Below are 72,089 nucleotides of genomic sequence, written 5' to 3' on the forward strand. Positions count from 1 at the left end.
ATTTTGGCAAGGTTGGTTGCAATGCTTTCAATTTGACATATACTCATAGTTTGCCCTTAGGCTTAGACGGTTCTAAATTCCCCATGTTTATTGTCGGGCTAGAACTCCAATCTTTCCCTTAGGCAAGAGGGTTTAAATACCTCGACGTTATTGATCGGGTTAGAACTTAGTCTTGCCCGTAGACAAGAAGGTTCAAATACCTCGACGTTAGTAGCCGGGCTAGAACTCCAATGTTGCCCTTAGGCAAGTGGGTTTAAATACCTCGACGTTGGTGCTGGGCTAGAACTCCAATGTTGCCCTTAGGCAAGAGGGTTCAAATACCTCGACGTTACTGGTCGGGCTAGAACTCCGTCTTGCACTTAGGCAAGAGGGTTCAAATACCTCGACGTTATTTGCCGGGCTAGAACTCTGTCTTGCCCATAGACAAGAGAGTTCAAATACCTCGACATTACTGGCCGGGCTAGATCTTTGTCTTGCCCTTAGGCAAAAAGGTTCAAATACCTCGACGTTATTTGTCGGGCTAGAGCTCTGTCTTGCCCTTAGGCAAGAGGGTTCAAATACCTCGACATTATTTGCCATGCTAGAACTCTGTCTTGCCCGTAGGCAAGAGAGTTCAAATGCCTCGACATTACTGGCCAGGCTAGAACTTCGTCTTGCTCTTAGGGAAGAGGGTTCAAATACCTCGGATTTATTCTGGAAATGAACTTCTGAAAAATATACTTGATTTATTCAATTTATTGAACTTGAAATTTGAACTACAATTTATGAGCAAGAACTTTTCAACTGAAATATTTCTTCAACTTGTCTGCATTCCAAGTTCTTCTGACCTGCTTTCCCTGTGGGGTTTCCAACACATAAGCTCTTTTTGATAATTTGGCTTTAATTTTGTATGGTCCTTCCCATCTCGGAGCCAATTTTCCTTCAGTTGTGTTTAGTCCTCTGATATCTGCCCTTCGAAGAACCAGCTCTCCCACAGCAAATGACCGCGGCTTTACCTTTTTGTTGAATCGGTTTACCACAAGCTGCTTTGCCGCAACATTTTTGCAATGAGCAGTGACCCGAGCTTCATCTATCAAATCCAGCTCCACAGCTATTTTGATATTTTTTTCTTTTTCGTTTTGTGACAAAGCTTGGACCCTTCGCCATGACGGTTCTCCTAGTTCCACCAGGATCATGGCCTCGGCACCGTAAGTTAACCTGAACGGGCTTTCTCCGGTAGAAGTTTGCACCGTGGTTCTGTACCCCCATAGTACATACCATAATTCTTCTACCCACTTCCCCTTGGCGCATTGTTCCATTCTTTTGCGTAACTCGGCTATAATGACCTGATTTGCCGCCTCGGCTTGACCGTTAGATTGAGGATGTTCTACAGACGCAAAACGATGCAGATGTGAAGATTTGCCATTAATTCTTGGAAAGTTTTGCTTGTGAATTGGGTCCCATTGTCGATAACCACCTCGGCTGGGATCCCAAACCTGCAGATCAAGTTCCTCTCGAAGAAACGCTGCACCCTTGCCGTGGTAATTGTTGCCACTGGCTCTACTTCTATCCATTTAGTAAAGTAATCAACAGCCACTATTAACCATTTTAACTGTCCTTCAGCCGCAGCGAATGGACCCAGAGGTCCATCCCTCATTTAAAGAACGGCCATGGAGCCGTGATCAAACTTAACTCTTCTGGTGGTACCAACAGGTTCTTACCGTGCTTCTGGCATTGATCGCATTTCTGCATATGTTCCTTCGCGTCATGACTCATAGATGGCCAGAAATAGCCTACCCTGAGAGCTTTTCGGGCTAGTGCCTTGCCTCCAACGTGCTGGCCATTGATCCTCTCATGGATTTCAGACAGGACGTATTTCGCCCTATCCGAGCTTAGACACTTTTTCAAGGGTAAATAGGCTCCTTTTTGTAAAGTTGCCCTTCTACCATTGTGTATAATGCTGCATCCTTAACTAGCTTCCGGGCTTCCTCCTTTTGGGGGGTAGCGTCCCATTTTTTATGTAATCAATGATGGTACTACGCCAATCTTTGCCTTCGGTTATCTGCATGACGCATGTAGGTTCTGGGATATTCTGCTCAACCACTGTCCTGTGGTTTCCCCAACCTTTAGTGCTTGCCAGCTTTGACAATATATCAGCCCTGCTATTTTCATTTCTGGGAATATGGTTGACTTCTACTTTTCCAAACTTCGTTATTAACTGCCTTGCGGAATCCAAGTATTTTGCTAACAATGGTCCTTTAGATTGGTAGCTTCCTACAATCTGGGAGGTGACCAGTTGCGAATCACTATAGATTTGCAGTCTCCTTGCTCCGAGTTCTTTGGCCTGTTGAAGCCCGGCTATGAATGCTTCATATTTTGCCTGGTTGTTTGATGTTTCAAAGTTCATTTGCATGGAGTATTCAACCGAAACCCCTTCCGGGTTCTCAATAATTACCCCGGCCCCGCTACCTTTGGAGTTTGAGGACCCATCCACGTAGATTTTCCAGGTGTCTAAGTTTGTTGAGCTCTCTTTTTGGATTGAAGTAAGCTCTCTGACAAAATCTGCCAGTACTTGAGACTTGATTGCTTTTTGGCTTTCGAAAACTACGTCAAATTCTGATAATTGCACAGCCCAAGCCATCATTCTTCCTGCTAAGTCGGGCTTATGCAAAATTTGCCGAATTGGCAAGTCTGACCTGACTACAATCCGGTGTCCTTGAAAATATGCTCTAAGTCTTCTAGCCGAGATTAGCAAGGCGAAAGCCACCTTTTCTAACTTCTGATAACGAAGCTCTGCTCCCTGCAAGAGCCGACTTACGAAGTAAATCGGTTGTTGCCCCTCTTCATTTTCTTGAACCAGGACCAAGCTAACAGCAACATCTCCCACAGAAAGATATATTATCAATGGCTCCCCTTCTCTTGGACTAGATAAGACTGGTGGTGATGCCAGCTACTTTTTAATTTCTTGGAATGCTGCCTCACATTCCGAGATCCACCCACATTGCACCTCCTTTCGTAACAGTTTGAAAAAAGGTAGTGTCGTTTCCGTAGACCGAGGTAAAAACCTAGTGAGGGAAGCTAGCCTTCCAGTCAACTGTTGGATCTCTTTTTTGCTTGCCGGTGCCTTCATTTCAAGCACGGCTCTGCACTTGTCCGGGTTAGCTTCTATGCCCCTGTGAGTCAGCATAAATCCTAGGAATTTTCCTGCAAGGACTCCAAAAGAACATTTAGCCGGGTTTAACCGAATGTTGTGTTGCCGTAGTTTGTTAAATGCCTGCTCTAGATCTTCAATGTGCATTGCTGAATTAATCGAATTGACTATCATGTCGTCTATGTATACCTCCACATTCTTGTTGAGCTGATCTGCGAACACCTGATTCATCATTCTTTGGTAGGCGGCCCCCGAGTTCTTCAATCCAAAGGGCATCATATTATAACAATAGTTTGCCTTCTCTGCGATGAAAGCAGTTTTCTCTTGGTCTTCGAGGTGAGTAGGATCTGATTATGCCCCGAATATGCATCCATGAAGGATAGCATCTGGAACCCGGGTGAGTTGTCAACGAGCTGATCTATATTAGGCATGGGGTGTGCATCTTTAAGACATACCTTATTCAGATCTGTGTAGTCCGTACACAACCTCCATTTTCCATTTGGCTTTTTTACCATTACCACATTAGATAGCCAGGCTGTGTATTGTATCTCTCTGATGAACCCTGCTTCCAACAACTCCTTCACATGTTCTTCCAGTACTTGCTGACGTTCCGCACTGAGCTTCCTTTACTCCTAGGCTATCGGCTTAGATCCTGGGTATACTGCAAGCTTGTGACAACAAAAATGAGGGTCCACCCCAAGTATCTCTGAGGATTTCCAAGCAAAGACGTCCACGTTCCTTCTTAGGCACTCAGTAAGTCGAATTTTGTCCTCATTCGCCAGCCCCTTTCCGATTTTGGTTACTTGAGTTTCCTCTCCAATGATTACCTTTTCTAGCTCTCCATCGGGTTCCGGTCTCGGGATCTGAGTGTCATCCCTCATGTCTAATTCTACCATATTAACTGGTGTTTTTCCCTTGTTCCTTGAGCTATCTTGCTTACTATTGGGGTTCACCTCGGCCAGGGTTTTAAAGTCATGCCCCACTGCCCTAACTGACTTGAAGTAGCAGTCTCGAGATTCCTTTTGATCCCCAGCAATGGTGATGACCATGTTCTGCTTACCAATCATCTTGAGCTTCTGATGTTTGGTCGAGACAAGCATATCCCAATCGTGGATAGTTACCCTTCCTAGGATTACGTTATATTCCGAAGGGAAATCAGCTACTATAAATCTTATCCTTTCTGACTTGTAGGCCTCCTTTGTTCCCAAAGTAAGCCTCAGGTCGATGTACCCTTTAGGGATAGTGTTACGACCATTGAACGCGATCAAAGTTGTGTTGCAAGGTTTCAAATCTTCTTCATCCAGGTTCATTTTCTGGAATGCTTGCCATAGGATTATGTCGGCACAGCTGCCGTTATCCACGAACATCTTTTTGACTTTACAATTGACTAACGTTCTGGTGATAACTAACCCGTCAACGTGTCCCGGCATTACATCCTCCAACTCTTTCTTAGTGAAATACAGTAGTGGTGCCTCTGGTTCAGTATCTTTAAATTTAGGTCGCTTTCGTATTGAAAGAACCTCCCTTAAGTATTTCCTTCTGGCATTCATGGTATCACCTCCTCTACCGAAAGCTCCGCTAATCACATTGCATTCGAACTCAGGTTCTACGAACTCATCGTCTTCTTTGGCCGGCTTCCTACCTCGGCCCTCTTCTCTGAATCCCTTCTCTCGTGGCAGGCTCATAGGCCGCCCTCCTCTTCTCTTCTTATTATTCTTCCATCCTTGAGTTCTTATTAGATATTGACGCAACATTCCCTCTCTGATATACCTTTCAATTGCGTCTCTGAGATCCCAACATTCATCAATAGTGTGACCAGGGCCATCATGAAATGCGCAGTACCGAGATTGGTCAAGCCCGGTTGGATTCAGCAATGGCCGAGGCCTATCTACCTTCTTCATTTCAGTGGATGATACCTCCCTCCAGATTTGTGATCTAGACGAGTTCAGGGGCGCATATCTGTCAAATCTCCCCTTTGAGGAAATCTTCTCTTCTGGCCGTTTACCCCGGAAGTCGTTTTGCTTCCGGTTTCCAGGTTTTTCCACTTGGCCTTGTATTGCCTTGGCTCCGCATTTTCCACCTCCATTTGCTCCAGCTCCAAGTATTTCTTGGACCGTGTAGTGAACTCGACTAAAGCCCGGACTGGGTCTTTGTACACGGATTTAGCCAACCTAGAGGTTCCGTGTAGCCCGGCAATTACCAGATGCAAGTGGACATTCTCAGATAACCCGAGGACCTGTAAGACGGCCATTTTAAAATGGTCTAGGTATTTCTGCAGGGATTCCCCAGATTGCTGTCTTATCTTTCCCAACGCAAACTCTGACTTTGGCTGCTTTTTGCTCGTAGCAAAATTCAGCAAGAATCTCCCTCCAAATTCTTCAAAAGATCTAATAGACCTCGAAGGTAGAGATGAAAACCATGCTTGAGCTGCTCCTGTCAATGTAGTTACGAACAGCCGAGTTATCAGAGGTTCCTCCATTCCCTTAATATACATTGTTGTATCAAAGGTATCCAAGTGGACCTGGGGATCTTGCGTCCCGTCATATTTAGGAATCTCCGATAAGTTTAGGTTCTCCAGAAAGGGTGCGTCCACGATTTCGTCCACGAAGGGGCTGTCAGTGTATCGCCCCCTGTGATATTTCCTCCTGTAGACCCCGGCCACATCATCCGGGTTCCTGAATGGGCGCCTCCCATCCAGGCTTTCGGGATCCTCTTTCTGTCTTTCTGTTTCTCTCTCTCCATCCCGGCCTTCCCCCTGCCGGGGTCCTTGGCAACCAGCCGGGTTGGAAGTGTTCCTCTGAGGTCGGCCAGGTGCGCTTCCAACATCCCTCCTTTGAGTCTGGGTCCTATCATTGTTCTGGGGATTCGTGATCCTCAAATCGTTCATGACCCGGGTTATGGCTAACTCCAGATTTGGGTTGGAGACTCGACCTAGCCGAGCTTCTAACTCGCGCATCTGTCTAGCACCTTGCTCTCTCTCGAGCTCGTGCCTTCTCTCCATCTCCTCCATCCTTCGTAGGACCGCAGCATCAGCCAGATCTGTTATTCGCGAATCACCAACTTCGCCATTGGGGACCTGCACGCGATTTGCTATCTGGTCTTCCATCGGCTGTAAGCCCTGCACATATGGGGCATCCAGGTTAACGGCTGGGGTTGATGCCGAATCGGAATGCACATCACTAACATGGACTGCATCTGTATCAATTGGCTGATGATTCAGCGGGCCCTCTCTGACCGGTGGGACAGGTTGGTGTCTGGAATTCGATCTTGAAGGTTGTCGAAATCCACTTCTTGTTGTCCTCACCATCGTGACCTTTAATCACGTAGTAGTAGGAAAAAGCGTCCCCACAGACAGCGCCAATGTTCTGCCTTGTGCAGATGTGTTCGACCGTAGGTCGGGTGTTTGATATTGGATCTGTAGCTTTCTCTCAAGATACCTATGAATTAGGTATCTTGGGACAGCGAATCACTACACACTATATGATGGCTTTATCTAGAAGGGGTGTGTGTGTGCACTGTCGTGTTTGAATGAATTAGGGTTAGAGAGATCAGTCATACATGTGGTCTTTAGCTCCTATTTATAGAATTTACCTTTGGGCTTGTGCTGGTTGGGCTTCTTGCTGGCATAGGCCTTTCCCAGGTCCATAACAGAATACTTTAAGGTTGTCTTGTATTTTTCATCTATCAAACTCTATTGTTATTGTTTCACTTTGGCACACTTTGTTATCATCAAAACCCATTTGTTTAGAGATTGTCCATGCAATGTTGTAGCAAATGCCATAGCAATATAGAGGTCTGAAAAGTCCTTTTATTTTCAGTTGATGTTGCTCTACAAGGAGCCTTGATCTTGCACACTTTCCTCTACATCAAACAGTGGCGTAGCCACACTTATGCCATCAGGTGCCAAGGCACCTGCTTGGTTTTAAAAAAATTATTTATTATATATAAATATATAATTAATTATAATTAACAAAGATTAAATTTATAACTTGGTACCACCTAAATAAATATAATTATATTTATGTTTTTCAATCAGAAAAACAAAATCCAATACCCAAACTCTTTTACCTTACTCATAAATTAAAATTTTTATATTTGAAATACTTACCGGAAAAGTTATTACCTTTTTATATGTTTGCTTTGATGTATAATTATTGACAATTGTTCATGTGAATTTTTAATGTTATGTGACATTATTTAATATATAATTTAGATAACTAGGCTAGAATTCATAATAATTTTTTTTCTTGGTTAATTTGTGTAATTACGATAAATATTTTGAGGGATAGATTATTCTATATACTATTTTTTTTTTGTCTATCTTTACCTACCACCTTCCAATATCGTTAGATCAGAATCTCAAGAAGAGAGAGAAAGATAAATGTTAGTTAAGATTCTGATCTAATAATGTTTTAAAGTGGTAGGTAAAGATAAACAAAAAATAATAATAAGTAAAATAACCTATACCTTTTGATATGTTACTTTTTTTGTCACCATCTAAGACTTTTGATGTGGCTACGCCACTGACATCAAAGATCAATATTGATTCTCCAAAATTATAGCAACAAATTTTGTCCTTTTGGGGCACTAAATAATAGCTGTAGAATATTATTCAATAATTGTCCATTACTCTTTTTGTCCTTTTGTGCTCTTTTGTCATTTCAATCGCAGCCCTTCATGAGGCTCCAAAACACCCTAGGGTTGATTTAAATAAGAACATCCAACATCATATTTTCATATTTCAAGCAAAAATACATGAAGACAGAATTTAAATAACCAGAGTTACCAAGTGCAGCAGTATTTTCATAGAGCTAACAATTTCTCATTTAGTCCAGGAACAAACATAATTTAACATTTCCTGTATGCTTAATATTATGCATCTGCTCAGAATATGAAAATTATATTTTGTCTGGGGTTTAATTTTATGCATCCCTTCTATTTCTAAAGTCATTATTGGACATTTTTATTAGTAGTCCTCTGTACGTTAGTTGAAAAAGTATTAGAAGTAGGGTGACAAAAGGATTCGGCAGTTGATTCTGCTTATTAATTTTTAGAGTAAATATTTTTTTGGTCTTCAGAAAATTTCACGAGGCCTGTTTTAGTCCCTAGAAAATAAAATGGCCCATCGTAGTCCCTAAAAAATTTAAATTGGACCCATTTTAGTCCTTTTGAGGACTAATATGGCTCTTTTTTGAATTTGTGAGGGACCACGATTTCAACTAAATGGGTCCTTTTGAATTTTTGAGGGATCACGATGGGCCTTTTTATTTGTTAGGGACTAAAACGAGCCTCGTGAAATTTTCTGAGGACCAAAAAGGGTATTTACTCTAATTTTTATTCTATCTTGTTCCCCTATCTTCACAAGTTTTTCATTTTGGTAGTTAAGTGTAACAAAATTAAAAGTGTGTTAAAGAATCACTTCAACCCAAAACCTTAAAGTATTAGGTAAGGGTCTTTTTTAATGATTTATATTATATTCCCTAACACACCCCCTCACGCAAGAGCTCTTTGGACTTGAAGCGTGGATATGACACAAGTCCATTATTGATCCACCTTGTGCTGCAAGGTATTAGGTAAGAGTCTTTTTTAATGATTTATATTATATTCTCTAACAAAGTGGTACTACTATGTTATGTTATGTTGCACTGATACCGACACGGGATACGATACTTCGATACATTAATTCTAAAAAATGTTAAATTTTAACATGTTAGGACACGTTTTGATATTATATGATCTTTTTAATTTATGTAGTGTATATTATATTTAATATTGAATAATTTAACAAAAAATTAAAGCTAAACTTATAATACCCATCAATTTTGTAAAGAAACATAAGATATCCCCAATGTTTATATTAAACTCAATAAAATAGTAATCGTAATCCAACGAATCTAATAGTTAGAACTTAAAATGCAACGCAATATAACCTTTTAACCTATTTTTATTCTTTCCAACGAAGATTTCTATTCTAGCATTTGGAATTATATTATTTAAGGGTTAGCAGCCAAATTGGCAAGCTACACAATGTCATGATTCTATTAGGAGTTTCTTTCTTACTTATGTTGTAATTACTATATCAAAGTTCAAGACATTTGTTCAATGCAGTCCATAGGATAGCCGTTTTTCATTTAATATTTCATAAAAATAATCTCAGCCTTATCTTTATGACTGCTAACCTTATTGTTCTACAATCTACAGTATTACCTCTTTTGGCTATGAAGTAAAAATAAGATGATATTGGGTTTGATACTGTTGTTAAAAATGACTAATGTTAGGTGTTCTTTAAATGAGTACTGACTACTGCATAATGAATTGTCCCTTGTTGTAAGTTTTGAAGGTTCTTTTGGGCATTTATTCCTGGCCTGGTATTACTTCCAATTTCCACACTTTACAATGGCATACCTAGGGTGTGTTTGAGAGTTTGCAGAAAAATGAAAGGAAGAGAATCCAAGTGGGAGGGAGAGGTTGAAAGGAAAGAAAAATTATGGGCATAAGGGAGTAAAAAATATGATAAGGGAGAAAAATGAAAAATTAATGAGATATTTTTCAATTTTTAAAAAAATAATATAATTATTATATTTTAAAAATTAAATTAAATTTAAACTTTCTAAAAAAATTATTTATGTAATTTTTACATTTAAAAATTAGTCTCCTTATAAAAAATTATTTTCTCTCTCTAAAAATTATTTTTTCTCCTCTAAAATTATTTATTTCACATTATAACTAAATTAAAATTATTAAAAAAGGCTTTAATGTTTCTACGGTGAATGTAGATAAGTTATCTATATTCACTCCCAAAATAATATCGTTTTGGGTTAAAAATAAAAAATTATAATGAGATAGACTATTATAATCTTGAAATAAATTATAATTATAAAAATACCTTGATTCCGTCCCAAAACAACGTCGTTTTGGGTTCAATGTACATAACTTATCTATATTGACTGCAGAAAAAATGAACCCATTAAAAAAAATCACATATATATAAATAATTATTTATTTCAAAATAATGCAATTGGAAACAATAAAAAATAGTTTCATCAAATAATTTTGATATAGAGAGAAAATCAAAAAATTTGAGAAAGGGAGTAAGCGCTTATAAGTAATTTATTATATTTTTCCTATTAGACCCTCTAAATTGGGAAAGATATTATAGGATTTTACAAAAATCTCATATTCACTTTCCTTTTTAATATTGACTCTCAAACACATCCTTAGGAGGCGTTTGGTCGAGGAGAAATTTTTTGAATACTAGAGAAATGTAATTATTAGAAAAATTGTTGGAAAGTGAGTTTGGTAGGAAAATGTAAAAAAAGTTGTTTGGTTGACCGAAATATTACCAAGGAAATTTATTTAAATTTGCAAAATCTATGTTCGGGAGAAACTTCGCACCTGTTTTTTCACTTCTCCAGTTATCTCAAAATACCACATCTCAAGTGGTATTCTGTAACAGTGAATTTCATCCAAAAATCAACACAAAAGTCAATTCTCCATCTATCCTATTTGCCTAGTATTTTTTTAAAAAACTTGAACCAAACGTGGTATTTTTCAATATCCACTTACATTTTCTCATCAATCCCAAAATAAATCTTCTACCAAACACTACCTTAGGGAATATTAAATGGGGAGGGTTCTTTTGACTCTAAGTAAGACTTTTAAGTCTTACTCTTTATCGTAGTCATTGATGGACGGAAATCAACAGTTGTAATTTGTAATATAATTAATAATTAATATAACTTCTTAAATTACAACCGTTGGATGGACAAAAATCAAGGGTTGAGTCTTACTCTGAAGACAAATAATCTCTCTTCATATTAAATTATATATTCTTGAAGCTCTCTTATGCATAAGGTTTTTTTTTTTCAAATATAAATTTAATTTCTGTCACCTCAAAGTTTATCTTGTTTGTACTTTTCGGATATTTGTTGTCTAGCATCGTGTGTTTAGTTTTATATTGCTTTGCTATATACACTTATTTATGTAGATTTGCATTTATAGAGATCCAATGCATAAAACCAAGAATACTGTCAACTATGTCAAAGAAACTCCTGGTGCTCCGCAGATTAAATGTTAAAGTTGGCCTCACAAAATCTACATTATACAATGTAGTTCCCTTAATTGAACTTTGCAGTTTTGTCTTTGTTGTTTCAGTCATATTTTAGTTCTGGATGAAAGTGATTACTCGAAACCGTACATTTAAATATTTATTCATGTTTATAAGTACTCCTCTAATAGTGAATACATTTTTAGTGTCGGAAGATTTATGAGGGATAGGATCATAGGAGACTACGAGTAGATGAAAATTATCTGTGACTTTCTAACGTATTTAATAGCTATCTCATGTTACTGCAGATTAGAAAATTTGCGGCAACACTTACTTCCACTGGGATCTGTTCCGTATTTTGGAATTTTTTTTTTTTTAATTTCAGGATCCGGCTCCGTATCTTATGTAAATATATTTGCTGCAAGTTTTTCCATAAGTAGTGACAGAAGAAATGAGGAACTTGCTGTCACTGCTGATGGAAAAACTTGCAGCAAATATATTTACATAAGATACGGAGTCGGATCCTGAAATTAAAAAAAAAAAAATCAAGATACGGAACCGAATTTTAGTGGAAGTAAGTGTTGCTGCAAATTTTTTTGATTTGCAGAAACAGAAGAGCTATTAAAGCATTAAATATAAGGATTTGCATTTGTCCTTTAACATGACACAACAAATTTTCTTAGACACACAACATTTTGTGGGGTCCACAATTTTTTAAGAAAAAAGAAAAAAAAGAAATTACGGCACGCAAAACAAATCTCTATAACATTACACAATCACTTTTCCTACAACATAACTCTTATAAAACCCTTAGGTGGTGTTTGGTTGAAGAGATGTGAAAATTTCCCCATACAAATGAACTTGGCATTCCAAAAAGTTGTTGTTTGGTAGAGAGATTCATTGAAGTTCCCCATCTATGCTATTTGCATAGCATTTTCCTATTTAGTTGTAGAAAGCCAGCCATTGGCACTGTTTAGAATCTGAAGTTAGTGGTGGTTTTCTGGAGATAGCTGGGTAAGTTAGAAAATGAGAAAATAAAGCAAACCAAAATACCCCTTCGTAATCCTTCTCCTATTTCTTTCCACCGTCTCTACGCAACAGCAGCCACCTGCAACCACCAACAGCAGTCGCGACGGTCACCATGGACAAAGAGGTGGGCACCACCATGGCAACCCAGGGAAATTTTTCAGTTACGTTCGAAGCAACAACCCCACAGATGCTAGAACTCCACCATGTGATGCACCTGCCCATGTTCCAATTGTAAAGATGGCATGTACTAAAATATTGATATCTTCAAAAAATGAATTGCTCAACTTTGTACTTTTACTTACTGAAATTTCAATCAGTTAGCAAGAACTCTGCAATTCTATTTTTCTTTTTTTTTTCACGTTTCTCTCTAATTTACAATTATTTTTTTTATTTTCCCAAAAAATTTTAAAACAGGGATATTTTCGTAATTGTCATTTATTTTTCTATCTATATTTTACCTCAAATCAAACATAGATTTTATAAATCTTACCTAATTTTCCCGGTAAAATTTTTTCCAATCAAACAACTTTTTTTACATTTTCTTACCAAACTCACTTTCTAACTATTTTCCTATTAATTACATATCCCAAATATTCTTAAAATTTATCCTCAACCAAAAACCTTCTTAAATGTATTGCCAGTAATTGAATCACTATGTAGCAACTTTTCTTGTGCAAAAGCGTGCTACTGTGGAAGTTTCCTACGGTTATATATGTTTGACTTGTTTTTGCAGGGTTTGAATGTCTGCAGCTTTTTGCTGCATGACACATTGTTAATGTACTGAGATAATATGAGAGCCCATAATATGTTCAAAATTTTATATATATTTCCGAGAATACACATCGATAAATATTAAAAAAAAAAAAATTTACTTCTCTTCAGAAAACATGTCGGCAAAAATGTTATGTTCTTGTTGAAACGTACTTTTTGTGTGCTCCACTTCATTCAATCAAAATGAGGAGTTGTATCTTGTACCCCATTTATGTACAACATATAAGAGACAAAATAAGAACATATGTTAGGAACATCAATCAAAGTGCCACTTTTTGTAAATTTTAAATTTTAATAGATTGTCACTGGTCAAAATTCGCTACTATTAATAGAGAATTTTATCGTCAATAATTTCGTGACACATGATATTATTCATGTGCCACATAGAATACCAAGTTCCCTGTAACTGATAGCGAACTTGATCTAGTTAGCTCTTCTTGCAAAAATGTGTCATATGTCACGAAATTATTAGCGACGAAGTTTGCTATTAGTAATAGCAAACTTTGACTGTGTGTTGATAAAAATATCGTTCGCATAGCATTTGGATAAAAAATTAAAGACTTCAATGCTTTTTTATTTATTTTTCCAACAGTGTTCAATTCTTTTATTTATTTATTTGGTAGGCCACATGTAAGCCTTAATCCGTAGTTGAGATTGGTGATATTTTCTAGCCTTAAAAAGGGGCTTGTCTTGTTCTAAACTAAACATTTAATTACCAAAAAAAAATTGAATAAGCCGGGGAAGAAATATGCCAATTTTGCTTTGTGTTAGAAGGTGGTTAACAACTGTTTGGTTTCCCGTTTAAAACCCAAAAATGTAGTTGGGTTGGGACAAAAAGCTACAAGAGATATAGGTGTTTGTCCAAAACCATGCTTTGGGATTTTTCTAGAAGGAAAATCAAACATGCCATATAGTTGAAGTGTCAAATTCATGGTTTATAATGTGCATCTATCTGTATATTGCTGTCAAAAAAAGCTTCGACAGATCAATAGGCTTGAAATCAAAAATTCCTGAATCGTTAAACTGATCTCTCAAAAAAAAGCATTGGAGTTGATAGATATCCTTGTATGTTATTAGTGTATACCGTTCTTGAATTTTGATCAAATGTGTCTTTTTATTGGAATGACAAGGACACTAGAAGATGCTAAATCTTGAGGCATATATCACTAAGTCCAGTGATTTCTATGATTGAACAGTGTTTAGTGCTTTCCTTGCCATGGAGGAGAGAGACCTGTGATGAAGGGAGAAAAACACGAAAAATGGATAATTAATGAATTATCATACCCTAATAACCTTGGATATCTTTCTTTTCAACATCTCCATTTAATGCCAATTAAAGAAAACTATTATTACTATTATGTGGTAATAAAAAAGGTCACAATTTTCAGTTCTTTTAATGGAGGATAGATGCTGCTACAAGACAAAACAGTGTCCTAGATTATCGCCAAAAGGAAGTTGAAAATAAACGTAAAATAAAATGGTCAAGCCAAAGCAAAGTAATAATAATAATATTATTATATAGATATATTAAGGAAAAAATAAATCTTAGGTTGTAGGAAAATTCTAATCTCATGTTATAGATACATTAAATATGAGACTCACCAATTTAAAAAAAAAATTAAAATTAAAAAATGAATGACACACCTTTTTACGGTGTGTATAAGAAAAACAAACACCGTATATTAAATATCACATGTTAGAAATTAAGGAAAAAGCTTAGCACAAATCTCTGCGACAAAAAAATTACAAAACAGTCAATTGCAATGAACCATGAAACGCATTGCATCATAAAAGTTACTGTAACAAAAACTCAGGCGAAGCGTCATATTCACTCTCTCCTTCACAACAAAGGGTGGATCGCACACACATGCAAATCCACACCCATCTTCGGCTTAGGGTTCCTCTTTTCAATAATTCACATTCCCGACAACACCCATTTTTTTGTTTCGTATGGTGAGAGGCAGAAGGGAAAGGGACATGGACTCGTTCACCATCAGTGGCACCGACAAGATCGTAAAAGGTAACGCCAACAACCCCTTCTTTCATTCACCTACTCAGTTGCGTTTTTGCGTTAAAAATAGTTCCTTTTCTTGTTTTCGTGGAGGCCCATGGTGATGATTGGTGATGTTTTGAGACATCCCCATATGGGGTTGTTTTGTTTTGTTGTTGTTTTTTTTTTTGTTTTTTTTTCAGTTGGAGACTGTGTTCTGTTGAGGCCATCAGAAGACTCGAATTCACCCTACGTGGCGCTTGTGGATAGCATCTGGGATGACAACAGAAACAACGTGAATGTTAAGGTGAGATGGTATTATAGGCCTGAAGAATCAATTGGGGGTCGAAGGCAGTTCCATGGTGCCAAGGAACTGTTCCTATCTGACCATTATGATATACAGAGTGCTCACACCATTGAAGGAAAGTGTGTCGTTCACTCCTTTAAGGACTATACTAGGCTGGAGAATGTAGGTGCTGAGGATTACTATTGTAGATTTGAGTACGCTGCTGCTACTGGGGCTTTCACACCTGACCGTGTTGCTGTGTGAGTTACCTTTCTTTCTTTCTTTCTTTCTTTCTTTTTTTTTTTTTTTTTTTTTTCTTTTTTTGGGTTTTTTTATGTTGGAAATGGTGTTTTTGAATTCTAGAATTAATGGGGTTTTTATTTTATCTTTTTTAATTTTTTTTGGTTTGTTTTTTTTAAGGTATTGCAATTGCGAAATGCCTTATAATCCGGATGACCTCATGATGCAATGTGAGGAGTGCACGGATTGGTAAATATCAGTGTATTCTGCTTTACTTTGTTTACTATTATTTCATTTCGATTTGATTTATATAAATGTATAATTTGAGCTTTAGATATGTTATTTACTTGGTTGAAGTTATTATATAATCCCATGCAGAATGAACCTAAAGGATTGTGTGAGTTGTAAGGTCAACATTGGTCCTAAAATGATGAGGGAAATGGTTAAGTCAATAGGAAGACTATCAGAAGCTCGGGGAAGATGTTTCACACAGTCCAATAGTTTTAATATACTCTTTAATTTCGGGTTATTGCAACTCTGTGTTGGCCTATGCAAGCTTTTAGCATGTTAGTCTTGAGAAAACATTTGACTTGTAAAACCATTCCCTATTAAATCCTCATCAGTGAGGGTAGGGATTACATAATTCCTTGTATGTCACCTTATCCTTACATATTTGCAAAGAGGTTATTTTTCGGATTCGAACTTGTGATCATTCAATCACAAAGAAGCGGTTTTACCACTTCTCAGCTTGCAGCATTTGACTTGTACAGTAAAAAAGAAAAAGAAAAAAAGATGAAAAGAATAGAAAAGACAGAATATATTAAGGATTGCCCATTTACTAGTGAGCTGCTGATGTGTGTCTATATGTGCCTTTTGTTTGCACTTGCCCCATATCATGTCTTTGGGTTCTGCTCTGTTGTTTCTTTTCTCCAATATATATGTCAGCCAACATAAGTGGAATGATGCTGAGACTTATTCCTTCTGCTGATTGGCTTGATATTAGTGGTGAAATCATGCTTAGATATGTTTTTTCACAACCTAGCAAGGTTGGGGATGCAAATTTTAGTACGTTATTGGCATCACTTTTCTATTAATTGTGAAAGAGTGTTAAATCAAAGTAGTATTTGAGTGTTATACTATTATGGTTTTCTATATATGCTGTTGTCCCTATATGTTTTATGAAACACATTTCAATCTTTGTAGGTTTCTTGTAGGTACCATCCAGCTTGTGTTGGCATGACTACAGAGGAATCAAAGAAACTAGAACTTTTTATTTGTGTTGAATGCTTAACTTATGCTGCTATGAAGAAACCCCAAGCTACGTCTTCTGCATCACCAGGACCTGACGTCAAGGTGACTTCCTGCATCCAGTACCAAATATTTACACCTTTGCTTTGTTCCTATTATGTATTTTTCCCACCATATGACTGAGACATTAAATTAATTGGTTCCTGCACTGGCAAAGTTATGCAAAGGGATATGGGGACACATTGCTGAGGAAGGGATGGGTAATTCAACGTTTGGTGTGGCATTTAGAGTTTGATTGAAACAAAAAAAAAAAAGAATTTTTCATGAAAAATTGTACCCTTAGTGCAGCTAGTTTAGAAATTGGCCATAGATTGCAGGTAGTTTTTTTCACCAGTTAGCATGGATTGCTTCTTGTTTAGTAAACAAAAAGTTCTAGGCGTTTGTTATTTCAGGAACCATGTAGTTGCAAAGCCAAAAATATATTGGTGTTTTTGATTGAGACACATGAAAAAGTGCCAGGCATGTATGCTAATTAGTATCATGTGCCAACATGTGCACTTCTCCCGTTTTGATACATATGTATGCCTTTACTTTTAAATGTACTTTTCCTATTTGAAATTGTTTTACTCTTGTCTGACACCAATGCTAATGTGAATGAACAATTGTTTTGTTTGACAATAGATTTATCAATGATGTTTATTCTTATGGCCTTTGCATAATTAATATTTCTTATGATTAGCAAACCTATTCACTTTGGTTCGTGCTTTTCTTTGGCTAAGTTAATCTGAATACTTTATTCCTATGTTTTTCCATTATTTATAACTCGCTTCTGCATATTCTTAAAGAGTTGTGTTAATATAACTCGTGTTCACAGTGAACCCTATATGTAGCAACATATCCTCATTTCGAAAGATAATTTTAAATTATAAGATGTATATTATGAAATTTGGTGGTGGTGGTTTTGTTGCTGTGCGCATAGGGTTCATCTTAAATCTATGGGTGATCTTATTGCCATACACTATAGAAGTTTGCTCTCTGTCTCCATCTGTGTGTGTCTGTGAATGAGAAATATGATTTTACTTGTTTAAAATAAATGTATGCATAAAAGTCATTAAGCTTGGTCTTCCTCTTGTTTAGTGCATCGTCTGCATATGGCTATGCTGAATTTCGAGTGATAATGGAATCGATTAAGAGCTTATAGTAGAGTCTTTTGTTTCTTAAGGACAAAGTCTCTACTCCTCAATTTGTTTGAGTTTTATATTTCTTGTACATTTTACGGTATAAACTATGGGAAAAACATTTGTCATTGTAAAGGACACAACTTTATATCATTTTAAGTTAAATGAACGTGTTTTGGTGTATATTTGTTGGTTTTTAAGTGCTTTCTCGTTTCTCTCCTCCTAATTTTATGGAGGAGAGAGAATGCAAAAAGCCAACAAATATATACTAAAACATTGTTGTTTCATTTAATAAGATACAAAGTTGTGTCCTCTAAAATGACAAACTTTTTTCCTTAAAATATTGAGGCATTTAATAAAATCTTATTCCCTATAGGTGACCAATTTGTGTAGTGTTAGAACATGAATTGTCCTGGATTTCCATCTTTGTTAATCTGTACTGCCAGGGTACTTAGTGTGTTATGGTTAATCATTATGAGAACCAACTAGAAAATCTTACATTGTCTAGGTCAGAAAAAATTGATTGGCAACGGTGTAGCTTGAATTTCAATCTATCGAGAGGTGATTCATTGCATAGCTCATGTTTGGTATTTGATTTTCGCTTATGGTATTATGAACATTCAAATCTTGAATTTGCAGGCGGAGCGCAAGCGGCGGGAGAGACGACCATAATGCAAGAATTGACTCATGCTGAATTTGGCTGCCTCTATGGTGCGTTGTATAGCTTCTTCTCGAGGCTATAAACATTTTATGTATTTGACTCAAGGCTATGCATGTAAGCGTTTTAGGTTTGTTAAAAGACATTTATCTGTTTACCGTTGTCCATAAAGAGACAACACTGATCCAAGTGTTTATTCCTGAGATGACATCAAACCTTAAACACTGAAGTACAAAGCAATTGTCACTTGAGTATTTGGTGTTGAGATTGAATTTATATAATAAATATAAATTATGCCTAATAGGCATTTTGAGACTCGATCATTAGGAATGGAACTCTTCCATTAAATTTCAAAAATAAAATAAAATTTGGAAGCAATTTGTAAGCTCGGAGAAAAGAAACAAAGATGTAGGTGAAAACGAAGAAGGAGACGATAACTGAAGACGGAATTGAGATTAAAAGTGTCTTTTTTTACTAAATCATGATAGCCAAGTTGGTGCATAGGAGTTTTGAGCAGTTGAAGATGAGAGTATATATTTGATTCTTTTTAGTAACATTTTTTAGAGTGGTTTAAAGCAGTGTTTTACAAATCGACTCGGACCGACTGGGTCGACCCTGGTCTCGGTAATCTGATAGGTTTTTCGATCCGATCGGTTATTTGGACCGCTTTTGTGGTCAATCCGGTTTGGATCGGTTGAACCGATGACTCGGCGACCCGGTTGACCTGGGTTAGACCGATTGATCCTCTTTCTTTTTTCTTTGTTGATGAAAACTCTTGAATTAAATCATATTCATATTTTATAGTAAGTATGATTAAAAAGTAAGGTGTAAATAATAAAGTATTTTGGATTAGTGCAGTTCGTTTATGTAATTTAGTTGCATCTTACAATGATCTTATGAAGTTAAGTGGTGATAAACACTAATGGACTCATGATCTCATTTCAACGGTAACACTTTCTTCTTAGTGTATATTTCATGCATACTATTGTTATCATGATTTAATTTATTCGTATCATGTCAAGCACAGAAGGTGCATTTAGTTTACATTACAATTTTAATCCAATATTAGGATATGGTCTAGAGCTAGAAGTTTAGAAGTATATAATATTTGTTATCATTGAGAACCAATTTATTTTTTGAAACTCATTGATAGTTTTCTTATGTGAATTTTTAATATAAGTAATATGTTTATATTTTTTAATATGTGAACAGCAAATCCGGTTCAACCCGATTGAACCAGTGACTCAGTGACCCAGTACCTTGACCGAGTCGATGATCAGTCCGAGTTTTAAAACACTGGTTTAAAGTCTTAATTCTGAATTTTTCTCAAATAAAATTAATTTTCATGAAGGATACATATGATTTATTAAATGGGAAGGATATTGTAACAACTAATTAGTGTTATTATCAATGTTACTACCAATTAATTTTACCATTATATCAATTATGTTGATCAAACGGTTATATTTATTTTCATCTTTGTATGGTTATGATTCCCTATATTTAATACATTATATTTATTTTCACCTTTGTATCGTTATGATTCCCCAAATCATAACCATACAAAGATATAAATAAATATAACTGTTGGATCAATATAATCAATCTAACGGTGAAATTGATTAGTAATAACATTGATAGTAACACTAATTGATTATTATAATATCTTATCCCCAAAACATATGGGTCTTTTCAACAAGAGCCACTTTAATAGGCCGATAACTTAATCTAATTACAATGGAAAATAGATAAATAACTAATTAAAATATAAAAAAAATCTACCTGGTCCTATTACATGATTTAACTAGGGGTGGCAATATAGGTATTGACCCGCGGGTTGACCCGTGACCCGACCCGCCAAATCACGTGTCGTGTCAACCCGCGGGTCAGGGCGGGTCGTGTCAGGGTTGTGTAAATGTGACCCGTTTATTTTCGTGTCGGGTCACGTGTCAACCCGCGGGTTTGCGTGTCAACCCGCACAGTGTCATTTTTTTATTTTTTTATTAAATATTTTATTATATTATTATTTTTATTTATATATTGATATATATAGTCATTGTTTAGTATAGAAAAGAATAAAAGGAACTAAAAATCTCAAAAAATAGAAGCTAATCTTTTTTTTTTATTTTTTATTGTTTTTAATTTATTTATTTTTCAAAAAATCCAACTTTTTTTTAAATTTTAAATTTTGCGGGTCGTGTCGTGTCGACCCGTGACCCACAACGGGTCGTGTCAGGGTTTGTGTTTTACGACCCATTTACAAAACGGGTCGTGTCAGGGTCGTGTCAAATAGTGTACGGGTCAAAAACGTGTCGTGTCGGGTTGACCCGTATTGCCACCCCTAGATTTAACCCAACACACAATCGGATTAATAATAAGTCTTCTTGGTACTCCTCTTCTTGTTGGGCCTTATTGGATGGGTTTGTTGGGCTGGAGGTGGGATTATCACACCCACAAATCACACTACCCATGAGGACAATCCTCGTCCTCGAGGATCGCGCCTTGCTACTGACCTGGACCAATCAGAGTGGTAGATGCAGATTGCGCATTGGTAGTCGTTGGATGCGACGGAGAAAGAACCAATCTATTGCCTGAACGGCTGGATGTGCATTGATATCGAACGGCTGGATGTGCACTGCTGTGAAGAACCAATCTGTTGCCTGAACACATATATTCATGTAAGCTACCCGTTGGATTGGGCTGAAGCAACACATTTGGGCATCTATAGTTGGATTGGAAATGCAGGGATGTTATGGACCAATCAGAGCTTGAGTTGCGGATGACGGCCACTGCATCGTGTGATCTGCTTTGGCTTGAGGGTCGAGATTGCACAGCTTGGTTGGGCCAATTAGATTGTCGGATTGAAAATCAGAATTAATTGAAGCTTTGCTAGTCCTCGTGGACTTTTTGACCCTTTTGTCCTTCATTAATTAACTAATAATTATTTTGCTCTTTATTTAAAACTATCTACCAATTTGCCCCTCTTTAATCGATTAACTTAAATATTTATCAATTAAATGGTCAAAACTAAAAAAAATAGTTGATTTGAAGATTTAATTGATTAAATCAGGTCCACCTCAAATACCCATGTGAATTGCCTCAAGCCAGTCGTCATGGTAGTTAAAAACTGCATTTTTACAACAACAAAAAAAGTTCAATTAACTTTTTTTATGATTTTTTATGATTTTTTTTCATTATAATTTTATTTTTTATGATTTTTTATTTTTCTTCTATTTTTAGTTAAAATCTTGATTTTAATTTCCTTGTTACTAGTTAATGGAGTGATCAGACATTGGGATGTGTGTCTATCACCCATTAACAGTTGCTGCCCATTGATAATGAGACACAATTATACCTCAGAAAAAAAATTAGTGATCCCGATGCATGTAGTCCTTTCATTCAAAAAATTACACTGGGATTAAAAGTGTTTTTTCCCCTCCCCCGTACAAATTTCATAGTCAACAAAAATTTTTAATTGGCTCATCCCCACCGAGTCAGTGGTAGGACGGGATCACCAAAATTCCTCTCTTATACCTCAGCATTACTATACCTAGAGAGAGAAATGTCTATTCCATTTTCCATGTCTTTACATAAACTCATCTTTTCGTTCTCTCTTTCCTCATTCTAAATTGTGGCTTCTTTAGTAATGTGTGGTGAGGTATTGAATGATCCATCCATGGATTCCTACAGAATCTGGCTCTGCCAATTCTCATCAGACTTATATATACATTATTTTACATAACAGAATATCGAACAAATATTTGAAATACATCATATGTTGTATTACGACTCTGTGCCATTCCAGATATCATATACAAACTAACAGACATACCGAAACTAATATCCAACATATACAAATGTACAAGGCTACATATGCCTCTCAAAAAGAATATCAACTATACATATGCATGATCACCAATCATGCCTCAAAACATATACGTATACAGAAATTCATAACTAGTAATAACTACTCTAGCTCCGTCACTAGCCTCCCTGCACCGGCCTCTTGCTCTGAGAGGGCTCTCCCACTACTATTGGAGTACCTAAAATGTAAGACCCCAAACGAGATAAGATACAACCATCTCAATAAACTCAAATTTTATGGAGTAGTCTTTACCCTCAAGTTCACTTCCTGCATAAAAAGTCAAATACATAGCATATCATACATCATGTAACAAGAGACAATAATAGCAATAATTTGTATTGTGCATCCAATACGCAAGATCACTCCAATGAGTCGTACTTAAAGCTAATATCCGTATGGAACTTCCAAAAGTCTTTCCTCTTAGGACCAATCCCCAAGGGAAGTCCATATATATATGTGTGTGTGTGTGTGTGTGTGTGTGTGTGTGTTCAATTGGCCAAGAACTAGTAATTATACAAGTCATAAATATTATATACTTATCATATTCAGGAATCAAGGCATCAAGAATGCATATTATATAGTCACATAGCATAACCTACATGAATGCAAGTATATTAAGTAACTAACAGAGATGGAGATATAGACATACAGATATCCAAACCATCATCCCATGGGATATCTGTATGTAAGCTTTCTTTTCAAACTTTGCTTGCAATCCAAGAAACTAATCCTTTGATTGACTTTCTTTCATTTGTTCACTTGATTGCTCACTATTACAAATGAACACAATCACCATCAATCATCAAACAAACTTAACTTGGACTTTATGAATTCAACACTCTTACATTTTAATTTTGAATTCATAGGTGATTATACACATCATTAGTCCAACATTTTCAAGTATCAATTCATGTCAAAACACAAGTCTTTACCAATTTTACCACAAGTCAAGAATCATACCCTTAACTTACTTTACTTAACCCACCAACCTAAGGTAGGTATTTAGAACCTTGTAAAAGGCTCACAAGGTCATCAAAATGACTTACAAAGCATAAACTTAAGTTTAACATACTTCAAACCGTTAAAAATCTATAAACAAGATTCTGTCATCCATTTCATAATCACATCATTTCTTGCATTACTTTCCTAACTTGGCCAAAAATACACATAGAAATTAGGTCACCCTTTTAATAGTTTTCAACATTTTTCTTGGTAGTTTTAACAACACCAATCAATATCATGGCCTAAACCTCATCAAAATCCAACATACAAGACCATAGGAACTCAAAGAAAGTTCATAACATTCATGAAGACCAAAGCTTAAATCATGAATTCTAACCATAGGAATTAGAGCTTCATACCTTAAATCACCTCACAAATAGCTAGAAAATACTCTAGAACCTTTGAACCATCAAATGACCCATCTTCTTCACTAGGGCAACAAGTAGGTCGAAGCTTAGAGTGGAAATATCTAACTCATATCAGCCTCAAACCATGATCTAAGATATAGGTTGTGATCACAAGATCGTATACTACAAGTTTTGTGAAATGAACTTAGTACAAAAAGTGGCTAAAAATTGATGAATCAAGCTTGCTCTTTGTTCTTCTATGGTTAGGCCAAGCATGATGAAAATAGAAAGAAAGAGTTACGTGGAGAGGGAAGAAATAGAGAGGAAGGTCGACTTGGACAAGAAGAAAGTCTTGCTTAATGGCTAAGAAATCAAATGTTGACTTTAATGAATTATAAGCATTCTAATTGGCTAACAATTTTCACTAACTTGACTTATTTGTCTTATTTTTTCTAATCATAATTAACTTAAATTAATACCACTGATAACTCATAATTTTTTTTAAAGAATTTAATTACATCATCAAAATCAAGTTTAGATCAAGTTTTGCTTAATTACAAATTTATCCCTAAACTATTAACATATTTGTTCTTTGAATCACAAACTTTTCTAATAATACAATTTGGGTACTAAGGGGAGCGTTTGGTATGGGAGAAATTTTTTATTATCGGGAAAAAAATATTTCCCAGAATATGGTGGAAAATACTTTTTCTCGGGTAAGTTAGGAAAAGGTGTTTGCTAGGCAAAAATATTTTCGGGAAAGTTGAGTTATTTTTACTGATGCTATGTTCGATTAATTGTGAAATATTGATGAGAAAATGTACTGAAATTACGAAATTATCCATTATTCCATTATTTTAAAATATTGAATAACATCATCAAATGTATGTTTTAGCACTTCATAACCATGTTTAACATTCTCGAATTTTTCTCTTTCTCTCTCTTTCTTCTGCATAAATGGAATTCCTTCCTCAACCCCAAGAAGGTGCCGAAGAAGACACCAATGTCGACGTTTACACAACCCGTGGCACACCCATTCGGCACCTCCTTCTTGATCACCTCTACTCCGCCACCACACCCATTCTCTTTTTGCTCTCTTTGAGGAATATGGAAAATTCATTGGCCTGCTTTAATTTTTGTGGGTTTTTCTGAAGTGTCATTTGTTTGGACTCAAGAAACGGAAACTTCGTGAATTTGAACTTTGCTTAAATGTTTAGATCTGTGATCTTTTTTTTTTTTGGGTTTATGATTTCTGTGTGGTTGGAAGGAGAAAATCTTATGTGAATGTTAAATGTCACTTGCAATTTCTGAAGAGAAAATCTCACTTGTAGAAATGGAAAATTTTGTGTATCTGCTTTTATTTTTTGTGGGTTTTCCAACATGTAGTGTTTGTTTAGATTACACTGAAGAAACAAAGACAAAGAACGAGATGCATATCAATGTAGTGTTTTTATCTTTATATGTTGCGAGATTTTTTTAGAAATGGATCTGAGATATGATTGTTTGAGGGCAATTGTGTCTCGAAATTTGGTTATTGGATTCTGACTATGTGGGAAAAAAACCATGGGGTGGGTTGGTAAAGTCTTCAGCGATTGTGTAGTTAAAAAAAGATGGGGAACTTGCATTATTGGATTCCAACATTTTCCTAGCATTATTTTTAAATAACCCATACCAAACACGCCCTAATAGACTTATTTGGCATGAATTGTATCTTGATACTTATAATCATGTCATTCACATGATCAAATCATCAAAACTTACATTAGAACTTACTTAATAAAAACTTGCAAAACTTACTAATCATCTTCAGAATCATCTTATCATTTCAAGACTTAATAGTATGGGTCATTATACGATGGAACATGGCTTATTCAATAGTTCAGTGTCCATGGTAGATTCTAGTAGTGGGTGAACTTGGTAGTGATTTGTGACCTTGAAACGTTGTAGCAGCGACACATGAAACAACGGGTGCATCTTGGATTTTTGTAACATCCTGGGCGCTGATGAGGGCGGGGAGTGATCGCCGGTGCGAAATGGCATGGACAAGGAGCGGCTCCTGGCAGGCTTCCAGTGATGAGGGTACATGAATGAATCGAATCAACATCTGAAAGAGAGGGATTCCAGAGACTGTACTGGTATGGGACAATACAGTTGAGAATAACTTATACGAATTAATTGATACTACTTATACTAACAAGATGCATCTACTTTTCGGTAGCCCAGAACGAAAGAACTCCATAGTTAAGCGTGCTTGACTTGGGGCAATTCTGGGATGGGTGACCTCCTAGGAAGTTTTACCAGGAAGTGTGCGAGTGAGGACAAAGTACTGAAAAGTCTCGTGTTAGTGTGTAGGGACAGTCGTTGATCCTTGCAAGTTGGCAGGCGTTACAATTCTGCTGGAAGTTTAAGGTGGCATGCTACCTTTCTGATATGTTCCAAGACCTTAAAGGGTTCATAGTATCGCAATGAGATTTTATGACAAGTTTGATGATGAACTAGCATTTGGTGGTATAGTTGAAGGCAAAGCAACACAAGCTCCCCAACCTTGAAAGTAACCATGCCTTGTGTTTATCCGCATTATCCTGCACCCCTTGCTGAGCTTTAATCAAGTTTTCCTTAAATGTTGTTATGACCTGGTTTTTGTGGTTGAGGTCATGATCCACGATGACATTAGTGGAGAAGCCAAGGCAATAAGCTAATAAGTTAGGAGGTGGATGTCTAAAGATGACCTCAAAGGGTGCAAAGCCAATAAAATCTTTATATGTAGTGTTGAAATGGTACTCAGCCCACCATAGAAAGGGAGACCATGCTGCTAATAAAGTCCATGTTGATATCGATCCAAATTGCATTTGGCATTTTAATTGGTTGTAACAACCTATATAGATTGTGGTTTGAACTCTTCAAATTTTGACGTAGTTCACATTGGTTGATAAAGTGTTTAACATCGTTGTTCAGGCCTTTCTAGGTAAAGGTTCAACCGCTTGATTGTGTGTTGGCTGTCTGCGTGTTCGCCTTCTGGTGTAGAATGCACTTCACGAAGCAGCGTTCGAAATTCAGGTCGAAAACTTGGGCAGGAAGATGTGAACGTTTTGTAGTAGAAGACCCTTTTTATTTTCCAATTTTTCCAATTTTCTAATGTCATAATTTTCCTCCATAGGATAGTAGCTATGTAGGTATCACATTGTAATTCTTCTTGTAAAAACATTGATATAATCACATTCAGGGCCTACGAATGCCAATAATTCGGGGAGGGGGGTGATCCCCCTCTAGAAGCCTGGAAAAAACATATATCATTATGTTAGTATACCCTGATTTATAAGTAAGAGTGTAGTTAAATCTCATCACTTTAGAAAGGAATTGCTAATGCTCAGGGGTTTGGATAACCTATTGTTGAACCCTAAAGGTTAAAAGGTGAAAGAACTTTAGTTTCGATGATAACAAAGCACATAGAAGCTTAACATGTAAGCATAACTTGGAAGACAATGAAATAAGTCCTAAATGATAATAGAAGACTAAAACAATATGCAAAAAGCAAGGGATAACTAAAATAGCAAACTCAACCTTCAAGTAAAAACTTTCAAGTGTAACATAACACTAAATGGCTTAAAGCATTAAGACCATTGAATTCATATCAAGATAGAGGCTCACATAATTAGAAACATATTTTGAAGTATGGAAACTTAGAGAATGAAGACTATTGAGCTCTTACTTCAAGAATTGTATTCGTAGTTCAAAATCATGTATTATAAGAACCTACATACTCCTATTTTGCATACAAGATCACACACACATGAAAAGTTGTTAAAAAGTTACTAGAAACATTCATAATATGATAAAAGTCATTAGAAATCATTTGAAGTTGATTTGGATAGAAAACAACAAAAATAGGCATTTATGTTTTGCTGTTACTCGAGTAACCCATGATCAGGTACTAGAGTAAGTGATGTACTAGAGCACATGAGCCTAGATACTCGAGTAACTCACTCAAGAACACTTACTCGAGTACAAGCTCGTGATATACTCGAGTAACTTATAACAAAAAGTTATAACTTGACCTTAATAATCTATTTTGATGTCCAACGGTCATAAACGACTAGTACTTCAATTGGACTCCTATATAACATAAGATTAGAGTTTCTAAATAAGTTTTTGAGAGAGATTAACACAAAATCACAAATAATTCAGAAATTTCATCATTTAGAGGCATTTTTAGCATATCATGAAAAAAGCTCAATAATTCATTTGTCTAATTCATTTATGTTTATTTCCTTTGTAATTAGGATCATAGAAAGTTGTTCTAAATATGTTTGAAGTTGCTTTGTTGCTGGAACTCAAAATTGTGAAGATGAGTGATCCTATAGGTGTATAGGTTGAGAGATTGACCAAGATTGGTCAAGATTATTGTGAAACTCCATTTTAAATTAGTTTCTCAAGTATCGGTTGGATGTTCTAAGCATAGTATATGATATGCATCAGTCTGAACGTATCTCTCTTGTGTTTTAGGGGTGAACCAAGATAAATCTTTGTGTTTGATCTTCTAAACCCCTATTTCTTTTAATTTTCGCATTTGATTCTTTGTTTGCTATGTTTTCATCTTTAATTTGATTCTATTTTGGGGTTGGAAATGTTTCATATTTTGTTATTGCACACTTTTAATTGATTTCTTGAAAAAAGGCTCAAGGGAATAAGTTTCTTACAAAATAAGTAACCACAATTCATCCCCTCTATTGCAGTGTAAAGTCATTCTTGTTTTACAATTGGCCCCAAAGCTTAGGTTCTCTAATTCAATGTTTAATCACCCATAATGAGTTGTCCCAAGAAGGTAGTTCAACCAATAGGCCACTTTTCTTTAATGGAACCAATTATCCTATTGAAAATCTAGAATACAAATCTTCTTAGGATTTGTAGATTTGAATGCTCATCAGTCAATTATCGACATTCTACAAAGGGGTTATGCATATTCGTGTTATAAGTATTATTAATCTTGGAATTCAAGTCCAGGCTTTTAATAGAGTAGCACCGAATTATATAATCATCTGTTGATTATCTGGAGCCTTGATTAATAATAGATAGTAGATCCCCAGGTTAGCTTGAGATAAGAGATAGGGTAATTTTAGTTGACGAAGACTAGTGAGTTACATGGTTTTTGGCTTTGAGCTCAAGTTTGTACTCAGGATTAAGTCAGAGATTGTTGGGTTTATGCTCTTTTATCAAAGCCCAATTGTACTCAATATATAAGAAGAGTCCAAGAAGCTTAGGGCTAGAATTTCTTGGTACCCGTATAAATAATTTCACTTTAGTCATCAGCCTCCAAAATTGTTGTTGTGAGATCTCAGATCTGAAATCCCAAAATGCCCACACATTCATCCTTCTCCCCCTTGAGTATAGTCTGGAAGATGCTACCATCCTTCGGAGCCACCCTCAATGACTTGATCATGTGCATCTTCAACAAGGAGGCATATTCGTGTTGTGACGTCAAATGTTTGTGAAGGAGGAGATTTTGTGGCAGCAAAGGTAAGAGGGATCACCACACTGATATAAAATGGAATTCCTGCAAAATCTGCGCTACAAAAGGTGTATGGCTTTTGTGGTTGCAAAACAATGATGATTCATCAACATACAAATGTACTAGGTCCTAAATCACTTTCGCAGATCCAATTATCCCAGCAGGTCATGTCACCATAATTAACTTAAATTTATATTTTTTTGACTTTAATGATTAAAAAAAATATAAACTTAGAGTTAGTCCAATTCCAACCAAGTAATTAGACAAGTCATGATTGAGTTGTCCTTATATTAAAAAAAGTGTCAGAATAAGTGAAATCTGGTCCATAAGCAACCTTAATAAGTTTTGTGAATCTCAAAATTTAATTTTAAAAAAAAGTAAATAAGTGTGGATATTAAGTATAGTTGTTAGGCTCTTCGACCCATTTTGGGGTCTTCCCTATGAGTTTTCTAATATAAGATGTAAAATACACAAATCACAATGTTAAATAACTAACTGGTCGGGATGACATTCTTGACAATATTTTCGTCGATGTCAGAATCAGAGTCACTACCCTTAGGAGGAACTTTTTTGTGTACCTCTTCATTTAAGTCACCCAAATTAACATCCATGTGAGCTGCATCGTCTTTATCCTCCATGAATATATTCTGCCAGCGATGTGATGGGGCATCAGAAGGTGGTAAATTTATATCTAATGACTCAACCGGCAATGAAGAATTGTCAGCACAAGCAATGTTAGCATATAACTCAAGGGGCGGAAGCAGCTCTAATGACAAAATAATTTAACCCCATACCAAATGTGCAAATTAAAATGGGGAAGACCCCAAAAAGTCAAAGAGCCATAGTTATTATTACAATATTCATTATTTATTTATTAAAAAAATTATGGGGTATTAATTAAAGGAAATTATTATCTCATACAATAGGAGAAAGTTACTAGATACATCAATAAACATGTCTTGTTATTTTTTATTTTTAACACATGATGAGACACACCATGTGTTGGGTCTATGACATGAGAGAGAGTGTCTCTTATAACATGAAATTAGATGCTCCCATTAATTAAACTTGTTGGAGTCTTAAATATGAGGGGGGATATTTTGACTACCAAAAGTGTCTACTACCACCTTACTACCTATCAAATCACCATTGGATCAAAGAGAGAGAATGTTAAAAAGTTTTTGAAGAGAGAGAAAATGTTAATCCAATGGTGATTAGATAGGTAGTAAGGTAGTAGTGGAAACTTTTAGTAGTCAAAATATCCTCTTTCTATATTTATCGTAAAAATTAACAATTAAGAGTTATGTTCTGTTTGGAGTTTGGAGTTTTTAAGGCAAGGGAACAAAAGGGAGGAAACGAAACATAACGGGTGAAATGACAGTTGCTTTACATCTTTCTCAACTATGAAAATGAAGAAATGTAGAAAACATCTTATTAATTAGAAGATTAAGTTAAAGTACCAAGAAGATAAAAATTAGTAACCTAGCAACCCCTTTTAAACACGAAAGATAATGAAAACTGATAACTGCAGTCTAGCATTTACATGATTTGATAGTCGACCAACTATTTAGTGTTGTGTCTTAACAGAATAGATGCCATTAAACCTTAAAATGGTTTCATTGTTTTTGTCAATTACTTTCAGCAACTTCAAGTTAATCAAACACTGGAGTTTGTACTTCAATAATCATAAGTTTCTCATTCAATTTTGTTTCTAAGATATAATTGTCGTTTCATTTTCAGAGAACACAACCTGAAATATATCACTACCTTCCTTCACCTTTCGGTAGACTCTTGATCTTCCAAGAGTTCAAACATCTGCTTCAGTGTGGTTGGTTAGTCACTCTGCTATGAACTCTCTCTTTCTCTCTCTCTTTATTAGTTGTCTCAAATGAACCACTTCTTATATTCCTCTCGAAGCAACCCCTGGTTTGTGCCTGCTTTTGCTTCTCTGCCAGGTATGTTTTCCTTACCATTTCCACTATTCTGCATCCTTCTTTGTGGTTCTGGTTATTGCAGATTTCCCTTATTTGGTAAAGCTCCGATTAGAAGAATAAAACTTGGATACTCATTGAAGTTGGGGTGCTATTGATTGTGATCATTTTTTTGTACCACATGGCACATGCTTTCGGTCAAATGTATAAATGATGAGTACAGCTACTAACTAGAGGCATAGAGATTGAATGCTTGGTTTTTATGATGTTTAATATTTTTAAGGAAAGTATAGGACTAATGTTACTGGTGTTATGTTAGTATAAGGTTTTATTTCAAAAAACACCCTTATGCCATGAATTGACAATTGTAGTTTGAATAGGTTTCGGGATGTATAAGTGTCCTGTATTATTAATATGATGACATTTTTGGAGAGTTTGGATAGTTTACATCAAATTATTGAAGGGTATAGGAAAAGATATTGAGGAAGATCACAATGCAAAGGCACTCTTAATGATTTGCAATGAAACTCTTGGAAGGTGTCAAAATTTGGGTGCGAGGACTAATCTCCCCTAGGATAGATCCAAATTCCAAACTACATGATGCTTTCTGTGAGTTTCTTACGCTGTAGATAAAGGATGATCACATGGCACTCAGTTTACTGAGTCGCACATATGGTCCATTTGTTTGATAGGAAGTAATTTAGGGCTGTGAGAAAAAAAATGGGACCAAATTAAATTGAACCGAACCAGTTTTAATAATCGAATTGGTTTTATAAACCAATTAAAAAAATTGAACCAAACCAAAAGAACCGGTTTTAAAAACCAGTTTGAAACGTACCCGAACAATTTTAACAGATTCGAAACCGGTTACAAATCAAGAACTGGTTTTGAAACATGAACCGATTCTGAACTGTTTCCAATCTGATTCCGAACAGCATCTGATTCTGTTAATAACTGGTTCAGGAAAAATAAAACCGATTCGGTTAAATAAAACATTTCATTTAAAACCGATTTAAACCAGTTGGGTTCACCAAGCACGCTTAAGAAGTATATTACCTATTTTTGTAACAATATGAGAAGTTGACATATATTTTAAAGAAATTTGATAGGCATGTGCATTTTATATACTGTTTAGATGACAAACAATTGATGGAAAAAATTAATTAATGAGATTTACAATAAATTGGTTGAATGTTACTGTGCAGGATTGTTACTGACTATTTCTTGTTGCTATATTCCAGAGAAATAGAAATGAGTCCAAAGAAATGGTTTAAGACTATTGTCAACTTGAAGAAACTGAAGGCATATAAATCAAAACAAGCAAAGGTTATTTCTTTTCTTTCTCTTAACAATGTTTGCAATTTAAGTTTTGCAAATATGATCATAATTTGGAAAGAATTTCTCATACTTTTTCTTGCTCTGTTGAATTTTCTGCTCTCTTTGCTCTTCTTTAATTAAAATAGTTCTTAGTCCACTGTTGCTGAACTTTCTCTGCCACTCTTTTTGAATAGGTGCAATCTACTGCTGAAAAATCAAATGAGTCTTCCGCGGAAAAGCGAGACACTCATGAAGAGTCAAGTAACATTGACAATGCAGGTTTGATGATAGAAAGCACAGTTCCCACAAGGTTGATAGAAGATATTGCTGCCACACGAATTCAAAATGCGTTTCGTTCATTTCTGGTACATAATTTATATGGTGCTAGACACCTTTTATTCAACTACTTTGTTTGTCCAGTTCTTCATTGTAGTATATGAATGAAAAGCTGTATTTCGTGTTGCATTTAACAGGGAGTAAACAGAAAGAATTTAGTATTTTGTTCAGGAAAGCAAGTAATCTGAAGCATAAGTCAAAATTCACAATGTTAGATTGATGTAATATAAAAAAGACCATTGATGCGCCTTTCAAGGTTTTAAGTGAGATAATTATTTAATTTTTTTAGTGGAATCAATTTAGCACAACATAGGGAAAAAAAAAAAAAAAAAAACATTAATTGACCTTCACTCATGTGGTTCCTTTTGCCTACATCTTATTAAGCTCTCATTTTTCTCTATGCAGGGAAGAAGAACATTTCACCATCTAAGTGGAACAGTGAAATTTGAGGCTTTAAATCTAGATCACATGGCCAAAGAGCAAACAGTAACTGCACTAAACTACATACATTTGTGGAGCAGAATACAAGATCAAATTAGAGCTCGCAGACTCTGCATGATAACAGAAGCCAGGATTAAGCAAAAGAAATTGGAAAACCAGTTAAAACTTGACGCAAAGATTCATGAGCTAGAGGTATTGTTATTACTGTCATCTTCCTGTGGTGGCTTGTTTTCAACTTTCGTTAAAGTTCTAAACAAACCATTATAGAAACCATTATCAATATCAAGAAAATATGCTTTGATGGTAAAAGTGAATGTCAGGTGGAATGGTGTGGAGGTTCTGAAACAATGGAAGAGATACTTTCCAGGATACATCACCGAGAAGAGGCAGCAGTAAAACGAGAGCGAGCCATGGCATATGCCTTCTCTCATCAGGTATAATTTGATCCACTTTCTTTCTCTTTGTTAAAATACAAAATTTCACCACTTTTCACTGGTTATCCGACTTAATTTGGTTATAGTAACGTGGGCTATTTGACCATTGTGCCCTTAATTCAATAAAAAAATACCACTTAGTCCCCATTTTTGAACTATTTAAAAAGTATGACTTTTTTTTTGTAAAGATAATATTAATCTGTTCTTGTTTGACTGTTGACTGACCTTTATACTCGAGTACGTGACCTTCATACTTGAGTAAATCAAATGTCACGAGTTTATAAGTCAATATACTCAAGTGTATAAGTCATGTACTCGAGTAAATGAAACCAAATTTTCTACGAGATTTTTCCAATGCGTAGCTCTCGTAAAGTTATGTGAAATAAAAAAAAAACACCTGATTCAGATACCTTAGTAAAAAATTACGGTCTTCCGAAGTTTTACTCTAAAATTTCTAAAGTTTTGTAATGCCAATAGGTTTTGTGATATCTACAAACTCCTCCTCAGGTTACTTAAGTTAAGTCCAATATTATGAGTATATGACTATAGAAACTTGTTTGATCCAAAAAATCTCGTGAATTTTTTTTTACCATAAAACTTCAGAAGTTCATAATTTTTAACTCGGGTGTCCGAATCAAGTGCTTTTTTCTATTCCACGTAATTTTTCTAGAGCTACGTGTTGGAATTTTTTTAGAGAATTATTTGTTAGAGTTTGAAAGAAAAAATTTAAATTACATCATTTTGCAAAGATAAAATATGTCAAACGGGGACAGAAACATTTTTTGGACAAAATTTTTTTGGCACAAAAGAGCACCTGATTTGAACACCTGAGTCAAAAGTTACGGTCTTCCGAAATTTTACTCTACAATTTTGTAATGCCAATAGGTTTTGTGATACCCACAAAACTTGTTTGATCAAAAAAATATGGTCTTTCAAAGTTTTACGGTTAAATTTTTTCCACAAGATTTTTTGAATTAAATAAGTTTCTATAATCATATACTCATAATATTGGACTTGACTAAGGTAACTTGAGGATGTGCTTTGTGGGTATCACAAAACCTAAACATTACAAAATTTTGGAAATTTCAGAGAAAAACTTTGAAAGGCCGTAACTTTTGACTCCGGAGTCTGAATCAAGTGCTTTTTTTTTATTCCACATAACTTTTCGAGAGTTGCGCGTTGAAAATTTCCCGTAGAAAATTTGGTCTCATTTACTGGATTACATAACCCATATACTCAAGTATATTGTTTGGAATAGGAAATACTCGAGTATCTGGGTTCTATACTCGACTAAATGTTAAGAAAAATCCAAATGACGAAAAGTACTAGAGTATCTGGGTAGTGTACTCGAGTATTTGTTGTTCCATGCACTCGAGTATATGGGTCATGACTCGAGTTTATTGTTCGGTCAACGGTTAAACAGAGGCAGATAAGTGAAATATTTTGATACGGGGTAAAGTGATAATTTCTATGTAATTAAGGACACAATGGTCAAAAAACCCAGTAATGTGACTCTCAAAACCAAATTTTACATTTTCATGACCCGAACTCGGTGTTCTCTTGAACTAATTCTGAAAAGTCACTCCCCTATTAAACTCGACTAGCGAGTGTAAGGTGAGAGTTTAATTGGGAATTGATTTTTTAGAATTACTTCAAGTGAATTTCGAGTTCAAGGCATGAGAATGTAAAATTTGACCAGTTAATTTGGGGGTGAGAACGGTTGAACATCGGTTTGTTTTTTTTATGCTGAACCGAACCGATCAAGTGATTCCTGCAACAGATTTTGAAAAACAGTTCACCTCTAAAATTGGTTCGGAAAATATGGTTATTGATGATATAATTCACAGTTCGGTTTGGTTCATATAATATTTCACACTTCTAGGAATGGGTGTGAACCAAATTCAACTGAATTGGTAAAGTAGTTTGGTTAGGAAAACCAAATTGGTTTTGGAAAAATAATTTACTTCTTCAACCAGTTAAAAAAAAAAAAAATTTGATTTTTAAACCGGTTGGAAAAAATGTGATTATTAATGGTATTGTTCAGTTCAATTTACAATTCGATTTGATTCATATGGTTTTTCTCACACCCCTTGCACTTATATGTGAATTCGCATATACCATATTGCAGTGGAGGCCCAATTGTAGCCAGTATTTAGGCCAGGCTTCTTACAGGCTTGGCAAAGAAAACTGGGGTTGGAGCTGGAAGGAGAGATGGGTTGCAGCCCGTCCTTGGGAAATAAGGGTTCGTGTTGTTCAGGGTCCCATAACAAAGAAAATCAATGGACAGCAGCTTAGAACCAAAGTAGACAAGAAAGACCACAATGATACCAAACTACCCTTGTCTAAGCCTGACTTGTCAAATGGGAAAGAAATTGAGAAAGGGAAAGAAAACACCACTCCATAGCTGTCAAAAATAATCCAGCCAAATGACCCACGCTGTCACCTGTGTCATCTTTGGATAATGCAGAGCCAGCTAATTAAATGGTTCATGACTTGATAAAATCAATTTCCTGAAGTATCCCTTGTTCTACACCTTTTATTCATCCTTTTTTTTTTTTCCCCTCTGGTCTTCTATTTTTTGACTTAGCATATTTGGCTTGAATAGAATATGTCATTTGGTGTATTGTATACATTAAATTCGGAGTATTGTAATCTGTATTTACATGATCCATTAGAAACAATAATAATAGTTCTTCATGTTCTCAATCCCAACATAAATAATGCCCTTTTTTCATGTTGAAGTCTTGTGGTTTCTGACTTGGAGTACATAATTCAGCTGCTTTAGCATTTAATCATCAATGAATATCATTGAATGGTTTTTAGACAGAAAAATTAAGAAATAGCACGGTTGTACTATCTACGGTGTTGTATTAAATATTTGCCACTCTTGACACATAGCAACCTATGAGTTGATGACCCATTAAATTTTTGGTTGTAATCTTATTTATCAACCGACTAGCTGCAACACCAACTACCAAAAAATAATTGCCATGATCACAACAGAGGTCAAGGGTTTTTCTATCTTTTTATTTTTATTTTTATTATCCCTTGAAGAAAAAGAGCATTCCAACCTCGAGATATTTTATGAGGCTCTGAGATTTTAAGGTAGGGGACCACAGACAGGTTTACAAGTATCACACTTTGTTGGCATCCATGAGTGTGCACTCTTTCATAATTGAGCATTTTTGTGCTCATCCATCCCCTTCCATATCATGGCTCCCCCTGCAGATGTATTCCACTTTCCCCACTTGTTTACCTTGTAGCATTTTTCTACCCAACTCATCGGTTATGAATTGCCACCTAAAGATTCTCCCCAACACAGTACCTCATGTCACTGCTGTAAGTTTATAAACAAACAAAAAAGCACTTGATATTTTTGTTCCAAAAGGTAAGATGCGGTTCGAAGTTCAATGGTAGAAACCATTTTACTAGAAGCTAAAGCTTCGGAATGAATTAAGCTCTCTCTACATTGACTGGGGTAAGTAGGTAAGTCGGGCTGTTTTTCCTTTATCACGTTAAACTTTTTATTCCTAATGAACCTCTCAGTCACTATCATAGCATACTAAAACGGTTGAAGAAGAACTACAAATATGACGTGTGAAAGGAAAAGCAGCAAATGATGCTGACTTTGGGAAATTGCCCTTTTACCAAGCTCGGAATCAACTCTCACGCAACCCTTTTCTGTTGTCAATAGTTTCTACTGTTCATGGACAATGACTTCACGGGCAAATGCTCCCAAAATCCAAGCACGAAAGAGATAGATATAATGAAAGATGTAGAAAACTTCCAATTGTTTTTGCAGGATGAGGAAGCTAGGGACTAGTGAGGGTAGATAGTTGCACTAGATAGCAGTAAAAAAAAAGGAACAAAACAACAATCATTCTCTTGCAAAGAGAAACCAACCTGAGCGATCAATAAAGGCCGATCCTTTTTCCCTCATTTGAAACAACACAGCAACAACCATCCTGAGCCAAAATCATACACGAGTTTAATTATCTCACCCAAAGACGCAAAATTCCTATGTCGGCTTATTTGGGTTGTTTACCCTATTTTGTTACGGAGAGAACGCCTCATTATGCATTTGGGTCTGCACTTAGTTGGAAATATACAATAAATTGAGCAAACTAGCTATGCTATTTTGTTCCACTACCAGAAAAAAGAAATGGAAGAGAAGTATAAATAAGACACAATAACCACTACAAATTGCAAGAAAGGAGAACATTGAAATCCAACATAGATGAAACAAAACAAACATAGTACTTCTTCTAGTCTTGGTCAAAGCTTGAAAAACATAGGTAGAACTTAAATTAACAGATAAAAAGCAGAACAAACCGGGGATTTGGAAAACCTGAATATTCACCCCAGATTTTCTTCATTCCCACGGCTTATAGGCCATTGAAATCGAAGCATCTGAAATCCAAACCAAACTCCTCATCCATGTTGCTCCTGAAAATTCACCCTAATCTTTCAAAAGCAAGATCTCCATCGATTATCTTCAAGACAACCCACGAACCCTGAAATGCCCCCAAAAAAAACAAAATTGCAAGTAAGAACAAAAGAGAGGAACCAAATTGAGATTACAAGAAATGGGTTTTCAGGGGAGAACCTGAAGGAGAAGGAAAGTTTGGATTTTTTTGTGTTTCAATCAATGGCGAGAATCAGAGGAAGCAGAGGACGGCTTGTCAGATACGCCATCGTGTTCCTCTTCACCCTGAATTCGTGCTGGTATGCGGAACCCGGAGAAGCCACCGGAGCCGGCGAAACCGACGCCGGAAAAAGACTGATACATCGCCGGCGAGAGGTAGTGATGTTGGTTGTGGTCTACCGTCGCCTCGGCGATCGAAGGGTCTATCCAAGCACGAACCGAAGGGGTGTTACTGGACTGAAGGGGTCCCCTCTGAGAAAAATACTGGCCATGGCCGAACACCGACGCCGGTGCCGGCGACGGTGAGTTAAAGATAAACTCACCGCCATGGCCACTGTTACCAGGATCTGCAGAAGCAGCAGCATTCCAAGCCACCAATCTATGTAGTCGTCCTTGCTCGTGTTCCTCCATGTGGTGGTGGTGCTGCTGCTCAGACCAACCGGCACCGAAGGATCCGCCGTCAAAGCCGAGTGCGGCGTTTCCGGCGAAGAGCACTTGCTCGTGGTGGTGGTGGTGGTGGGTCTGAGCCTGGTGGTGATGAAGCAGAATGGGGTCCTGAAAGGACTGCAATGAAAGCCGCAGATCCTGCGACGTCGTTCGGGACAACAAATCCTGAGGTGGAGGGTAATTCTGAAACGACGCCGTTGCGGCCTCCATGGGAAAGAAGGACTTAATAGTATCAGCAATGTCAGTGTCCAACTGAAGAAAACCAGAACCACTGTTATATTTGTTGTTTTCATCTTCCAATTGTTGCGTATGAAATTGTTGTTCTGAGATTCTTCCACCCACCACAACTGTCGCCGCTTCCATGCGGCTACTGGAAGCGACGGTTATTGGGTCGTCCACCGGTGGTTGACGGTGGTGAACCAATTGGTGTTGTGGTGGGGCGGTGGTGGTGGGGATCCATGCCGGGAGCTCGGCGAGCTCGTCGATGGCGGCTTTGGCCTTCTTGATGAGCCAATCCACCGCCTTGCTGGGACGGTCGTAGCCGAGGCGGTCCTGCACGTCGTAGAATTGGATGGCGGTGTGTGCCGACAGCCGTACACGGCGGTCCCGGGGACCTTTTGCGGTGCAGACCTTGCTGTGGCGGTCCTTGCGCCCTGTTGACCGTACAATGTGGCCTCCTTGCACCTCCACGATTTCTCCTCCTCCTCCTGCGCCGCCGCCGCCGGAGGCGGTTCTCATCGCCAGTCTTGACGATGTTGTTGTTGTTGCTGCTGCTGCTGCTGCTGTTTCTCCCATCTTTCTTGCATATTCGATGGAAGGTGATGATGATGATGATGGTGGCGGAGGATGAGGGTGAGGTGGTGGAAGGAGAAAAGATCGTTTTTTTGGTGGTTGAAGTGGGTTCAACAGCTCTGTATCTAAACCTAAATAAGATTGTTGTTGTTGTTGTTGTTGTTGTTGTTGTTGATGATAGTGGTGTTGGGGTTGTTGCAGATATTGGAATTGGAGATGATGAAAGGTTGGGTCTGTGTCTTGGTGATGTGGGTAATGAGGATGGCGTTTGTGCGATGTAGGAGAAGAATCTTGCTCTTCTTCTTCTTCTCCTTCTTCCTCTGCTACATGCCTTGAGTTTAGAATCTGGTTTTGATGATGTTGCTGATGATGATGGTGATGGTGATGAAGTTGATGATTCCTGTGAGGATCCAGACTCAGACCCTTGTTGTTGTTGTTGTTGTTGTTGTTGTGGTTTTCCTCTTCCAGCTTTTAATGAAGCAGTGCTCTTTTTCTTAGTAGGTTGTTGATTCTTTACACTCCAAGCTTTGCTTCTTCCCACTCTCCTCTTGTTGCTTGTGCAACTGCCACCACTCTGAAACTTGGTTCTGTTCCCTCTGCTTCTTCTGTTGCTTCTCCCAGAAGTTCCTGCCATTCAAATTTCCCAGTTCCATCACCACCACAAAGAGCCCCTAAACTGAGAAAACGAAACTAGACCAGGAATGTTACGCAAACTCTCTTTTCAGCCTAACCCATCTCTCTCTCTCTCTCTCTCTCTCTCTCTCCACACTACTTTTTGCCTTTTGGCTAATTGAACTCCTTTATGCACACTATGTACTAACCAAACTGGAACTACACAATTGTACTGTTGGGTTGGTTAATACCCACTTGGGGGAACCACCCAACTAGATGGTGAGGGGTCCTCTTAGCAAAAATTTCCTTATCTCGACACACAGGCAGGCAGACACAAGAGGCAGAGAAAGAAAGAGAAAGAGATAAATAAAAAGAGAGAAAGAAAGATAACCAGTAAATTAAGGGGCTATAGGGAAGAGGAATTCATTCTGGCCCCTATACAAAGCCCCTTGATGATGGCAGTGTTAAGGGTGACAGTGTTTGGTCAGAATGGTTGTGTTAAAGATCTGTGATTTCATCACTGCCCTTCTGCTGCTGTTCTTGTACTACCTTACACTATAACATAACATAATACCACCAACCCATCCAAAATTCTTTCAATCACCAAAACTTGTTCAATTTTCACCAATTTCACTTTCACCAATTTCACCCTTCTCTCTTTCTCAATTTTAGTCCTTTATTATTATTATAATAATAATTATTATTATTATTATTATGTTTTGAATTTAGAATTTTTACTTGCTAGTTAGAAGTTAGAACCATTGGTTTTATCTCAAAGCAGTCTCTGTGAGATAGATCCTTTACATGCCACCACCACACCTCTTGAAAGGGACACCCTTCACAGCTTTTCTGGTTTCTATTTTTTTTTTCCCCTCTCTCTCTCTCTCTCTCTATATATATATATATATATATATATATAGCTTCACTTTAAAAAGAAACAACACCATAACATGGATGCTTAAATTACTTCAAATATTTTCAAAAAATAAAATAAAATTTACTTCAAAAACCATCTCTTTTTTCTCTGGTTTGTGAAATTATCTTACTTGGCATCTGCAGGGCCTACCCTTCTCTTTCATTTCTGGAACTATATTCTGTGCAGTGTTATAAAAACCATCCGACCTTTCTAGTTAGACTGGTTGTCTCATAAACCAGTTCTAATTTAGATACCAAATCGGTTATGTATTTAATCCGATATAAAATTGGTGAATCCTGAATATAATTGCTACTAAACACACACCGATTTTAAAAAAAATGATTTTATGACAATCTTGACAAAATGCTCGAACAATATCATTAATAAATAATGTAGATTATAACTTATAATATTTACTATTAATCAAATTTTAATTATTAGCTAAAATATTTCTAATTTTATATTTATTGTATTTATTATATATATTTAATTCATGCAATTAAATTAATGATTCACTGATTGAACCAGTAACCCATTAATTCAATACCTGATTGAGTAAATGACAGGTTCAAGTTTAATAATTTTGATTGTGTGCCTATATTTTTTGTATTAGTAAAAGTATTTCTCCAGTCAAACTCAAAAGATGTAGTTTTGGGATTATAAGATTAAAAAATTATGATGATAAAGACTAATATAATCTATAATATATTAGAATTATAAAAACGTCTTGATTTTTGCTCCAAAATGACGTCATTTTATGCTCATCGGAAATAATTTATCTCCGTTGACTGGAAAAATCTTTTACCCTACTTTTATACCCATTTTTAAAAAAAAATTAATACTACTTCTAAATTTTGAAATGTAAAAGAAAAAGAAAATATTCGTGTCAGTATAATTTTTTTGCTTTTGCATATATTTTAAGAAATATGTAGTTTGATTGTTTTTATTTTTAAATGTGAAGATAATAATTATTTCATTTATATTAATAAAGCTCATAAGTTATAAATATATTAGGATTTATTAATAAAGTTTTAAATATTCACTAGATATGTGCCCGTATATATAAAAGAAAATTTAATATGCGTTTTAAAAGAGAGAAGAATTAGATTGTGGCTTTCCATATCGTTATCGCTTGTAAAACGCGTAGTCCATTTCTGATTTCAAGACTCTGTTCTTGAGAAACCAACTCAGTTTTGAAACATTTAGAAAAAATAAAAAATAATACAATTTAACGTGTGAAAAAACAACCGAGCAAAGAAATTTAGAAACAATCAACAGGGATTTTTAATAAAAGTTAAAAGTTTATCTTTCACATGTTATAGAGGTAATTTTATCTCTATTATATGAAATTACAAGGAGTTTGTGTGAAAAGAAAAGAAAAGAAAAAATAATATAAATCTCATATACTTTTATGAGTGTGTAGGAGATTAAATTATTTCTTATAATATGAGAAATATTAATCTCAACATTAAAACATGCTCCACATTGATAATAATTTTAAAGGAATTAATTTTTCTCATGTTATAGGAGATAATTTTATCTCATATATATATACAAATGTGTGGGATCATATGAAGAGGAGAGATTAAAAAAGAACGCATAAGTCTTACACACTTTTATATTTATATAAAAAATAAAATTTATGCGATACAACATGAAAAATATTATTTTGAGAAATTCATTTTTATTCACATTCTGAAAAGGTGTGATTATCTTCCAATTTACATAGAAGAATATTGGTAAGTTTTTGTAGTTTCAACTTAAATGTAAGAAAAGTTACTTTTTACCCAATATGTCCAAAATCTATCCTTACAAAACAAGGCCATAAAAATATACAAAAAAAAAAAAAAAAAACAAGGCCATAAAGGTGAATCCATAAGAAAACAATATACTATTTGATATAATCTTTTACTAAAATTTTCTTCTGTTTTCATATAATGATCTTTCTATTTTCTTTTTCAATTACGCATTTATAAAAAAATAAAATAAAAATTCTACAAGTGGCACTATTTATAAGCCGTGTTTTAAAAATCAGATCGGACCGATCGGGTCGACCAGGATCTCAGTGACTCGATAGGTTTTCCAGTTCGAGCTACCCTTTGGACCGGTTACGCAGTCGACCCGGTTTGGACCGGTCGACTCGGCGGGATCTCGGTGACCCGGCGAGTTACAGGGGACCCGGTTTGGACTGGTCAAAGGTTGTTTTTTTAAAAAAAAAAAAAAAAAAATAAGTGCTATCAAAATGAATGACGATGTTTTCCAGCCTTTGAGTTTCATACTTTCATCCAAAAAAATCTAAATTACTCTCATATCTCGTCGATTGTTGTTCTTCACTGACTGAGATTGACGTCACTCTCATATTTCTCTTTTTTGTCTTAACTCTTAAGGATGCATAACCATTTGCAAAACGAAGGTCAGTGACTGAAATTGAGCAAGTAAATCGTTGTTATCTATTTCTTATTAGGATTCTGGTCACTCAATCTGCTCTCATTCCACAACTGGTTTGATAATTTTGGTTTATTAATCAATACCCAACATTTTGTCTTTTCTCTGTTGTAATTTTTTATTCTAACTTTGTTTAAGTTATTATTATTAATTATTGTTGTTGTCATTACTTACCTACGTGCTTCAGAGAAAAAAAATCAATGAAAATATTTTGAGAGCTCTATTGATTTAAAAAATCAGATTTTTGTTAACAAATTGACAATTATCGTTACTAAACTGAATATCCATATTTTATAATAGCGTAGCTAATTAACTATTTTTGATGAACCAAATTAGAAACATTTTACATGAAAAACGAGGGATATATATATATTGATAGTTTTCTTATGAAAATTTTAATATAAGTAATATATTTGTATTTTTTTAATATGTGAAAAGTAAATTCGGTTGAATCCGATTCTATCCGGTTAAATCAATGACCCAGTACCTCAATCGAATCGATCACGAAACCAAATTTTAAAACAGTGATTATAACTACAGTGTATTGAGTGGAGCAGCGCGAAATCATATGTGAAGAAGCCACCTCACATAATATTTTTGCAGGACCAAATAAATCGGTTTTTTCTTTTTATTTCTTTTCACTTTTCAGTATGTGCAGGACCAAAACATTAACTATAGTACTATACATATTAGAAAGACGTAGATTTCGGTTAGACATAGGCCTCAAATCATCAAAATGACATGTTCATTATAACATCTGATAGTTTTCCATTGAGGACAGAACAAAATACTTTTGCAGCTTTAAATTAAATTATTACCATATATTATAATTGTATGTACGCTAAGTTTGATATACATACATTTTTTTTCATTTTTTCTTTTGTTATTGTAGGTAAGTTATCTACAATAAGTTCAATACGACGATATTTTGGGACAGAAATTATAGTATTTTTGTAATTTTAATTTATTTCAAGGTTATAATAGTCTTTATATTTATAACTTTTTAAGATTTCAATACCAAAACGACATCATTTTAAGAATGAATTTAGATAACTTATCTGCAATAACTGCAGAAACATTTTTTCCTTTATTATATATTTAAATTGTAAAATCATGGGAAAAAGGTAGCTGTTCATAAAACATATCTTAGAATTATTTTATGTAGTAATCAATAAAATGAGTATTTTCTATATTTTTTTCATAAAATTAAAAGTCAAAATACAAAATAGAAAAATAACTGAAATATATTCTCTAAAATTAATTCTAAAAATTGAAAAACATTTATATTATTTAGAACTATTTTTACAAAACAAGCATTATTAAACAGGTTTTTTTTTTTTCTTAAATTAATTTGTTTAAAAAAAAAAACAGAATTCAAACATGTCCTAAAAATCCATAATTAGCTTTGTTTTGAGTTAAAAATACTATTTTCTCACTGAAATCAAATAAAAGTTAACCTTTAAGTAATTAAAATTAAACTCTAAAGAGATTTAGCGATAAATAAATAGATAATGAAAAACTTCGTTTTTGAATTTGTGAGGCGGTACAGACGCATCTTATTCATGTTTCATTTTCTATAACTTAGAAAGTAATGTTTCACTCAAAATATGAGATTAAGAGAGTTTAATAAAAGAGAATTTTATTGGACTAAGTTGATAAAGAGCTATAATTAATGGAAGAATAATGTATTTTTTCCTAAATGTAAAATCAGCAAAAGGTTTTCTTTTATGTAAAACTAAGACCAATAATTAATATATGCTTAGTTGTAAGCAAAACTCTTTAAACCTTATTAATGGTTCGGGGAGAGGCGTGCCAGCTTCTTAAAACTCAGGGAATCATTTTTTCTTCTTCTTCTTCTTTAAACTCCCGAGATTTGCCAAAAAAAGAAAAAGAAACTAAAAGTAAGGTTTATTTTTTTAGCTGAATTATTTATGCTAATTAACTATTTTATCGTCAACATGCTGCGTTATATTATTAACAAGTTGACCACAGGTAGCATTGGATGATTTACATCCAATTCAACACAATATCAAATGCCATTTATCATAAAGAGTTAGTCATTGAAAAAAAAAAGAGTTAGTCAAAAAAGACATCAATGTTTTTTTTCAATGGTGGAATGAGCAAATTTTATAAAAGGGACGAGGAATTCAAAATTCACATCAACTATTAAGGCAAGACAATACATACAATAGTGGGTCAACCAAATTTGAAGAACTCTCTGAGTTTTCTTCATACATAAAGAATAATAAGGATAAAAAGGAGCGAACTTATATTATTCTACTTTTTTTAAATGGATTTTTTTTCTCCAAAAGCTTTTTTTTTTTTCAGAAAAAAAGCGCTTATCAAAAAAGTTACTTTTGTCGAAGCTAAAAGTTTTAACTTTAAAAAAAATCAAAAGTCAAAAACTAAATATTTTTTTAAAATCTAAATAGTTTAGCTTTTATAAACAATGTATAAAAATGACTTTTTGGAAAGGCAATCCAAAGGGATTCTTAGTCTAAAATAAATGTTACATGAACTTGGGGAATGGCCCCTCCTAGCCCCTCCATGTTGCAAAGGAGAGAAGCACTTCTCTTAATTTTAGCTTTTTCCTATGAATTAAGTGATAGTAAAGTAATTAGAATAATTGGTTAATCTTCTCCATACTCTTCTAGTGAGGACCATCTATACCGCCATTTACTTTGGGGGTTTGAGAGGAACTTGTAAATTTAATTATAAAGCTCTTGTATATATGTTGTGCAACTCATAGACATGAAGGACCACAACAATTAAATAAACAAAACAACAACTTAATATGAAACATCTATTATAGCAAAAGGGGGAAAAGGAAACAAAAGCTTTAAGCTCTATTGGAGCTTGAATCCCAGTAATCTACCCTATTTTAGAACTGTTGTCATCTGTATGATCTGTTTAACAAGTTAATGATCTTTTTACAAGGACCACTTCTCTTTTGTTTTCCAGCACAGAACATGTGTATATATATATATATATAAAGTCACCAAGCAGAATGTAGGTTTGAGTGAAAAAAAGGAACCAAAAAGAACAGTGAGGTAATGCTTCACCTAGAGAATAAATATTGGAGGCATTTTAGTGTGAAAGAGTAAGCAAAAAAAGCAAACCTGTGACTGAGAAACTTACTGAGAAACTTCTGATGAAGCAAATGGTTGCTGAGCTGAGCAGCAAGTAGTCCACAAAAGATTCTGGGGCTCTGATTTATATTCCCAACAAAGCAAGTTGGTGAGTTAAAATATCTTTCTTTGAACCTCTTTAGTTGCAGAACCTCTAATTTCCACTAAGTAGGTTTTTTGAGTATAACTTGGTATGTGTTTATAATGAGTTAAGGATGACGAGAGAGATGATGATGAAATTGATCTGAATGGTTGTAAGTTCTTTTTCCTCTCGATCTGATGTTGAAAAATATGTAATGTGTTTGAATGGTGTGGAGGGTGAAACTCTCTAAACAATGAACAGCATTTTATATAGATATGTTACGATAACTTAAAAGAATGACCGTAGGGGATGTTTAGTACACGATAATATGATTTTTATTTGTCTGGGAATCTCAATTTTCAAAAATATAATTTTTACATTCAGTTTACAATAATATTTGAAAATTTAAAATTTCAGTTTTTCAGGAATCCGAAAAAAATCCGTTTTCCAAACGGCCCCTGGGTATTCTAATGGCGACCCACAAACTTTTGACAATAGATATGATTCCCACTGCAAAGAACACAGGTTAATGCCGATGCAAAGTAAGTGTAAAAATTTCTTTTATACTAACATCCAATCGTATGTTAGTATTTTATTTAATAAGTTTAACTACATCAATAATTACATGTCAAAATTATAAATTGGTCTAATAATACATGATTGGGTATAATCAAAACTTCTTTATAGTAACATTGTATCAAAATTAAATTTATATAAATCCTAAAAGTAATATATAAAGCAATTTATAATTTAAATAATTTAAATAATTTTTTTTTTTAAAAAAATAGGTATACAATTTTCAAAATATTGCAATAAAATAACCTTAATATCAGTTTGATAGGATAAGGCGTTAATAAGGGGGGTGGGGGGTTTATTAGTTGACCACCATGATGGAGGTAGCTCGAGCATCATGTTTAAACATAATGAATCAAATTAATTGATTTGGAAGCTTATGATGGATATTATTTATTCTGCACAAAATTGTATGAACCTGTTGAGGAAAATGTTAAGCGACCACTACATATATCGCATGCTGAGACTACATATATCGCATGCTGAGTGGAAGCTTATGATGGATATTATTTATTCCTATTATTTCTCTGGTTTGACAAACCATTGCATTTCCGAAGAAGATGCAAAATACCTTACCATGGATTGTCCCACATGATAAATACCCAAGGATGGTATACTCCTAAGGGTTGTCTAAAGGATCACACCACAAAGAAGTGTTGTCTACTTTCTATTGTCTATCTTTCTTTCTGTCTATTCTTTCTTCCTATCTATTTTCTCTAATCATGCATCATACAAGTTTTAGCACCCAATGCACAATATGTCTACTTTCTATTCTTTCTCATCATGCATCATACAAGGTTTAACACCTAATGCACAATATAAATCGTTCATCTCCAAGGGAGTATGGTGGAACACACAAAGAACTAATGCCCGATGTCCAGAAGTTTACCTGTTATGGCGCTCCTGTTTTTTGCTCTCTTTTTCACTTTATGCACACAACCACTAATTCAACACAATAGCAACCTAATGCAAATATGTAAAAATGATTATTAACACATATATCACCCAACATACTAAGTCATATGGCTAGAAAGTCTCTATTTACACTTAAACATCAATTTTACATCTTTAATAATATTCAATTGTTAGGTTCTTCAACCTAAAGTCTCATCCAATGGATCTTCTCCCACCAAGACACTACTTGGCATATCTCTACATCAAAGCAATACCAAACAATCCATCAAAACCATAAAAGTCCATTCTAAAACTATGAATTTTGTATGGCACTATTCATCAAAATCCAAAATTCATGAAACTTGATAAAAATATGGATCAGGTGGAGATTTATTACCACTAAGTCTATTATTATCTTCACCCATATTTTAGGAATTTTGACCACAAAATTGGAAAATTATATGTCCATAAACTCAGGATACTTCCTGAAAAGCTTATCTTCCTATTCCCAAGTGGACTTCTTAGGCATTATGCCTTCCCACTGAATCTTGACCATAAGAATAGTCTTCTTTCTCAATCTCTTCTCATCTTTACTCATAATCCAAAGGGGCCCCACAGGAGATTTTAAGTCCTCCCATATCTCTACATCATCTAATTGTGCCACATAAGACATATATGCAATATACTTTTTGAGCTGAGATACATGAAAAACATAATGTAACTGGGATAACTGAGTAGGCAAAGCTAACTAGTATACCACTGGTACCACCTTTATGATAATTTGATAAGGGCCTATAATTCTGAGACAAAGTTTCCTTATTCTTAAAGCATACCCTAAACCTATCACAGGTGATAGTCCCACACAAAGACATGTTCCCCCTCACTGAATTCAAGAGGTCGATTCTTGTGATCATAGTAACTTTTCTAGCAACTCAATACTTTCTATAGCTTTTTCTCTGACTAACTTCATCTGCTTTGTAGTGTCTTGCACTATATTTGGCCCCAAAAATTATCTCTCTCCTGTCTCTATTGCACAAAGACCCGTATGGAATCATTTCCAGCCTGGGTTATAGGCAAGCCCGCTATAAAATTTACGGTAATGTTCTTCCATTTCCATTCAAGAATCTCCAATGGCTGGAAAAATCCTGATGGGTTCAAGAATCTTGACTTTCTGACAAGTCAAACACGTGGAGACATATTCAGCAATGCTTGTTTTCAAATCCGGCCAGCATAAATTTATCTTTAAATCCTGGTACATTTTTGTAGCTCTAGGATGGATGGTGAACTAGCCTTTATGTACCTCTGTCATCACCTTCTCTAATAATTGGCCCTTGGGTACATTAGCTCTATTCTGATACCTCATCATAAATTGACTGTCAAAGAGATATAACTTTGATCTATCACAAATATAACATCCTCATCTTTCTCTTAAGCTTCTCTGATTCTTTATACTAAATCATTTTGAACCTTTACTATTTCCAGCTCAAGAAGTCTTCCACCAACAAAGATGGATAACTACAAATCTCTGAACTTCTCTATCATATCATAATCTCTTATAATCATGCTAGTCAAACTAGCAGACCTCCTTCTTAATGCTTTAGCCACTATATTGGCTTTGTCAGGATGATACTTGAGCTCAAAATCATAATCTTTGACACTTAGTGTAACATCCCGAGCGCTGACGAGGGCGGGGAGTGATCGCCGGTGCGCAAGGACACGGACAAGGAGTGGCTCCTGGAAAGCTTCCAGCGGCAGGGTACATGAATTAATCGAATAACACCGGAAAGAGAGGGATTCCAGAGAATGTGCTGGTATAGGACAACACAGCTGAGGATAGCTTATAAGAATTAATTGGTACTACCTATACTAACAAGATGCATCTACTTTTCGGTAGCCCAGATCGGAAGAACTCCACAGTTTAGCGTGCTTGACTTAGAGCAATTCAGGGATGAGTGACCTCTTGGGAAGTTTTCCCGGGAAGTGTGCAAGTGAGGACAAAGCATGCTGAAAAGTCTTGTGTTAGTGTGTGGGGATAGTCGTTGATGCTTGCAAGTTGCCGGGCGTTACAAGTGGTATCAGAGAAGGGCCTCTCATCCAGTACGGTGTGGTTCGAGGACGAACCAGGCGGAAGCTGGTGGGCATGTAACATCCCGAGCGCTGACGAGGGTGAGGAGTGATCGCCGGTGCGCAAGGGCACAGACAAGGAGCGGCTCCTGGCAGGCTTCCAGCGGCGGGGTACATGAATGAATCGAATAACACCAGAAAGAGAGGGATTCCAGAGATTGTGCTGGTATAGGACAACACAACTGAGGATAGCTTATAAGAATTAATTGGTGCTACCTATACTAACAAGATGCATCTACTTTTCTGTAGCCCGGATCGAAAGAACTCCACAGTTAAGCGTGCTTTCTTGACTTGGAGCAATTCAGGGATGGGTGACCTCCTGGAAAGTTTTCCCGGGAAGTATGCGAGTGAGGACAAAACATGCTGAAAAGTCTCGTGTTAGTGTGTGGGGATAGTAGTTGATGCTTGCAAGTGGCCGGGCGTTACAAGTGGTATGAGAGCAGAGCCTCTCATCCAGTACGGTATGGTTCGAGGATGAACCAGGCGGAAGCTGGTGGGCATGTAACATCCTGAGCGCTGACGAGGGCGGGGAGTGATCGCCGGTGCGTAAGGGCACCGACAAGGAGCGGCTTCTGGCAGGCTTCCAGCAGCGGGGTACATGAATGAATCGAATAACACCGGAAAGAGAGGGATTCCAGAGATTGTGTTGGTATAGGACAGTACAACTGGGGATAGCTTATAAGAATTAATTGGTACTACCTATATTAACAAGATGCATCTACTTTTCGGTAGCCTGGATCGGAAGAACTCCACAGTTAAGCGTGCTTGACTTGGACCAATTCAGGGATGGGTGACCTCCTCGGAAGTTTTCCCGGGAAGTGTGCGAGTGAGGACAAAGCATGCTGAAAAGTCTCGTGTTAGTGTGTGGGGATAGTCGTTGATGCTTGCAAGTGGCCGAGCGTTACACTTATGTTATCTGGTCATCTTATCCTTTGCTTGGTACAAAACCATCTTAACCCTTATTTGTTAATACATAGGTGTCTTAGAGAATATCTGAGTCAGATGGACCCATGTACTTCTTTATTGTTATGAATAGCTTTTATGAATAAAAATATTCTTTATCTTGTTTCATATTGCATGTCTCAAATATTGAATATGAGTACCTGGATAAAGCCATCGGAATGGAACGAGTGTCACATTGAGAATCTGTGATAGGGATCACGATCATGACGACTTAATGACACCACACATTTATTGCCAGAAATATGTTTCTAGTCTAGAGATACCGATAATGGGCATTGGTGATCTCGAGTAAGACTAGCACGACTCAACTACTTGCATGGAGATGCAAGGTAGAGTCCTCGTGAACTACAGACATGGAGATGTCTTAGCTGACTCGTGGATAGACCTATTGGAGAATAGCTCGCACTGAATTGACCCACAAAGAGACACTACAAGGAAATCTCACAGATAGTATCAATAGTTAATGTCTTTTATTATTGTGTCTTTCCTTAGACCTGATGTTGTCATATAGACTTGTGCTCTGGAAGGATTACTTTGATTATATACCTTGTCTGCCTGAAACATGGAGACTCGTAGGTATACTTCTGGGCATGCCCTAAGGACTCAGGGCTATTGTAACAAGCTAAAGGAATTTGTCAATCTCTGTGAGAGATTAGGTTATCCGTAGACCGGTGAAATCGGGATAACATTTACATGACTCGGGAATCTATGCATAGTAAAAGAGTCATGAGATGACCAGCTCTTTAGAGTCCGTAAATGAAGATTCTCTGTTTCGGCAAAAGCTAACCCTAGACCGCAATGGTTGATACATTTTCCTTGACCTAGGTCAATGAGACAGATAACCGAGAGAAAAAGACAATTCACACAGTAACCAAATAGGTATAACAGATTGATCATTCGATGAACTCAACTAGCTCTGGGACAACAAAGCATTGCTAGTGCTATGTGTTGTCATTAGATGGATTGGGCCTAATGGGACCAAGCCCATTTATGTCAGTGGCTATGTTGGGCCTGATGGGTCGCACACAAACACCTTAAGTTGTCTTGAATTCTAGCATGTGGTTTGGGCCCAATAAGGGATAATGAGGCTAAGTTGGAAAAGCCCACATATTGGCCAAGAGAGGGTAGGTGGCATCATGGGCCAAGTTGGACTTATTTCATGATGTAACCTAATTAATTTAAATGTTAAATTAATAAAATTAATTTGAATTCTAATATTGAATTTTGAAATTGAAATTTGAATTTAAATAAAATTAATTTTAATTTCAAATTTGAAATTTGAATTTAAATATACTCATTAAATTAGATTTAATACAGATGAAGAAAATAAAATAAAAACCAATCAATTAGATCAATTGACCAAAATTAAGGAAACCAATTAATTAAATTAATTGGCTGAAATTTGAAAAACCAATCAATTGGATTGATTGAATAAAATTAAGGAAACCAATTAATTAAATTAATTGGCTGAAATTGGAGAAACCAATCAAAGGATTGATTGGGTAAAATTAAGGAAATTATCTAATAAGATTGGGATTTGATGAGGGCGCTGATTTGACCTAGTCTTAGGTTCATGAGGCGTCACACACACATATATATATATATATATAGTTCCTTTTCTTCCTTAGTTTTATAACTCTTCTTCTCTAGTTTTCTCCACTTTCAACCCTAGTCAACACACACATCGGTGTGGCGGCTATCTCTCCCTCTCTTGGAATAACCAAAGGCACCACCCACTCTCTGTTCTTCTATTGAGTCTAGCAACCTCCATTGATGGAAATTGGGCATTCAAAGAAGCGTTCTTCTCTTACAAGACAACAAGGTGGTGTGGATTTTCATTGGAGGACTTGTGTTCTTCAAGTATAAAGAATTGATCAAGAACGCATCTGATTTGGAATAGTTATCTGAATAAATGTATCAACTTTAAACCCCAAATATGTCTATTGAATGATTCATTGGTTGAACATGATTGAGGGTGGGCAAAGGTTGCTTCTTCCGCATAATTTTTTTTAATTTTTCCCTCTTTTATGTTCATGGCCTATAAAAGGCTACTTTCGTTATTTGGTTGTACACTTACCAAAAGTCACTCTCTTAAGGCATTATCCTCTTACTGTCGATACATACTTGTATCTGTATCTAACCTTGGCATATTCTACCCACTATAATTCTGACATATACTATTTAATTTTAACCTTTCATGTTCTTTTCTCATACATTTTGAATTATCTACTGGGACCACATCATTAGGCTATCCTTTCTACTTCACTACCAATAGGCTAGCATAAATTTGTGCATCTCAAACATATCATTTCTTTACTCTTCCTTACTTATTTTTTTTCTTAACTGTGTTAGAGTATAAGCTCACATTGAAAGACTACTCTTGAGTCTATCAATTTCCATTATACTATACATAGTATATCTCATAATGCATGTCTATCAGGTATAAGGTTTAACCTTAATTTGTGCAAAACACTTTCTATCAACATAAGGACATTCATTAAGGACATCTCACTACTCTGCTAATTGTATATTACTCCTTCTACTAACTATACCATCTCTACCTTTTCTCTTGGTTAAACCTTTTATTTCTCTATTTGACATCTCCATGAGTTATACTCAAAGAAATCTTTTCTTTTTAGGAGGGTCCACTCGGGCGCTTCCACGAGTCATTACTCTTAAGATTCATTCCTATAAGGAATACCTCATATTCTCATTATAACACCTCATAATTCTAAATTAAGTAATTAATACATTGAGTGAATAGTTAAGTGATGGATTAGTGAAAATCCTAAAGATTAGGCCAGAATACAAAGAAAGGGCAAAACGATAAATTGCCAACACACAACCCTAGGAAGATAAAAATAGAGTAGAAGGTCTCAGATGATAAAAATAACCCTGGAAATGGATTCAGAACGAAAAATTGAGTGGATAGACAAGTTTCAGAAAAATCAGTGAATAGTGTTTTTCGCGGGTAAAAATACCGCAGTACGATTGCACCGTAAAACGTGCCAGTTGAGTTTTGAGCTCTAGGTTTCAAATATGAATTATGAATGGTCTATAGAACTAGGAAATATGATTTCTGATAATATTTTGTGGAATTAAGTCAGTTTGGGGAAGCGTGCCAATCGTGCGCGCAACAGCTTAAAATAGTGTTTTCTCCGAACGACCGGAAAACTCCGGATTCGTCTGATCAAGCATAATTAAAAGAGAATAGTTAATGCTAAAAATTAGAGTTTCTAAATAAGTTTTGAATTTATGGACGTTTAGTGGAAATCGGAGGGAAATTCGGATGAGTTTTAAATTGCGTAGGACCCACCCACTCACATTTCACTTAAGCCACCTCATCCTCTCCACTATTCATCATCTCCTCACTTCATTCTCTCTCTTCAAAACCGACCAGCAGCCCTTCCTCCCCCTTCTTCATGCAAAATCTTCTTTGGATCATAACTTAGCCATTTCTCCACTAAATCCTTTGATTTTTGTGTTGAAATCCAATAGAAATCACCTTCTAGACTCATTGGTAGCCCTCCTAAGCCCTGAATCCAGCTGCATTTCTCGGAATCCCTCCCTCAAGGCCGCGGCTCACTTGTGAAATTTGATGTTCATGGAGCTTTGGAATGATCCAATAGTGGAGTATGTGTAGGAGGAGCCCATTGCCTAGCATTTGAGTGAGTTGTTACACCTTTTTATTGCTTGATTCTTGTGATTGAGTTTTGAAAACCTAAAGCTTTGATTTGATGAATAGTGATGTTAGAGAGCTCAATTGGAAAAATTGTATTAGATGATAATGTGTTAGAATGATGTATTAGAGCTAGAAATGCGATGAAATTTATTGGTAAAAATTGATGAATTTAACTTAGGATTTTTGGTGGTCATGACATGTGATTTTGGAAAATGTGTTGTGAGGTTAATAATGAGTTGTTGTATGATTGAATGATGATATAATGTAATTGTTTGAGGTGTGGAGTTGTAAGAATTGATGGAAAACCTTGAATGTGAGAAATGGTGTAAATTGGTTATGTTGTGAAAATGGAGGAATTGATGTTGAAAAATAATTTAAATGATGTGTTGTGTGATTATATGATGACTAGGTGGGTTGTGTGGTGGTTGGCAAGTGTTAGAATCAATGCAAAAATAATAAGTGGTTTAGTTGGCTTAAAGAACCTAGAGTGAAATATTTCGCAATACGATGCGTAAATGTCGTAAAACGGCGAAACGACAGTTGAAATGGCCTTATGGCAACCCAAGGATGGGTATTAAAATGAGAAAGAAAATTTAGAAAAATAAATCCCCAATTAACACATGCTTGGCCGAACCTTCAAGGAGGAAGGGAGAAATTTTGCGATTTTCGCGTTATGATGTAATTCGACGCGAAAATGACGAACCGACACTTGAATTGGCCTCTTGACAACCTATTGAAACGTAATAAAATGAAAAAGAAAATTTAGAAAAATAAAATTGGAATTAAGCCTAGGATGGCCGAACCTACCATGTGTGGGTGAGGTGATTTCGTGATTTTTGTACCTGGATGCTATTTGATGGGTAGTGATGGCTGTACGTGATTGTATAGGTTGTCGTACGTCGACCTGAATCCCGAATCTTGAATCAGTGACCTGCCCTTGGTCCGGGACCAAGAGGATTAAGGCATTCCGTTGTGTACCAAGTTGTGAGATAAGCTGCTGCGGAGCTAGTGGTAAAGCGAACTAAGGTAACCTCTTGGTACTGGGGCTTGTTCCCCTTTTCTGTTCCACCTTGCCAGTTGATGGCAACGGTAGGAAGTGTATATGAGTAGTGTAGAACACATGAGCATGCATGCATTATTACAATGGGTACTTATGTACCGAGTCTCTGGCCAGTAGACAGTTTTTCTTAGCCTTTGGGCAGTTTCGGACTTCCACTGGATAGGTCTTCGAGAGGGAGTTCCAATTGACCGAGGGTCAGAGTGTATGATCCGGATAGGAGCACACTAGGAATGTCTCAGGTGTTATGGATGGAATGGGTACCTTGGTGGTAGTGATTTGATCACACCTTGGGTGGACCCGTAGGCTTGATGGAATGGGTACCTTGGTGGTAGTGATTTGATCACACCTTGGGTGGACCCATAGACTTGATGGAATGGGTACCTTGGTGGTAGTGATTTGATCACACCTTGGGTGGACCCATAGGCTTATAAATGCCCCAGGGCGTGCGTGGTATTGGTAGCTACCATCCCGCATCGTCGTATTTTGTATTTCGATATCCCCCAGTTTCTCTAAATCCCTTGCTATATCCCGTTTTCAAAGTGGTTGTTTTATTCTATTGATATGCATCGAAGTGAACCATTGGGTGGAGTTTTCTCCAGAACCTCTGGGTTACTGAGATATATTCGTATATCTCACCTCGTCTCGGGGCATTTATTTCAGGATGTACTTGTGGCGTTGGAGCAGCGGGCAAGAGGCCCGCAGAGTGATAGAGGAACATTTTCAGTATTTGGCATATTGTTCATGTTGGCATGCCTAGGTCTAGTAGTTTGTAACATTTAAATTTATGTTTAAATTTGTAATTGGAGTTGTAATATTGTAAAAGGTAATTGAAGTTGAAGTCGTAAGTTGTAATATTTAAGTATACGTTGCAAATGTAAAAGAGATGCATGATGTACTAAGATGGAAGGATTTTAGGCCTATGTTAGAGTTATGATTACATGCTTATATTGTGAAACTACATGTAAATGAGACTTTTGTGATTGAAACAAGTAAGGAATATAATGTGAGCTTTATAGTATAAACTGCCTAATAACTATAAACTGGATTGGGTTGTAAGTGCCCCAAGGCGTTGTTGGTCTTTGTGTGTGCAACCCATTGGATTATTACTGTATTATTGTTGGATTATTAGGTACTTTGAGGCATTAGTGAGCTTGTACAAATTTGGGATTATTGGTAAAACAAAGGAAACTCTGGCGAATTTTCTGTAGAATTGGTAGATTTTAGGTGAACTTCGGGAGAGCATATCTCCCTCCATAGAGGTCCAATAGGGACATTCCATACGCCATTTTGAAGGTCAAGATGTCCTCTACCTTGTGTCAAAAATTTGGGAAAAATCTGGGTTGGTCTTCGACCTGGAAAAATTGGAGGAACGCAGACTGCTCATGTGCCCACTGCATCTGTGGCAGTTCTGGAACAGTTTTGCGAAATTAATTCCTGCTTCGTTTCTCAGTCAAATTAAGCGTATGATATATCAAATCGAAGATTGAGGTGTCTGGTTTTTGGTGTAAAAATTTGAGGGCAATTGGATTAGTGGACGCAGTGCAGTAATTCAGAGAGTGAACGAGGTTTTGAGCTATTTTGGGGTTGGTTGGCTGTTTAGCTTGTCCAACTTCAAACAGTGATAACCGGAGCAAATGAGCTCCGATTTGAGCGTGTGATAGCTTGTTGAAAAGGAAATTAAGTAAGACAAAGATATAATCTAAAAAGAAGGTATGGTTGTGATCGGTATGTTCGCAGAAAATTGATGAGTGAACCATGTTCGAAAAGGTTAAAACGTAAATTGTGAAATTGGCTAAGTGGGTTTATGGGAACCCCCTTAGTAACTCATAATAAGTAAAGTAAGTTATAAAAATAGTTTAAATAAGTCTTCCGCAAGAGTTTACGATTACGGTCATAGCTTTTTAATTATTACGCTTTTTATGTTTTAAAGGCTCGGGTAATAATCGGAAAAATTTACTCGCATTTTTATAAATGAAGTGCTGTGATTGTAACTGCGCTTAATATCAAATTAATGTTAACAATACCGGTGTACAACGGGCTGTTACATTTTATGGTATCAGAGCAGTTTTGTTAGGGAACTCTGATAATGTATAGTTGTGTTATGTGTTGCATAGTTGTATGTAGATTCTTATCGATTACTGCATATGTGATTCCTTAGTGTGGGTCTGATCAACCCATTCCTTTGTGTTACTTGCGTAGTCATCGTAAGAAGCCTGCATGGCAACCCTGAAGCACCGAATGTAAGTCCTTAGCCTGATGTTGTGGATGCAGTGTTGACTGCTTCATGGACAAGAGATGGCAGTAAGTAAAATATGAATATTAGAGGACTTAAGGGAAAACAGACTTAAATATTTTGTCTGACTTTTGATGAAAGTTAAAAAGATTGTATTATAAGTAAAAGTTGTAACCAAACTTATGATATGTACGATATTGCATGGGTGAACCTTGTAATACTATGAATAATAAATATAGTATGAAGATGACATTGGTGAAACTTCCAAATAAATGTGTAGTATAGTATGTACAAGTGGACTTGGTGAATAAACTCCATCAAGATGAGAGACTTAGAACTTGACGGGTTGTTGAAAAATTAGAACAGATATACTTAGGCATGAGTTGAATATTTTATGTTAATTTGAAGGTATAAGTCCCTGATAGATGGTGTACACTCGAATGAATTGGATGGTTAATGTAGAGGAACAAATGGAACATTTGATGTCTAATCCTAAGGGATTTGACCACTTGAAATTATTATACTAGTGAAGTGTTAAATTGAGATATATTGAAATATGGGATTTAAATCCATAAGGAGGTAGTGTTGATTAAACATAGGCGAGATGAATTAATTATGTATTATATGTATAAGGAAGAAGTTGAGAGAATCGCCATGGATGGCATTGAACAAGGTTCATTGAGAGTATGATTGTCCGTAACGGAATAATGGTCTAGCTTGACCGATATGCCATGAAGGAAAAAAATATGATTATATGTGTGCGTTAATGTGTGGAATTCTCCTTGGAAATGGCTACTATGTAGAGATTCAGGTGTTATGAAGTATAAGAGGATTGATCCATGATGGAGGTCTCTTGGAAATCTCAAAGAATGAATATCGTAATTTAAAATGGCCTAATTACTAGTGGATGTTGTAATGCATTGTGAATAATACCTAATGGCCTGATGGCCAGTATACCTATTCTGATGAATAAACAGATGATAATCCAGTGATGGCCTAAGTGCCAGTATATATATATAAGTATGTACACCTTGTGATGGCCTGAGCGCCTAATTATTCGTGTTGAGGTAAATTATTAAAATTCTTGTAAAAGGACAATGAGGCCGAATGAAATCCTCGATGATGGGAAGTATCTGAAGAGATTGTATGATTAGTGAAAGAGCTAATGTACAATTTAATGTGAGATTGTACGATTAGTGTACGAGCTAATGTGCAATAGCATTTAGAATAGCATGATGAGTACAACAGCTAATGTGCTATTGAGTTTGAAAATGGCATTATTAGTGAAAGAGCTAATGTGCTATTGAGTTGAATTGGCATGATTAGTGTAAGAGCTAATGTGCTATTGAGTTTGAAAATGGCATTATTAGTGAAAGAGCTAATGTGCTATTGAGTTGAATTGCATGATTAGTGGAAGAGCTAATGTGCAATAGAAATTGAAATTTGCATGATTAGTGGAAGAGCTAATGTGCAATAGAAATTGAAATTTACATGGTTAGTGGAAAGGAACATACCCAGGAAGTCATAATGAATTATGCATATGTGAAATATGTTTAGTATACCACTATTCCTATAATGAGGGTAGCCTCATCTGTTTATACAAAACACATCTTGCCGTTAGATACAGATATATTATGGATATCTCTGTGCGGCTTATGTGCCGGAGTGTAAAGCTATCTCCGTGCGGATTATGTTCCCGGAGACTACTATTATTTGATTTGAGTAATATGAGACGAGGAAGTGTCCCACATTGGGGTAACTGTTAGTACAGTAGATATATTTGATATAGATGCACAAAGAAGAAATATATGGGGGATGCCCCTTGAATATGGACACCTAGTGGTAAGTTATTATTACGGCAGTGATCATATGGGTGGATTCTCTAATCGGTAAGTCATTACATCTGGGGCCCTGAGGACAGCAAGAGCTCGAGCGGTTAAAAGCTGAGAATGTTGTTACCCACTGTATTGAGAGAGTTCTTCCATGTGATTAACGCAAAATGTGAGGTCAGATATTTGTAAATGAACAATGATATGTCAGATTTGGATATAAGAGGTGAGGTATAGTGGGTAAAAATTTTGAAGTGTGATAGTGAAGCACTATTGTGGGTGTAAAGTAAATTCGATGAAATAATATCGGCTCCAAGTGAGGTAGTAAGTTGTTGGAATCCTCACCTTATGATAAAAGAGATAATAGTGTGATTTAATATTGACAGATGGAGTAAGTGTCCTTCTAAGAAGGCTGGTGATGATTAAGAGTTCAGGTTAAAACGGTGAATTATTAGCCCTTATAAAAGGTAAATTGTGATGGAATCAAGCACGAATGTGTAAATATAGTTGAAAACTGGAATTGTAATTGGTTACCTAAAAGTTGATAGCCTGACTTTACTGGTGGAGTAGATTGAGGAGTGTTATATACAACTGCATATGCCACTTATACCAACCAATGGTGAATTGTATAAGTAGTGGCAAGGTTTATGTGACTTGATAATTAAGTTTCAAAGATTTCTATAGGATGAGACTTGCATGTGAGAGACATGGCATTTTTAAGGGTCCATCAGTCAGTAGTGAAATGGCTTGGTGTGGTTGATTGATTCGAACAACCAAGATGATTGGTGAAAGTGGTAAAAAACTGTAAGGTGATATTATATTGAGTTTGACATTCAGGATTAAATGACGATGATTATGAAAAAGTAGTATAAATAAGTTGAACGTATGGTTAAATTGCAACATCAGAATGGAATGAAAAGTTAAAAGTAGTTAGTGGGTGAAAATATTAAGCATGATGCCCTGATGTGATGGTCATTGATGAGTGTTGTGTTTAGACTGTGAAAGGTCTAAGTATGGAGTTGAGCTGACTGAGTTGATAAAGTTGAGATGGTTAAGTTAATAAAGAGAGCAACAGTGAGCGTAAATTATGAATATGAGTTTGTAGGTGGAAAAATTCAGAAGTGTGTTTGTGGTTAAAGAACCTTAAATGGTTAATCAGAAATATAAACTATGGTGAGGATTGTTAGTTTCGTATCACAAAGAGAAAGATATAGTTGTGAGTGCCTAAGAAGAGGTGAAGACACGTGACAAGGAAAAATAAAGTATATAAGTATAGAATTTAATGTGAGTCGTAATTGTAGGGCACGACAAAGTACCTTTGAAACTAGAAAGTATGTGCTTGGGTGGAAGCCAAGAAAACGACGAAATGATAAGAGTAGTAACAGTAATGGAAAGAAATGGTTGTTGGGGCATTGTCAAAACAGTGAGGACAGCGAAAAGAGTTAAGTACCAAAGAACGTGTGAGTTGGAAATACTCCAGGAATAACTAGTGAATGTGCATGAGGACGATTAGAGCCTAGTATGAAAACGATTAGATGCTTTTGAGAACGACCATGCGTCAGAAAGATAGATAGAGATGAGGATGAGGTGAATTGATACCAATAAATCTGTAATATGGTTATGTTATTACCTAAAAATCAGCGGAAGTGAAACGGTAAACCAGAGAAAGTTTAAAGTATTGGGAATTAAAAGGTCACAGAACCATGAGAGACGGACGAGTAATTGTGAAGGGTCAAAGGATGATGAGTATCACGAAAAGGAGACTATGTTTATGATAAAAGTAAAATGGTAAAGATACACACTTGAGGTTGCTACTTGGGAACGGGAAGATGAGATTCTCCGGCTGTATCCTGAGTTAGCGGACGAGCATGAGTTAATTTTGCGGACGAAATTCTAAAAGGTGGGGTGAATATAACACCTCACACTTCTAAATCAAATATTAAAATATTACATGAGTAATTAAGTGAAGGATTAGTGAAAAATTCTAAAGGTTAGGCTAAAATACAAAGAAAGGGCAAAACGGTAATTAGCCAACACGCAACCCTAAGAAGATAAAAATTGAGTAGAAGGTCTCAGATGGTAAAAATAACCCTGGAAATGGATTCAGAACGAAAAATTGAGTGGACAGGAAAGTTTCATAAAAATCAGTGAATAGTGTTTTTCGTGGGTAAAAATACCGCGGTACGATTGCACCCTAAAACGTGCCAGTTGAGTTTTGAGCTCTAGGTTTCAAATATGAGTTATAAATGGTTTATTGAGTTAGGAAATATGATTTTTGATAAAAATTGATGGAATTAAGTCAGTTTGGGGAAGCGTGCCAACGGCGCGCGCAATAGCTTAAAACAGTGTTTTCTCCGAATGACCGGAAAACTCCGGATTCATTTGATCAAGTATAATTAAGGGAGAATGGTTAATGTTAAAAATTAGAGTTTCTAAATAGTTTTTGAATTTATGGACGTTTAGTGGAATCAAAGAGAAATTCAAATGAGTTTGAAATCGCGTGAGGTGTCGTTGGGACCCACCCCACTTAAGTGAACCTTGCCACATGGCAAAGCCACAATTACATCATCATCTTCCTCCCTCCTTCTTGTCCAAACCCGCAGCCCTTCATCATTGTGCAAAAAAAATGGCTTTGGAAATTTCAATTCACCATAACTACATCATTTCTCCACGAAATCAAGTGATTCTTGAGTTGAAATTTGTTGGAAAACACCTTCTAAACACATTGGCACTAGTGGCAAGCCTTGAATCCAGCTATATTTTGCGAAAATCCCTCCTCAAGGCCGCGGCTCAAGCTTGGAGATTTGTGTTCATGGAGCTTCTAGGTGCTCCAATGATGGAGTATGTTTAGGAGGAGCCTTGTACCTTCCATTTGGGTGAGTGTTCTTGCATTTTAATTGATTGAATGTGATGATTTTAATCTTGAACCCTAGACCTTGCATGGTTGATATGTGATGTTAGAGAGCTCAATTGGATAATGTGTATTAGATGATAATGCCTTAGAATGATGTATCAATGCTAGAAATGCAATGAAAATTTTAAGTGAAATGTGATGATTTTTAACTTAGTGGATTTGAGGTCATGATTTTGGGACTTTGGAATTTTGTGTTGAGGCATTGTTTGATGAATTATGGTATGATTATATGATGATATAATGTGGTTGTGTGAGGTGTGGAGTGATTAAAAGTGAATGGAAATCCTAGAATTGCCATAGGTTGCGACTTGGCCTTTAAAGGAAAATTAGGGAATTGATGTTGTTCGAAATTGTTTGAGTGATGAATTATGTGTTAAAAAGGTAATTAGATGGGTTGTGTGGTGATTGGCAAGTAGAAGAATCAATGCAAAAATAATAAGTGGCTTAGTTGGCATAAAGAACCTAGAGTGAAATATTTCGCAAAACGATGCGTAAATGTCGTAAAACGGAAAAACGACGATTGAACTAGCCTCTAAGCAACCTAAGGAAGCATTATAAAATGAGAAAGAAAATTTAGAAAAATAAATCCTAATTTAACACTACCAAGGGGGTGGGGAGGAATTTTGCGGTTTTCGCGTTCTGATGTAATTCGACGCGAAAATGGCAAAACGACACTTGAACTGGCCTCTTGGCAACCTATTGAGGCGTAATAAAATGAGAAAGGAAATTTAGAAAAATAAATTTGAAAATAAGCCTAGGATGGCCGAAACTACAAAGTGTGGGTGAGGTGATTTTGTGTTTTTTTGCTTTTTGACGTTATTTAACGCGTACTGATGGTTGTACGTGATTGTATAGGTTACCGTACGTCGACTTGAATCCCGAATCATAAATCAGTGAGTTGCCCTTGGTCCTGGACCAAGTGGATTGAGGTAAGTAATTGGTTCAATGCATGTATAATTGTAAATTAGCATGTTTTGTTTAAATTGTGAGTGATTGGGAATGTCCTCTGTGTAGGCATTCTGCTGTGTACCAAGTTGAGGGATAAGCTATTGCGGAGCTTGTGAGAAAACTATTTTAAGGTAACCTCTTGGTACTGGGGCTTGTTCCCCTTTTCTGTTCCACCTTTCCAGTTGATGGCAACGATAGGAAGTGTATATGAGTACTGTAGAACACATGAGCATGCATGCATTATTACAATGTGTACTTATGTACCGAGTCTCTGGCCAGTAGACAGTTTTTCTTAGCCTTCGGGAAGTTTCGGACTTCCACTGGATAGGTCTCCAGGAGGGAGTTCCAGTTGACCGTGGGTCATGGTGTGTGATCCGGGTAGGAGCATACTAGAAATGTCTTTGGCGTTTTTGATGGTTGGGGCATCATGGTTGTGGTTTTTTGAACGCACCTTGGATGATACCCATAGGCTTATATATACCCAGGGCGTACGTGGTATTGGGGCTACCATCCCGTATCGTCGTAGTTTGTATCATTATATTCCCCATTTCTCTAAAACCCTTGCTATATCCCGTTTTAAAAATTAGTTGTTGTATTCTATTCATATGCATCGAAGTGAACCATTGGGCGGAGTTTTCTCCAGAACCTCTGGGTTACTGAGATATATTCGTATATCTCACCCCGTCTTGGGGCATTTATTTCAGGATGTACCTGTGGCGTTGGAGCAGCAGGCAAGAGGCCCGCAGAGTGACAGGGGAGCATTTCAGTATTTGACATATTGTTCATGTTGGCATGCCTAGGTCTAGTAGTTTGTATCATTTGAATTTATGTTTAAATTTGTAATTGGAGTTGTAATATTGTAAGGGGTAATTTGAAGTTGAAGTCGTAAGTTGTAATATTTAAGTATATGTTGTAAATGTAAAAGAGATGCATGATGTACTAAGATGGAAGGATTTTAGGCCTATGTTAGAGTTATGATTATATGCTTAAATTGTGAAACTACATGTAAATGGGACCTTTGTGATTGAAACAAGTAAGGAATATAATGTGAGCTCTATAGTATAAACTGCCTAATAACTATAAACTGGATTGGGTTGTAAGTGCCCCAAGGTGTTGTTGGTCCTTGTGTGTGCCACCCATTGGATTATTACTGTATTATTGTTGGATTATTAGGTAATTTGAGGCATTAGTGAGCTTGTACAAATTTGGGGAATATTGGAAAAACAAAGGAAACTCTGGCGAATTTTCTGTAGAATTTGCAGATTTTAGGTGGACTTCGGGAGAGCATATCTCCCTCTACAGATGTCTGATAGGGACGTGCCATACGCCATTTTGAAGCTTGAGATGTCCCCTACATGGTGTTAAAATATGAGCCAGGTCTGGGATGTACGCCGCCTTGTGGAATTTATTGAGTTCGGACTGTCCAGGGAGCTCTGATGCAGGGGCTGTTCTGGCAAGTTTTTGGGAAATTAATTCCCGCTTCTTTTCTCAGTCAATTTAAGCGTATGATATATCAAATAGAAGATTGAGGTGTCTAGTTTATGGTATAAAAATTTTAGAGAAATTGGATGAGTGGATTTAGTGCAGTAATTCGTGGAGTGAGAGAGGTTTAGAGCTGTTTTGGGGTTGGTTGGCTATTTCGCTTATCCAACTTCAAACGGCGATAACCGGAGAAAATGAGCTCCGAATTGAGCGTGTGATAGCTTGTTGAAAAAGGAATTAAGTAAGACAAAGATATAACCTGAGAAGGAGGTCTGGTTTCGAGCGGTATGTTCGCAGAAAATTTAGGAGTGAACCATGTTCGAATAGGTAAAAATGTAAAGTTTGAAAATTGGCTAAGTGGGTTTATGGGAACCCCTTAGTAACTTATAATAAGTATATTGTGATGTAAAAATAGATAACAATAAATATTCTGCAAGAGTTAACAGTTATAGTCACAACTTTTAATTATTACGTGTTTTATTGTTTTAAATGCTCGCGTAATAATCGGAAAAAGTTTATTCGTATTTTTATAAATGAATTGCTATGATTGTAACTGCGCTTAATATCATAATTAATGTTAACAATACCGGTACGTAACGGGCTGTTACAATTAACAGCTGTACGGAATTTTACTGTTGATGCGACTGTTTTGGAATTCTGTGCCTAGTTTAATATTGTTGCATTATTGGTTTTGCTATCACACTACTGGGATTTTTCTCACCCCTTTTGGGGGTCAATTTTTATAAAATTGCAGGAGGTTGGAAAAGCATTTGATGACGTTATTATTTGGATTTTTGTTGTTACCTGCTGCTGTTTGGATTTTTTATGTTAACTGTTTGTCTATTGGATGACTGTATTATTGGAATATTTTGGGAAATTTGGATTACTGTTGGAAGCATTATTTGGCTACTGTCTTAAGATTTTTATGATCAGTTAGAACTTTGGAAAAATTCTGGAAACGTTTTGCGAAAAATATTTCTTAAGGTTTTGAATGCAGTTTTATAAACTGTTATGCGAGCACTTTGCAAGTTACATTTAGTGGGGCTACAGACCTCCGAATTGCTTATAATTTATATACACGCGAAGCCCCGCGTCTCTAGTTTCTGATTATATAAATTTTACAATGAAATTATGAAAGCACGATTTATTATGATTTTTGCACGAAGACATGTTTTTCAAGAAAATGACTATTTCAGCAAGCCATATATTTCTCTAAGTTTTCACACTGTTTTAATTTCTTCTGACCTGATTTGAATACAAAATGTCAATGAGATGAAAAAAAAATTTCTGAACTTATCCGCTAATATTACGACTTTAATCCGCTTAGCAGACAACTCCCTTGGTTGCATACAAGGGAGGGTGTCACAATATATTTTTTCTTTTGTCACATATTCTGTTGTTCATATTATCTGTGTTTTATGGTTTATGAGTGAAGAGTCTGAAACAAATTCTAACCACTCCACTGAAATACCTGAGTTCTTCTTTGATCCTGAACCAGAACGTACTTTACACAAAAGAAGAAGAGATCTCAGGGAAAATATTTTTGAAAACATGGCTGATCACAATAATAATAATGATGATATCCCTCCTGAACAGAACTTCAGAGCTTTGGCTACTCCTTTCAGGAATAGACCAGAAAGAGGAGTGATCCTTCCCCCAGTAGCTCCCAACTTTGAACTAAAACCTACATGTTTCACATGATTAGGGAAGCTGGAGTCTTCAATTGACTCCCTACAGAAGATCCTTACACACACCTCACAAACTTCCAAGCTATCTATGATAATTTTAGAACTGAGGGTGTAACAGAGGAGAGTATGAGAATGAGGTTGTTCCCTCACTCCCTGGGCTCAAAAGCAAAAACATGGATTAAAACCCTCACCCTTGGATCCGTACACTCATGGGAGGAACTCTCTAACAAATTCATAGAGAGATTTCTCTCTATATCTCGCCAAGCTGATGTTAGAGCAGAGCTTTCTAACTTTGGAATGTTTTATGGAGAAAACCTCTATGAAGCTTGGGAGAGATATAAAGACATCATTAGAAAATATCCAAACCATGGGGTGGAAAGTTGGGGAATTTTATAGTCTTTCTATAAAGGGATTGATCATACTTCTCAATCACATTTAGACTTTGCTGCAGAAGGATATTTCTTTACAGGAACTCTTGAATCCGGGTACGAAATCATAGAAGGCACTGCAGAAAGATGTCTCCAATGACCACTAGAAAGGATGAACCCAGTAAGGAAACCAAGCATGCTAAAATTGGACAAACAAACTACCATGGAAGCCCAGCTAGCCTCATTCATGAATGAGGTGAAGAATCTGAAAGCTGATCAAGAACACCCAAGGATGGAAGTCTTACAACTCACAGCAACTGAGAGTGAACCATGCTCAGCCTGTGGTTATAACACCTCGTATTTTTATAAATGTATTATTGTATATGAAATGTGATTTAAAGGGGTAGGATTAGTGAAAATCCTGAGATTAGGGTCAAATTGCATAAGAAGGGTAAAATGATAATTTACCAAACACGTAACCCGAGACATAAAAAATTGAGTAGAAGACCTCAAATGGAAAAAAATAATGCCGAAAATGGATTCAAAACGAAAAATCGAGTGGATAGGAAAGTTTCGAAAATTTTGGTGAATAGTGATTTTTCCGGTATAAAATACTGCGGTATAATTGTACCGATAAGCGTGAAAATATTATTAGTATTTTAAGGAAATAAAAATATAACGTGAACAAGAAAAATACGTAGGTTATGAATTTGTGGGTTAAAATGGATGATTTAAGAAAGTTAAATGACTTGTGGGATCCACTTTAAGTGGTTTAAGTGACTTAAGGACACAAAATCAGATTTCCTCCCATTTCTCTCTCCTCTCTTTCTTCTTCCTCCGTCGACCAAGCCATTAGAATAGGGCATTAGAGCTTTTGATTTTTCAACTTATTTTCTAGCCACTTTTGAAAGAAACTCCCAACTACAAAGTTGATCCCCTTGAGATTGTGAGTGACTTTCATGTAGAGTGCACATTGTGGGGAGCACTGTGGATGTAGAAATCCTTCATTTACAGCCACAAAATTTGTGGTATTTTGGAGATTTTTTGGTGGCTTTTGTGTTGAACCATTAGTTGGAGATCACTCCCTTGGACCATTGGAGGCTATTGGTGGTAAGTTTTCTCATTCTCTTTGAGTTCTCATGGAGACCATAAAATTGATGAGGGTTTTGATTATGTAAGTTGAGTTGTGATAGTTAGGAGCATTAAATAATGTCTCCTTTGGAATTAAATTCTTAGAATGATAAATGATGATGATTGATGTAATAAAAATTATTGTGATTTGGAAATTATAACTTAGGCAATTTTGTGATGAGATTTCAAGACTTTGTAAATTGGCATGATGATGGGATTGGATAATTGAGTTGTGGAGCATTGATATGGGTTAATAATATGATTGTATGATATGTGTTAGTGTTGAATTGGATTGAAAACCTTGGAGCATGAGTCCATGAGTAATTTGACCTATTGTGGTCATGGATGGTTTGATGATGTAAAGATGGTGTAGTTGAGGTTGCATGGTTGAAAACGGTGTTTAAATGGATGGTATGTTGGTGTGATGTTGTGGAATGGAAGGAGGAAATTGGTATATATATGTATGTGTGGAAATTGACCTATAGGAATGATTAAGGAAAATAAATGTAAAATAGCTCTTTGGCCTAAATGAATAGGTTTGGGAATTAGTATTTTGAAGTGAATTGATTGCATTGAAATTGTATTGATGATCATTGTTGTTTGATCATATAGGTTGCCACTCACGGAACCAATAGAAGTGGAATAAGCTTGGAGCTTACGTGGAAGAGCAATATTTGCGGAGTTGAGGTAAACCTTTGGAACTTGAGTTTTAATCCTTTGTGTGCTCCACCATACTTAGTGGAAGGTTATGGTTGGATTTTGTGCCTTTAGACATTGTGTGAATATGTAGGTTCATGCATTATTTCTTGATTGTGTGACATGCTTGGAACATGTTGTGTGTGAAATTTTGTGATCTCTGGCCAATAGATGTGTGTGGTTTGGACTTCCGCTGGAGATATCCTTTGGGGATTCCGGTCGGGTTTTGCCGTGGGGCCGACTCTGGGAGCGGCACCAGGATGATCCAAACGTGGGACTTCCGCTGGATAGGGATCGTGAGGAGTTCCAGTTGGGTTTTTCCATGGGGTCATCTCATCCATGGGAGAGGCACCAGGAAGATTCCCGGGAGTTATATGATGGGGTCCTTGAGCGGAATCCTTATGTGGATGTTCTTGTATTTGTTCCCAGTTGTTGTGATTTTGTATGTTATGCATTTTACATGATGTTATTTGTTGCACATTGAGTGAGCCATGGGGTGGAGTAATCCTCTAGTACCCTTGGTTTACTGAGATATATTTGTATATCTCATCCCGCGTTTGGGGACATCTTTTCAGGTTATAGTGAGCATGGAGGAGCTTCGGGCAAAAGGCCCGCTTAGTAGATAAGTTGAGGATGACGTTCATATGGATAGTATGGCATTTTGGATGAGCATGATTGATGCATATAGCATTACATTTAGCATTTTGGACTTAGATCATGAACATATTGCATGTTGAGATTTCCATGCTTTTGTGGTGTTCATGGTTATATTCTAAGTATTTTGTAATTGGTTTAGATTTCATGCCTATTGTGTACATTGGTATTTTGGTGAGCATGGGACTTGTCCATGGCCACACATTATGTTTAAAGGCATTTAGAGACTTATCATGTAAAATGAGCCATATGATGTGTAAATGGCAAAGGATATTGTGAATGATGTAAAATGATACATTAGTATTAGATTATGCATGAGGGAAGGGCCTAGAGCCTACATTAGTACTTGTATAAGTTGTATGTTAAGTATCAAAGTGCTAGGAGTAGAAAACATGAGCCATTTAATGATTTAAAAGCTGTCAAAATGTGATTTTGCAGTATAGGAATCGATTCCCACTTGAAAGGAATCGATTCCCAACATCACAGTGGCTTAATATTGCGTTCTCTACCTCTGGGAATCGATTCCTTTTAGGAGGAAATCGATTCCTCAAAACAGGAGAGTCAAATTTTAGCTACTGTCTGTTACTGTAGCTGCTGGGAATCGATTCCTGGAGGTTGGGAATCGATTCCCACTGTACAAATTTTTGAAAATGTGTCATTTTACAACCCAAAGTGATGGTACTGCTTATAGGGGATTATAATAGATAAGTTTTATGCTTCCGCGAGTTTTGCATTTATAATTACAATGTTGTTTTAATTGATTACAGAAATGGTTGATATTTAAAGCTAAGGAATAAATAAATGAAAAAAAATTTCCCGTAATTTAATTAACTCAATTACTATGATTGTAATTGCGCTTAATACCATATGCAATGATAACATTACCGGTACGTAACGGACTGTTACAGTGGTGATCTCCATGATTCAGCATACTGTCCATCCACTGCCTTGGTGTGCTATGCAAAAAAATTTGGGAACAGAAACTTCACCCAAACCAGAGACAATCAGTAGGCAAGAAGCAACAACAATCAAAATTCTGGAGGAACCATAGTGAAAAATCAGAACCAAAACCCTCAATGGAGACCACCCATGAACCAGAGACCATACAACAATCAGCAGCAACAATATCAACAAGGCAGCGACAGTGGAGCATATGAACCACAGAGAAGAACCAATTACGCTCTGTTCCACAGTGATGACCAACGCATCAATACATTGGAAAATTATATCAAAGAATATGTCACCAGGAATGATGTTGTGGTCAGAAATATTGAATCCCACCTGGGACAGATAACTGCTAGCCTCAACACCAGGACAACAGGAAAATTGCCAGGGGACACTGAAGTTCCCTCAACATCTTCTTCACAAGAATGAGAGGTAAATACCATGTCTAGCTAAAGACATTAAACTAAGCGCAGACTGGGAGGCAACTTAGTGGATACCTTTGCCCTTTAACAAAGGCAAAGTTTTGGGGTGGTTAAACTTAACCATAAAGCTCCCAAAAATGGAGGGAACGTATGATGTTCACCTCTAGTCCAAATAAATGAAATATGTTCCGTTCCAGGAACCTAGTTTTGGGGTGGTTCAATAACCACACATCCCCATAAAAAAATATATAATATATATATATATATATATATATATATATATATAATAATTTATTAAATTATAAATAATAAATATTTATTTCTAATACAATTTATATAATTCCTGTTTCTTTTGTTAAATGGGTTTGCATTAGATATTCATTAGGGCATTAGTTTACTATTACTCTTTTAAGAATATAGGTAAAAGACAAAGGGAACGTTCCCTGGGTTAGGAGATAAGAGTGAAAGGGACACCTGTCCCTGCTGAGTCACTTATATATACGCAGCCGTTTTCAAATCTGCTCTCATTGCAGATTTTGAAAACTTGCCCTGCAAAAGCCACCGTCCCCTCAGCCATTAATGCAACTGCTCCTCTTCTCTTTCTCTCTCCCATGATTCAGCCCTAGTCCGCTCCAACTCCTGAAACCCCCATCAACAGTT

At 36.2% G+C, this 72,089-nt stretch overlaps 2 protein-coding genes and 1 pseudogene across 3 annotated transcripts; 2 read left to right on the forward strand and 1 right to left on the reverse strand.

Moving 5' to 3' along the window:
- The first annotated feature begins 14,775 nt into the window (after positions 1-14,775).
- On the forward strand, positions 14,776-18,851 carry LOC133293810 (chromatin remodeling protein EBS-like). Of its 2 annotated transcripts, XM_061492412.1 has the most exons (6): positions 14,776-14,997; positions 15,171-15,274; positions 15,371-15,513; positions 15,674-15,742; positions 16,708-16,846; positions 18,559-18,851. In XM_061492412.1, the coding sequence occupies exons 1-6, from the start codon at positions 14,928-14,930 to the stop codon at positions 18,589-18,591; spliced, it is 558 nt and encodes a 185-aa protein (XP_061348396.1). In that variant the 5' UTR covers positions 14,776-14,927; the 3' UTR covers positions 18,592-18,851. The 2 variants fall into 2 exon arrangements, with proteins under 2 accessions (XP_061348396.1, XP_061348395.1); XM_061492411.1 differs by having other exon boundaries at positions 15,171-15,513.
- A 13,628-nt stretch (positions 18,852-32,479) lies between these two features.
- Positions 32,480-36,253, forward strand: LOC133293812 (protein IQ-DOMAIN 10-like; annotated as a pseudogene).
- A 1,710-nt stretch (positions 36,254-37,963) lies between these two features.
- LOC133293811 (transcription factor TCP4-like) lies at positions 37,964-39,677 on the reverse strand. Its single transcript, XM_061492413.1, has 2 exons — positions 38,363-39,677; positions 37,964-38,270 (listed from the first exon to the last, which is right to left on the reverse strand). The coding sequence occupies exon 1, from the start codon at positions 39,641-39,643 to the stop codon at positions 38,402-38,404; it is 1,242 nt and encodes a 413-aa protein (XP_061348397.1). The 5' UTR covers positions 39,644-39,677; the 3' UTR covers positions 37,964-38,270; positions 38,363-38,401.
- Positions 39,678-72,089: the final 32,412 nt, after the last annotated feature.

The sequence above is a fragment of the Gastrolobium bilobum genome, unplaced genomic scaffold, assembly GCF_033153095.1.
Source record: "Gastrolobium bilobum isolate Gb01-03AN ecotype WA unplaced genomic scaffold, APGP_CSIRO_Gbil_v1 utg20807, whole genome shotgun sequence".
In the NCBI taxonomy this organism is placed as follows: domain Eukaryota; kingdom Viridiplantae; phylum Streptophyta; class Magnoliopsida; order Fabales; family Fabaceae; genus Gastrolobium; species Gastrolobium bilobum.

Coding starts and splice junctions, on each gene's coding strand:
- LOC133293811 (XM_061492413.1), bottom strand. CDS start 39,643: ATGGGAGAAACAGCAGCAGCAGCAGCAGCAACAACAACAACATCGTCA.
- LOC133293810 (XM_061492411.1), top strand. CDS start 14,928: ATGGTGAGAGGCAGAAGGGAAAGGGACATGGACTCGTTCACCATCAGT. Junction 15,743..16,707: donor TGTGAGGAGTGCACGGATTG/GTAAATATCAGT, acceptor GGTTTCTTGTAG/GTACCATCCAGCTTGTGTTG. Junction 16,847..18,558: donor CACCAGGACCTGACGTCAAG/GTGACTTCCTGC, acceptor TTGAATTTGCAG/GCGGAGCGCAAGCGGCGGGA.